The sequence below is a fragment of the Ranitomeya variabilis genome, chromosome 4 (assembly GCF_051348905.1).
Source record: "Ranitomeya variabilis isolate aRanVar5 chromosome 4, aRanVar5.hap1, whole genome shotgun sequence".
In the NCBI taxonomy this organism is placed as follows: domain Eukaryota; kingdom Metazoa; phylum Chordata; class Amphibia; order Anura; family Dendrobatidae; genus Ranitomeya; species Ranitomeya variabilis.
In genome coordinates this window covers 689,665,591-689,726,072 of record NC_135235.1, presented here as the reverse complement: position 1 = coordinate 689,726,072, position 60,482 = coordinate 689,665,591, and the positions used below count along the sequence as shown (strand labels likewise).

General features: G+C 43.7%; 1 protein-coding gene across 1 annotated transcript; it reads left to right on the top strand.

Moving 5' to 3' along the window:
* The first annotated feature begins 10,825 nt into the window (after positions 1-10,825).
* LOC143767634 (uncharacterized) lies at positions 10,826-44,051 on the top strand. Its single transcript, XM_077256075.1, has 7 exons — positions 10,826-10,879; positions 33,991-34,132; positions 34,262-34,441; positions 34,526-34,649; positions 34,731-34,828; positions 35,024-35,114; positions 40,898-44,051. The coding sequence occupies exons 2-7, from the start codon at positions 34,055-34,057 to the stop codon at positions 43,252-43,254; spliced, it is 2,928 nt and encodes a 975-aa protein (XP_077112190.1). The 5' UTR covers positions 10,826-10,879; positions 33,991-34,054; the 3' UTR covers positions 43,255-44,051.
* Positions 44,052-60,482: the final 16,431 nt, after the last annotated feature.

The following is a 60,482-nucleotide window of genomic DNA, read 5'->3' as shown; positions in this document are numbered from 1 at the left end:
AACTAATGATGTGATTATTTTGCACTACGTCTGAAAAGACTTGGGTTTCCTCTTAAAGGAAATGTTAGTTTGTTGCACTTTGCCCAAGAGTGATAATGTTGTCTTAGATAGTTAGATAGTAATAATCTTTATACATAGCTGATAGTATGTTGCCGAGAATAGGAAAATTAAGGTTAAGTAAATTGAAAGAAGGATACAGTGAACCCGTAGGGGGGGGGGGGTGACACCTGTTCTGCATTTCAACAAAGTGAACCCGTAGGGGTTAGTGAGTCATTTAGTGAGTCTTAGGTAGTTAGTTAAAAGACTTTGCACTTAGAGAAAAATAACTGTTTTATGCTTGAATAAAGAAAATGTTAATTGGTATTTAAAGGTTTTATGATAAAACACCCTTAAAGGGTAATTGCACTTAGTAGTTAATAGATAATATAACTGTACGGGTAATTGTATTTCATAGTTAGTGCATCCATAATTGGTCAATCTACAGAAGTAAGCTGACAATGTAAATATGTTCTTATTTGTAACGTTTAAGTGTTCTCACCTCCCATAAAGGGAAGCATTGTTATATTAACCTGTTTTATAGCATTCCAAAAATGTTGCATATCTTTGTTAACCTGTAATTGTTGTTTTCTTTTCCCAGTCCGGGAGTACTGGATTTAACGGGGGGGGGGGGGGGGGGAGTGCAGCGCCCCAGAGTCCTGGTCGTTGCAGTAATGTCGTTCTTCCACCAGGGGGAGTGATATTACGTCTGATGGCAAAAAAGGAGATCTTCCTACCAGGTATCACAAACCATACACCACACTTCACACACCAGACCACCAGGGGGAGCCTTGCTCCTATCTACTAGGACACTCCTCACAGTTGGGTAAAACTGGTGGGCTGGATAGAAAGTTAGGGAGAAGCTGGCTGGGCTTTGTCCAGGCAACACCTGTCAGGCAGACAGGGGGAAGGAGGAACATCGGAGCTGAAGACAGAGGGTCCCTGACAGGGGTGGGATCCTGTCAGAGGCCTAGACAGAAGGCTACGGAGCTGCGCCTGCTCCACGTGCGGCAGCATCCTAAGAAAGGACACGAAGAGAATTGTATTGTAGAGGGTGAGAAACGAAGTCATAGCACAAGGAGATAACACCAGAATGAGTTCTGCCCTGTAATAGGCTGCCTCCTTCTGAGGTGCGAAGCCGGTGGCCGGACACCGACTGAGCAACCGTCTCCAAGCCTTGCTCCAGAGACCAGCAGGACAGTCAATTCCAAGTTGGCTGCCCGACTTTAATACCTAGGAGACACGGTAGCAACTTGTGGGGGTTGGGGCATCTCTAGGGTCCCTATAAACAAGCCTCAGGCCATCATTCATACGGGTTTGTCCTATCCATACCATCTGGGGGACAGGGAGGAAGAAATAACATCTAGAACATCTACAACAGTTGTGAGGACCTTACCGAGAAGCTCAGCAGGGAGGTACTACAACACACAGGTGCTAGAGGAAGGCTACTGATTTCCACCTGGGTAAGGGGACTCTGGATTTGCCTTCAGACCGGCTGGACTCTGCCTACCCTGTGGTCTGTACCCTGGACTGTGGATGCTGAAGTCTTCAGTAAAAGGTAAAGAGACTGCAACCTTGTGTCCTCGTTCTTCACTGCGCCTCACACCATCCACCATCACCATCTACACTTCTGGGAAGCCCTGGGGATACACTTCACCTGTGGGAAGGAATACCATCTTGCTGCCATAACATTACCCCAGCGGACCCCTAAGCAGTGCCAGTCACCCTGACCGAATACCACAGGTGGCGTCACAAACATTAACCCTTTAAAGACCTTTCCCAAAACCATAAAAACTCTTCCTTTTATTGGACGTCCCTCAAAGGGCCACGGACCAGGTCGGGCCACCGTGAAATCCCCCGAACCGAAGGACCCAGTGCCGAGTACCCCATTGCCCTATTACGTGGGGGCGATCCAACTATCTCAAGCATCCCTCATATAACCTAGGCAGAGGATTATCAATGAAACTGTACATATTACCTCTTAGCTGACACAAGCACCTGTGGGAATCCTCTGTCTGCACGTCTGCCTGACACGCGTTTTGGAGACTAGCTCCTTCGTCAGTGGGCCGTTGAATGGACACCAAGGTCTCCCGATCTGACCCCCTTAGACTTTTATCTTTGGGGTCATCTGAAGGCAATTGTCTATGCTGTGAACATACGAGATGTGCAGCATCTGAAACATTGGATACTAGAAGCCTGTGCTACCATTTCTTCTGCGGTGTTGCTATCAGTGTGTCAAGAGTGGGGAAGAGGGTTGCATTGACAATCCAACACAATGGGCAGCACTTTGAACACATTTTATAAGTGGTCATAAACTTAATAACTCATGAAAGAATAACGTTATGTTAAAACCAAGCACACCATTGTTTTTCTTGTGAAATTCTCACAAAGTTTGTGTCACATGACCCTCTTCCCATTGGAAAAAGTTGGATCCAAAATGGCTGACTTCAAAATGGCCGTCATGATCAACCATCTTGAAAAGTTCCCCCTCCCATATACTAATGTGCCACAAACAGGAACCTGATAATACCAACCATTCCCATTTTATTTAGGTGTATCCATAAAAATGGCCCACCCTGTGTGCATATATAATATGTATATATATACACTGCTCAAAAAAATAAAGGGAACACAAACAGCAGAATATAACTTCAAGTAAATCAAACTTCTGTGAAATCAAATTGTCCACTTAGGAAGCAGCACTGTTTGACAATCCAATTCACATGCTGTTGTGCAAATGGCATAGACAACAGATGGAAATTATCAAGACACACTCAATAAAGGAGTGGTTCTGCAGGTGGGGGCCACAGACCACATCTCAGTAACAATGCTTTCTGGCTGATGTTTTGGTCACTGTTGAATGTTGGTTGTGCTTTTACACTCATGGTAGCATGAGAAGGACTCTAGAACCCACACAAGTGGCTCAGGTAGTGCAGCTCATCCAGGATGGCACATCAATGCGAGCTGTGGCAAGAAGGTTTACTGTGTCTGTCAGCGTAGTGTCCAGAGGCTAGAGGCACTTCCAGGAGACAGGCCAGTGCACCAGGAGACGTGAAGGGGGCCGTAGGAGGGCAACAACCCAGCAGCAGGACCGCTACCTCAGCCTTTGTGCAAGGAGAAACAGGAGCACTGCCAGAGCCCTGAAAAATGACCTCCAGCAGGCCACAAATGTGCATGTGTCTGCACAAACGGTTAGAAACCAACTCCATGAGGATGGTCTGAGTGCCCGACGTCCACAGCTGGGGGTTGTGCTCCCAGCCCAATACCGTGCAGGATGCTTGGCATTTGCCACAGAACACAACGATTGGCAAATTTGCCACTGGCGCCCTGTGCTCTTCACAGATAAAAGCAGGTTAACACTGAGCACATGTGACAGACATGACAGAGTCTGGAGACACCGTGGAGAGCGATCTGCTGCCTGCAACATCCTTCAGCATGACCGGTTTGGCAGTGGCTCAGTAATGGTGTGGGATGGCATTTCTTTGGAGGGCCGCACAGCCCTCCATGTGCTCTCCAGAGGTACCCTGACTGCCATTAGGTACCGAGATGAGATCCTCAGATCCATTGTGAGACCATATGCTCGTGCGGTTGGCTCTGGGTTCCTCCTAATGCAGGACAATGCCAGACCTCATGTGGCTGGAGTGTGTCAGCAGTTCCTGCAAGATGAAGGCATTGAAGCTATGGACTGGCATGCCCATTCCCCAGACCTGAATCCGATTGAACACATCCGGGACATCATGTCTCGCACCATCCACCAACGTCATATTGCACCACAGACTGTCCAGGAGTTGGCGGATGCTTTAGTCCAGGTCTGGGAGGAGATCCCTCAGGAGGCCATCCGCCGCCTCATCAGGAGCATGCCCAGGCATTGTACGGAAGTCACACAGGCACGTGGAGGCCACACACACTACTGTGCATCATTTTCTTGTCTTGAGGCATTTCCACTGAAGTTGGATCAGCCTGTAACTTCGTTTTCCACTTTGATTTTGAGCATCATTCCAACTCCAGACCTCCGTGGGATATTAGTTGTGATTTACGTTGATAATTTTTAGGGTTTATTGTTCTCAGCACATTACAATATGTAATGAATAAAGATTTACAACTGAAATATTTCATTCAGTGATATCTAGGATGTGGGATTTTAGTGTTCTCTTTATTTTTTTTTTACCCTGGAATCTTACAGAACTGGAAGAATTCTCCAAGGAAGAATGGATGAAAATCCTTGAAACAAGAATTGAAAGACTCTTGGCTACAAAAATTTGTTTACAAGCTGTGATACTTTCAAAAGGAGTGCTACTGAGCACTAACCATACAAGGTGCCCAAACTTTTGCATCAGCCAATTTTCCTTTTTCTAATTTTAAAATGCAAAAGATGAATATATATATATATATATATATATATATATATATATATATATATATATATATATATATATATTGTTCTACCTATAATACAAAGGAAATGTGTCATCTTTAACTTTAGACCTTTTAGAGATCATTTGATCTTCAACTTGCATAACTTTTCACAATAACAGTAATTTTGACCAGGGGTGCACAAACTTTTACATGCTACTATACATCCGCTAAATCAGAATTATCAGCAGATGACCTTGAATCCATTAATTCCCAAATGGATAAACATGTGGGTTCTTGGGCTAAAACCATTCAGCAGACTCGCACTACTAAATCCACACAAGACCTCAGAGACCTGAGGGTGAATAACATATAATGGAGAAAACAACAAACACATGAAAATATGATTAGTCGATAAGCATCATTATCTTCTGCTACGTCCTTTGGTGAAATTCCATAAAGGTCTTCGTCTGTAACAATTTTTAAAAGGAATAATTCATTCAAATATAAATATGATACTCGTCAATTCCATAATACAGGCCAACAAAATCAGTCATTTGTCAAGCGTAACAAGGTCATTTATTTGAGCACTCATGTATTATTTGAATCTGATTGTGATATTCTTAATAAGGATCTTAATTTTTGTCCTGAGAGTAAATTTCATTTATTTACAGGTATCAGAGATCTGCAGCACGACCTCTGACCTTTAAAAAAAACATTCCCATGACCAATCCTTACATAATTTGTTTCCTACAAAATCAGAACAGGAAGCTCTAAAATCTTGAAAGAATTAGCTCATGGTCATAATACAGAGAAAGGAAGGAAGATTCCATCTAGTATTGCCCCTAGATCAAAAAAATGTTCACCTCCATCTACCTGTCCTAATGTGGATTTATTCATTCAGTTGGTCAGCACAGACTTTGAGAAAATTCCTCATACAATTAAAAAAGACAATTTAAGCAGAGATCAATGTAACAGTCTAAATAACCTAAAAAACGTAGACAATGTTTTTAAACTCGCGGACAAAGGCAGCAACATACTGATATTGCCAAAATCTATGTATGAGTCTGAGGCATTACATAATCTAAAAAAATAGGATTGGTAGGCCTCTTTCACACTTCCGTCTTCTTACTTCCGTCAAAATGTGTCGTTTTGTGAAGAAAAAAAAAAAAAAACGGATCCTGCGAATTTGCCCGCAGGATCCGTCTTTTTCTCTTAGACTTGTATTGGCGATGGATCGCGATGCATGGCCACACGTTTTGTCCATCGTGCACTGGATCCGTCGGAATTTGTTGATCCTGCGGCACACTTCGTTGGCTAGAATGGAAGCCTATGGAAGCAGGATCCGTCGTGGTACGTCACATGACTGTGAATCCAGCGCTGGATTCCGTTTTCTTACACTGAACATGCTCAAAATCAGTATTTAGTAGCCAATTGGCCAGACAGCCCCAAATCTATATAAACCTGACATGTGGCTTCATTCCTCAATGTGCCAGCAAGAAGCCTACATGCCAGCAAGACTCCTGACAGCCATCAAGACTCCTGCCAGCCAGCCAGCCAGAGTACTACCAGCCAGAGGACTACCAGCCAGCCAGAGTCCTGCCAGCCAGCCAGCAAGAGGCCTGTAAGCCAGAGGACTACCAGCCAGCCAGAGGCTTGCCAGCCATCCAGCAAGAGGCCTGCCAGCCAGAGGACTACCAGCCAGCCAGAGGCCTGCCAGCCAGCCAGCGTTAGTCTTGCCAGTGTTTTTTTTGTGTGTGTGTGTCCAGCCGTGTTTTTTTTTTATTACTGTCATGTATTTCCAAAGTAGTGTAGCGTGGCGTGTGTGTGTGAGTGTGGCGTGTGTGGGTGAGTGCGGCGTGTGTGGCATGTGTGTGTAATGGCGGTGTGTACTGCGTGTCTGTCCATTTTTTTTAAATTTACATGTATTTTAACCCCTTAACGACAGCTGATATGCCTTTTAACGGCGGCACTTAAGGGAACTTAAACCACAGTGCCGTTAATCAACAGCGCTGTGGAAAAAGTGTATAGCGCCCCCCAGAGTCAGATTTTCTCTGGGGTCTCGGTTGCCTGGGGTAGCCGAGACCCCAGAGAACATGATTCAGGCCGACCCCTGCATTGCTATCGCAGGTAATTAACCGTTTACCTGCGACCGCAAAAAAAACCCACCGCGATTTGCCATTTAAGTAATCTCACATCAGAGGACTGAGAAATGGGGTCCCCAATCGCCCCCGATACTTACCCGTGTCCCCGATGCACCTCGTGGTTCCCCATGGGCACCGCCATCTTCTTCCAGCAAAAAAATGGCGGGCGCATGCGCAGTGCGCCCGCTGGCAGGCACCCTGGAGATGATCGGGGTCAGTTTTTACAGACCCCTGTTTTGCGACTGCCGGTAATTAACCATTTACTGGCGGCCGCAAAAAAAAATGCGATGTGTCTGTCATTCTCTGTCCTCTGATGTGATCGCACACCAGATGACAGAGAAATAGAGGGATCGGGGACCCTGTCAAACTTACTGGTGTCCCTGGGTCCTCATGCGTCCTCTCCTGGCCCCGTCGGCTTCTTCCTCCAGCAAGAAAATGGCGGGCGCATGATTATTTCATTTTGGTCACTGTGATGGATCCTATCACAGTGATCAAAAGAAAAAAAATAGTAAATAACCCCCCCCTTAGTTAGGAAAAAATACTAAAATAAAAAAAGTATGTTTCCCTTGTGAAAATAAACATTTGGGGGCGAAAGAATCATTTTTTGTAGAAAAAATGTGATTTTTTATTTTCATGGCTCTTTACGTTATAAACTTCTGTGAAGCATTTGGGGTTTTAAAGTGCTCACCACACATCTAGACAAGTTCCTTAATGGGTCTAGTTTCCAAAATGGTGTCACTTGTGGGGGGGTTTCCACTGTTCAGGCACATCGGGGGCTCTCCAAACGCGACATGGTGTCCGATCTCAATTCCACCAAATTCTGCATTGAAAAAGTCAAACGGAACTCCTTCTCTTTCAAGCTCTGCCATGCGCCCAAACAGCAGTTTACCCCCACATATGGGGTATCGATGTACTCAGGAGAAATTGCACAACAACTTTCGTGGTCTAATTGGTTCTGAAGTAAAATGTTTGCAAAAAAAAAAAGTTAAATGTTCATTTTTTCATGCCACTTTGTTCACTTCCTGTGAAACACGTAAAGGGTTAATAAACTTCTTGAATGTGGTTTTGAGCACCTTGAGGGGAGTAGTTTTTAGAATGGTGTCAAGTTTGGGTATTTTCTGTCATGTACACCCCTCAAAGTGACTTTAAATGTGAGATGGTCCCTAAAAAAAATGGTTTTGCAAATTTTGTTGTAAAAATGAGAAATCGCTGGTCAAATTTTCACCCTTATAATTTCCCAACAGAAAAAAATGTTGTTTCCAAAATTGTGCTGATGTAAAGCAGACATGTGGGAAATGTTATTTATTAACTATTTTGTCTGACATATCTCTCTGATTTAAGGGCATAAAGATTAAAAGTGTGAAAATTGCAAAATTTTAAAAATTTTCATCATATTTCCGTTTTTTTCATAATCACAAGTAATATCAAAGAAATGTTACAAGTATCATGAAGTACAATATGTCATGAAGAAACATTCTCAAAATCAGCGGGATCCGTTAAAGCGTTTCAGTGTTATAACCTCAAAGTGACAGTGGTCAGAACTGTAAAAATTGGCTTGGTCATTAAGGGGTTAAACAAAGTTCTGCGGTGTGTGTGTGTGTGTGTGTGTGTGTGCAGCCATGGCTGTTTATATATTTTATTACTGTTATGTATTTCCAAAGTAGTGTGGTGTGGCGTGTGTGTGAGTGCAGCGCGCGTGGCATGTGTGGGTAATGGTGGTGTGTTTGTGTGCTGCGAGTCTGTATGTCCATGCTTTTTTTTTTATTTTATTTACATGTATTGGTTACAAAATTTGCATTTATTGTACTTGTATTTAAAATAAAGAGCATTGTAGCTCCTACTTGTGATGTAAAAAAAAAGAAGAAAGAAAATATTAAAAATGTATCTTCAGCATTTAAAGTGGTATTGTTTGCAAGGCTTATTTATTTTTTTGGAGGGGGGGGGGGGGGGGGGGTAATGTTTGCCAGCTTGCGCATTGCGCATGTTATGGAAGGAGGATATCAAGCTCAGACTTGTGTGCCTTTGGTATATTTTTTTGGGTTACAGAACAGTGTTTTTTTTGCCTGCTTGCACATTGTTCAGATATAAAATTTGAGCAGAGTGGTTTATAAACCTATTAAATAACTTAGCTTTTTTTTTGGTTGTGGGTCCTATGGGGATTATTTTAGGGGGAGTTTTTTTAAAATCCTACTAGCTGTAGAGCAACTTCTTATGTTCTAATTCAGTTGCCTACACATAATTTTATAATTTTCTTTATACTTGCAGGACCAGGCCATGCGAAAAAGACCAACAAGCCAGCAGGGAACAACCAGGCCAGCAAGCCGATTTCCTGATGTAAGTATTAAAGAATACAAAGCTCTGCATATAATTTGTATAGTAGCTAACAAGTGTCTTTATACTTGCAGATCCAAAAAAACATGCCTTCTTCTGGGAGCCCTCCTTCACAGGTTGGCAAATTGCGGGAATTTAAAAATACATTTTTTTCTTTTTGTTCTTGTCAAAACTTTGGTTTAACACTATATGCATTAATTATGTTTTCACAGGAAGCTGAAGCAGCAGAGGGCATCCCAGAAGGAGACCGGGTGGGTGGAGAAATGCCCGGAGCGGGCACGCAGAGTGTAAGTTGTGCAGAAACAGTTCCTACAGACATCACAGTGCACACAACACATAAAAAACAGATCATCATACATCACAGTACACATAAAACATATGCCTACAGCCAACATTATTTTTTTCTTCTAGTCTGCTGCCCCCAATGTCCAGCATCTCTGCCCCAGTGTGTCCAGCATCTCTGCACCATCTGTGTCCAGCATCTCTGCCCCAGTGTGTCCAGCATCTCTGCCCCAGTGTGTCCAGCATCTCTGCCCCAGTGTGTCCAGCATCTCTGCCCCCAGTGAGTCCGGCATCTCTGCCCCCAGTGTGTCCGGCATCTCTGCCCCCAGTGTGTCCGGCATCTCTGCCCCCAGTGTGTCCGGCATCTCTGCCCCCAGTGTGTCCGGCATCTCTGCCCCCAGTGTGTCCGGCATCTCTGCCCCCAGTGTCCAGCATCTCTGCCCCCAGTGTCCAGCATTTCTGCCTCTTCTGTGTCCAGCATCTCTGCCCCCATGTGTAAAGCATCTCTGCCCCAGTGTGTCCAGCATCTCTGCCCCAGTGTGTCCAGCATCTCTGCCCCCAGTGTCCAGCATCTCTGCCCCAGTGTGTCCAGCATCTCTGCCCCCAGTGTGTCCAGCATCTCTGCCCCAGTGTGTCCAGCATCTCTGCCCCCAGTGTCCAGCATCTCTGCCCCAGTGTGTCCAGCATCTCTGCCCCCAGTGTGTCCAGCATCTCTGCCCCAGTGTGTCCAGCATCTCTGCCCCAGTGTGTCCAGCATCTCTGCCCCAGTGTGTCCAGCATCTCTGCCCCAGTGTGTCCAGCATCTCTGCCCCAGTGTGTCCAGCATCTCTGCCCCAGTGTGTCCAGCATCTCTGCCCCAGTGTGTCCAGCATCTCTGCCCCCAGTGTCCAGCATCTCTGCCCCAGTGTGTCCAGCATCTCTGCCCCAGTGTGTCCAGCATCTCTGCCCCCAATGTCCAGCATCTCTGCCCCAGTGTGTCCAGCATCTCTGCCCCAGTGTGTCCAGCATCTCTGCCCCAGTGTGTCCAGCATCTCTGCCCCAGTGTGTCCAGCATCTCTGCCCCAGTGTGTCCAGCATCTCTGCCCCCAGTGTCCAGCATCTCTGCCCCAGTGTGTCCAGCATCTCTGCCCCAGTGTGTCCAGCATCTCTGCCCCAGTGTGTCCAGCATCTCTGCCCCAGTGTGTCCAGCATCTCTGCCCCAGTGTGTCCAGCATCTCTGCCCCAGTGTGTCCAGCATCTCTGCCCCAGTGTGTCCAGCATCTCTGCCCCAGTGTGTCCAGCATTTCTGCCCCATCTGTGTCCAGCATTTCTGCCCCCATGTGTCCAGCATTCTGCCCCGGGGCCCCCTGCAATCTCTGCTCTCCAAACAAAACACAAGTTCTTACCTGGCCACGCTCCTGCGGCGGGCAAAGCTCGCTCCCTCCACGCAGGTGAACAGCGCACTTGACTCGTCAGCTGCCAGCCTCCGATTGGCTGGCAGCTGTTAACTATTGACGTGCAGGCGCGGGCCCGCACGTCAATAGCATGCCGCAGCGCCTGTAGGGGGGCCGGTGAGCAGATGAGACAGGGCCCTGACACCAGCAGAGGAGCTGAATACTTGTCAGCACAGCAGAGTCTTGCATACACTGAGGCCCCTGATCATGTGACCCCTGACTCCTCCCTCCTGTGACCTCATCACAGGTCCTGTGCGCACAGAACAGCCATATATTTGGTGTGCAGCTCTGCAGCTGGAGGTAAGTGATGGAGGTTCCCCATTACTGGGCCGGGGGGGAGGGGACACTTTTGGGGTCCCTGTGTGGTGTGAACAGTGAGGTAACAGCTGTGGACAGAATGCGGCTTCGCTGGTTCCACATTAGCCCCAGTCAGACACCTGCAGGATGAGAGGACAGAAGCCCAGAGAAGTTCTCCCACAATGCGATGATTCCTCTCCCGGCTCCAGCACAATAATGTAGATACTAGTGATGAGGGAGCCGCTCTCCACTACTCGATCCGGCATCGGGGGCTCGGACAAGCTTGTTACTGGGGTATCGCAGGTGATGGAGCGCCGTGCTCGAGTTCCCAGCCAATAAACATGCAGGGATTGCCCGCCATACACGGTGATGCTGCAGCCATGTTGGCCCCTGGTATTACTGTGACTGTCCGGCCGCATCACGTTATCGGGTTTATAGAAGACCCAGTGACGCGATGCTCGGCACACCGTCCTCAGGAAGCCGCTCAGGGAGAGCTGTTATAGGAGGGAGCGCTTAGATTATTGTCCGCCCCCCTAAGTATTATAAAGTTGTATTCTTTAGTGTCTGTCATGTGCTTGTAATGCCGCAAAATAGAATAAAAACACTTTGAAAAAAAAATTGAAAAGAAAAATCAGATGTAAAAAAAAGAAGTTTGCATAAAAAAAATTAGAGACATTCACTACACTTAATGCCTTCCCTACAAATTTACCCGGCGCTAAGCATTACTTTTTTGCAAAACAAAAATGGACTTCACCAACAAAACATACGCTCCTCTAATGCACTACCTAAGGGTATGTGCACACGTTGCAGATTTCCTGCGGATCCGCAACGTTTTTTTTCCGTGTAGAAACGCTACAGATCCGCAAGTGATTTACAGTACAATGTAAATTAATTGAAAAAAAAATGCTGCGCTAATGGTGCTGCACGGAAAACGCAGCAGATTCAAAAAAAGGACCATGTCAATTCTTTTTTCGGATCTGCTGCGTTTCTGCACCCATTCCATAATAGAAATCTACAAGGGTTAAAAAAGGAAAATATCCGCAAAAGAAAATGCGCAAAACCCGCACAGATTATGACCTGCGTTTTCTGCCAAGAAATGTAGAATCTGCACAGAAAATTCCAGTCAACGTGTGCATATAACCATAAAATTTACTTGATGCAAATACAGTGGGTACGGAAAGTATTCAGACCCCTTTACATTTTTCACTTTGTTTCATTGCAGCCATTTGATAAATTCAAAAAAATAATTTTTTTCTCATTAACGTACACTCTGCACCCATTCTTGACTGAAAAAAACAGAAATGTAGAAATTTTTGCAAATGTATTTAAAAAGAAAAACTGAAAATATCACATGGTCATAAGTATTCAGACCCTTTGCTTAGACACTGTTAGGGCTAGCGGAACGCACCCAATAATTATAGAAAAGGAATAAGGTGTGTTCGCAGCCCGGGGTCCACCGTGCAGAGATGGAACCTGCTGCTAAGCAATGACGAACTATATGGCGGTACAATGAGGATACACACATGGGTTAGCTTCACCCTGTGTGAAAGAAGCGAACCCTGTTGTGTCACAGGGCCGCAGATAACGGAAATAATAATAAAGTAGCACGATAGTGCATGCGGTGCCGCACTGGCGGACGCCACTAACCACCCAGACTTGGGTTAGGAAAGCGCAGAGACGGCGCCGCACTGGCGGTCACAGAAATAGATGCTGTTTCAGTACTTGTGCCGGTAACAAGTCGGGCACTAGATTACAATCATCCTCCTTATGGGAGCATTCAAACACAAGGGATGTTTAAAGAGCGACTTTCACTCACAACACACACAAGTGTATACTAGCGCATAGCCGTGCGGCCATGCAAACCTTTTATAGCTGCAGCAAGTTCAGGACCTTCCTAGAGGACCAATGAGAACTGCTACAGTAACTGAGCAACTTCAGGACCTTCCTAGAGGACCAATAGGAGCTGCTGCAGTACCTGAGCATGTGACCCCAGACCTCCACTGAGAGGTCTTCCTTTGGGCATGCTCAGAAGGGGAAAAGCAGGACTTAGTCCCGGAGACGTCTGCTCGCCGCTGATCAGTACAGGCTACAATGGAAGAACCTGGAAAGGTAGCAGTAACCCTTTGCACAGAATCAGACTGAGCACGACGCTGGGACCAATGTCTCTGCGGAGCAGGCTCCACTGTGGCTGATGCAGAATGAGAGACCGCAGCAGACATGGTTCGAGATTCCCCCTGTTCAGCGGTGGGAACTCGACTCCTAACAGACTCTGAGGTCATGTGTACACACTGTGGATTTTGCTGCGTATCCGCAGCAGATTGGCCGCTGCAGATTCGCAGCAGTTTTCCATGCGTTTACAGTTCCATGTACACCTATGGAAAACAAAATCCGCAGTGCACATGCTGTGGAAAAAAAGCATGGAAATGTAGCGTTGTTTATTTCGCAGCATGTCAATTCTTTGTGCGGATTCCACAGCGGTTTACACCTGCTCAATAATAGGAATCCGCAGGTGTAAAACCGCAGGTGAAATCCACACAAAAAACACAAAAAATATGCGGAAAATCCGCAGTGCGCATTACCTGCAGATTCACCAAAATCAGTCTGGAAAAATCAGCAGAGTAATCTGCAGAGTGTGCACATAGCCTTATATTTAATAATAATACAGCTGAAACCGCGCTCGAGGGATTTGCTGAAACAGCCGTGCATATAAAGGAAAGTTACAAAGGAATAAACCTGCTGTGATCTCACAAACACATCAACCAAATCCATGTGCTGCGCACTGATCCAGGGAAATAAATAGTGGTATAGTAATATAGTAAACTCAAATGGGTTAATGATAGACGTATTTAATAGATCCTGCAAGCCGCATAAAAAGTCAACTTATGAAATGCACCTGAGCCTGTACAGCACATGGAAGCAAACCATACTAGACATCTAGGACACAAATACTAGTGCACCAGGCAAGGACTCACCAAGGTTCGGGTATAACGGTAAATGATGCAGCAGTGTCCGTCCGGTTCTGCGGTGGACCGCCCGGTGTGTAGGTAGTGAACGAAGAAGCAAGTAGGCAGGAAGAATCAACTGCAGCTCAGCGGCACTATGGGAAGGCTGCGCAGAGCCAGGGAAAGCCCCGGCCGGTGGCGTCCCTTGATACGAGCGGGAAAGAAGGATGGCGGCAAGGTGCCTAGCATGTGACGTCACAGGAGCTACGGGGCGGCACAGAGACCAAAAAGAATACCGACGCATTTCGAAGGAGTTGTGTCCTTCTTCATCAGGGTTACCGGTCTCTCAGTGCGCTCAGCTATATAAGCTCATTTATTGATCACGTGTTGTTCATCTGGGATGGTTCTAGAAATGATTTGGATGTATTAATTTCCAGTCTAAATAATAACAGTTTTGGATTAGAATTTACACCAACAATCAGTACCACAAGCATTAACTTTTTGGACCTCAACATATACATAGAAGATTGTCAGTTATTCACTGAGGCCAGTCTCACACGTCCAGATAATTCTGGTACCGGAAAAATCGGTACCAGAGTTATCCGTGTCCGTGTGCTCACGTGGCACACGTGCGGCAGCCGTGTGCCGACTGAGTACCAAACGGACCGTGCAGGAGACAGCGCTACAGTAAGCGCTGTCCCCTGCTTTGGGTGCTGAAGCTGGAATTCATTCCTTCTTCCCAGCAGGAGAGAAAGAATGAAAAATCATTGTTTTTTTATTTTTTTTGTGGTTAAAATAAAGTTCCCGGTAACCTCCCCCCTCCCACCCCCTGTGCGCCCGCCCGCTGGAAATAAAATACTCACCCAGCTCCATCGATGCTTCCTCTCAGCATCGCAGCTTGTCCTGTATGAGCGGTCACGTGGTGCCGCTCATTACAGTAATGAATATGCGGCTGTAATTTGCCGGCTGTACCTAGGTTTGTATTCAGGAAAGTCAAATCTCTTGGCAGCATTATAGCCTCCACTATAAAATTGGTGTCACGGAGTGACTGACCCGGTATAAAACGACCCAACCGTAGGTCTGTCACGAACAGCACAACACACAAGGGAACACCGGGGACACAATTACAACGGTGGGCCCTGTCGGTAGGGACTGGGGAAATGGGCACCTCCTGCACTGGCCTGCAGATGTGCCCTGATCTTGCTACCGTCCCTATATGGGTTCTTTCAACCCGTCGCCGACCAGGATACCTAGTCCCTCACTTGCCCTGCACCTATCCCTAAGTAGGGAACTGGCAGGTGAGAGCACTGGTCCCACCGCTGCACTAATACAACGCGGGGTAAGGAAATACAGACAAGGTATAGGAAAACAACACTTAGCTTAATGCTGCAAGGCACAGAACAGCAGGAAGAAACACCAGATTCACTGGACTCAGCAGTAGAACAACAGTTCCCAGCAAGCTCCTACTCCCAGCTTGGTCGCTGAAGAATGAACTAACACCGACTGTCATCTGATGAACCAGGTGACCTCTTAAAGGATGGAGGGAGTGCTCACCACAAACATCAGCTGACCCAGCAGCAATGCAATAACCCCAGCAGCCACCGGGGGGAAAACTGGATTAACCCCCGATGACCAGAAAGGAAAAAAGGTCTTAAACTGAGGCAAACCAGATCTGACACAAATCCAAAATTGGATCGTGACAATCGGCTTCTAACCAGAAGCACCGAGTCGGTACCCCTAGTGATACCAGGTCAGGGTTCACACCTTGTGGCTATTGTTTTGGATGTAGAAATACATCTTTAAAAAAACATGTCGATTTACATTCACTGACTCTGAAGCCACGAACGAATTCAGTACTAAGGATGATATCACATGTTCCACTACAAAAGTCATTTATTTAATCGAATGTCCATGTAAAAAATTGTATGTAGGCCGCACTAAGAGGCCATTCATGGTACGAGTTAAGGAATACTTCACTAACATCCAGAAAGGCTTTATGGGTCATCCACTCTCACATCACTTCAGTGAGAAACACAGCAAATCAACTAAGGATGCTCACTTTTTGGGCATCCAAAGAATTAAACAAAATTTAAGAGGGGGCAATCTGATACAGGTTATGTCCAGGGCTGAATCTAAATGGATATTTTCCCTTGACAGCCTAAAGGCCTTAATCAAGGGTTAGAACTATATGCCTTCTAGCTAGGCACGTAGTCATATGCCACTTTTAGTACCCGTGTCCAACTTTCTGTGCTTTTTCCCTTCCCTCGTTTCGTGTACCCATCCCTGCCCCCCTTGTGACCTTTATGGCTACCAGGGAGGGCCTGCTTATCACTTTATATAGTTTTTATCGTCTATGTTATCACCACTTTGGCCATTTGGTTTTATCCAATTTTACTCTGTACATTCTTTGTCCCCTTCCTGTGTCGTGTACAGACCCTCCACGTAGGCCCTGCCATTGTGCCATCCCTACATGCCATGCATGTATATGTCTTTTATCTCAATGGTGTGGGCTTTACTACTATTCTTATTTCCCTTGTTTTTAATTTTCTATGTAGTATATACTTTAAGTCATATATTTATTTTAACTAGTTAATCATTAAAGGTTATTTTTAGTATTAATGTTTAGCACTTTTGTTTTGTATTCATAACTTTAACGAGCAGCACATATATATGATATGCCACATGATATTTCCTTGCAATTCCTGCGTTATTTTGCCATGTCCTTGCATCTAATACATTTCTTTCCACATTACTATTGGTGTGGCAAGATCTACATTCCCATTTTTGTTATTTTTTCAAATGTCTGGGTTCACCTGTTTAAGGGCCCTTATAGAGCCCATGATTAATATATCAGCCATTATAGTAATGAGGCAAGCGGGCAGGCTGTTTCAGTTTATTTTGATTGACAGGCCATGAGCTTAAATAGCTTGGCGCACTGAGAGACTGGTAACCCTGATGAAGAAGGACGCAACTCCTTCGAAAAGCGTCGGTATTCTTTTTGGTCTCTGTGCCGCCCCGTAGCTCCTGTGACATCACACGCTAGACACCTTGCCGACCATCCTTCTTTCCCGCTCATATCCAGGGACGCCACTGGCCGGGGCTTTCCCTGGCTCTGCACAGCCTTCCCATAGTGCCGCTGTGCTGCGTTTGATTCTTCCTGCCTACTTGCTTCTTAGTTCACTACCTACATGCCGGGCGCTCCACCGCAGAACCGGATGGACACTGCTGCATCATTTACTGTTATACCCGGACCTCTGTTAGTCCTTGCCTGGTGCACTAGTATTTGTGTCCTAGATGTCTAGTATGGTTTGCTTCCATGTGCTGTACAGGCTCAGGTGCATTTCATAAGTTGACTTTTTTATGCAGCTTGCAGGATCTATTAAATACGTCTATCATTAACCCATTTGGGTTTACTATATTACTATACCACTATTTATTTCCCTGGATTAATGCGCAGCACATGGATTTGTTTGATGTGTTTGTGAGATCACAGCAGGTTTATTCCTTTGTAACTTTCCTTTATATGAATGGCTGTTTGAGCAATAATCCCTCTAGCGCGGTTTCAGCTGTATTATTATTGGTAGTTTATCTGACAGTGGTGGCACCTACCTGTCTTGATTCCTGCAGCTGAGGGCTATTTCTGGGAGTTAGTGCTTGTGTGTCTTCTTATACTACAGCCTTATATTTAAGTCACATGCTGTTCATTTCCTTGTGATCCTCCACCATGAAGTAACCCCCATGCAAGGGAAAGCGCTTAAGGCCAGGGACCACGTGTTGGTCCAAGATAAATGTCCTTGAGGCAAATTGGAGTATTGGTGGGAAAAGATCCCGTATAGGGTGAAATGCAGAATCGGATCTGAAGGTCCCATCTATGAGTTCCAACATGATGGGAAAGAAGACGCTCCCACTTGAGTAGTTCATCGGAACATCTTACGTCCTTGCTTGTCAGGAGACCCTGACCAAATAGAGAGAACACAAGTTGTCCCTGAAATGCGCCCCTCCACAGCTCTCGACAATGATGAGGAAAACTTGTCTGACCCCCTGCCCATCTTTCCAGAAGAGGAACAGGAACTTGAAACTACTAAAGTGGCTGCTCCCTTGAACCTGGGTGCGTCCAGGTCCTCGCCCGCACTCTCAACCTGACTCCACTACTCAACCTGACTTACGCTGCACAGAACGGACAACAGCAGGAATACCACCCAACCGATATGAACAAAACCAATTTGGCAGCGAATCATCCAGGAGATGGGAGAATGTCAATGTTTACTACAACAACCCTCACCCATGGATTGGCGAGCAAAGGAAGAGGGGGAGTGTAAGAAGAGGGACCGTGCCACAGGTACCTTTTTTGTGCCGGGTCCGGAACTGTTGGGGCTGTCTCCTCTGTTGTCCGGGGGAAAGCTTAAGAGACTGGACCAATCATTGCAGGTGGATAGATCCACAGGGGGTGTGGATAAGTGCTTAGAGACTCAGGACACGCGGATGTGGGCAGACTTGTCGGGAAGAGACAGGGGGACGTGAGTGTTCCGGCCTTTGAGCATCAGTATAGCGCAGGCCCACGCTTGAGCTTCGCCACCAATGCTGACAGCGATTGTGAAGGGGGACGTGCAGTGTAACTGTTGGTGACACCAAAGAGCTGTGTTGCACATTCTGGGCTAGTGAGTACTACGCTTGTGCTGACAGAGAGAGACTGGGTGCAGGACTATCATCTGCGTCCCGATTCTTCAGTGTGTGTCTGCTAGATCCCTTCGGGCTCAGACGTTGCTGTGGTCCACGCTCCTCCAGCCACATCAGTACATGGACTAGGGGCTCAGCGGAAGTTACTGGAGACCAACCGCTGCCACCAGAAGACAGATCATCGTTACTTCTAGGACCATATTGGACAAGCGCCGCGTCAGCCGTTGTTGGCGCCATCACCTGTTCTGGGATGACCACATCTTGATAAACATGTGACAGGATAAGTTAACTCCCAAAGAACTGTTAATTCCCTTTTCCACTGTTTCTTAACCCCTGCATCTTATCCAAATTGTTGAACTGCCTACCCAACCCCCAAGCTAATCTTTAACCTTCCTGTATGGAGTATCCCTGTGTTAAGTAAAATTGTTAACCCTTGCCCTGTCTCCTGTTGTGAATTCTGTTTTTGGGCTCCCTCTGGTGGCTACTGGTGGTACTGGTTGACTTTGGTCTTGTGTTTCCAGTGCACCTGTTTTCATCAGGAAATTGGGAGTTTCCTATTTAGTCTGGCTTCTCAGTCACTCTAGTGCCGGCAATCAATGTTACCAGAGCATCTCTGTTGCTTACTACCTGCTCCAAGTCTGCAATTCAGCTAAGTTGAATCTTTGGCTTTTTTTTGTGTTTGTTTTGTCCAGCATGCATTTATATTTCTTGTGCTGCTGGAAGCTCTAGTGATCTGAAATTACTACTCCGGTGTCATGAGTTGATAACGGAGTTAAGGTAGTTTCAGGATGGCTGCTTAGGGTTTTGAGGTAACCGCGAAGTCCTCTTTTGTATTTTCATCTTTCTAGTCAGAGGGCCTCACTTTGCTGAAACTATATTCATACTGCGTTTGTGTTTTCCTCTTACCTAACCGTTATTACATGTGGGGGGCTACTATAACTTTTGGGGTTTCCCTGGAGGCAAGCCAGGTCTGTGTATTCCTCTTCTAGGGGTAGTTAGCTCTCCGGCTGGCGCGAGGTGTCTAGAGATCAACGTAGGCACACCCCCTGGCTATTTCTATTTGCGTGTTAGGTTCAGCATCGCGGTTACCTGAGTTACCATCTTCCTAGAGCTAGTCCGTTTTTGCCCATGTCCCTGCCATTGGGAATCATGACAGTCTCCTGTCCGTCACTGCATCCCGCAGCATGCTCACAGTTCCACAAGGTCAACAATCACTGCAGCCCTCCACCAGTCGGGCCTTTATGGCAGAGTGGCCTGACAGATGCCTCTCCTCAGTGCAAGACATATGCAAGCCAGCATACAGTTTGCTAAAAAACACATGAAGGATTTCCAGACTATGAGAAATACGATTCTCTGTTCTGATGAGATGAAGATATATCATTTTGGTGATAATTCTAAGTGGTATGAGTGGAGAAAACCAGCCACTGCTCATCACCTGCCCAATACAATCCCAACAGTGAAACGTGGTGGCAGAATCATGCTATGGGGGTATTTTTCAGCTGCAGGAACAGGACTACTGGTTGCAGTTGAAGGAAGCATGAATGAGACCAAGTTCAGAGATATCCTGGATGAAAAACTCTTCCAGAGTGCTCTGGATCTCAGACTTGGCCGAAGGTTCACCTTCCAACAAGACAATGACCCGAAGCACACAGCTAAAATAACAAAGGATTGGCTTCAGAACAACTCTTTGACCATTCTTGACTGGCCCAGACAGAGCCCTGACGTAAACCCAATTGAGCATTTCTAGAGAGACCTGATAATTGATGTCCACCAACGTTCACCATCCAACCTGACGGAACTGGAGAGGATCTACAAGGAAGAATTGCCAAAGATCCCCAAATCCAGGTGTGAAAAACTTGTTGCATCATTCCCAAGAAAACTCATGGCTGTACTAGCTCAAAAGGTGCTTCTACTCAAATCTGAGCAAAGGGTCTAAATACTTATGACCTTGTGATATTTCAGTTTTTCTTTTTTTAATAAATTTGCAAAACTTTCTACATTTCTGTTTTTTTTTCAGTCAAGATGGGGTGCAGAGTGTACATTAATGAGAAAAAGATGACATTTTTCTGGATATACCAAACGGCTGCAATGAAACAAGAGTGAAAATTTAATGGCGTCTGAATACTTTCCTTACCCACTGTAATTCTTTTTTGTACAAAAGAAAAAGGAACGTCACTTACAAAGTAACATACGCTCCCTTAATGCACTAGAAATTACCTGGTCATAGCAATTTTTTTTTAATGCAAAAGAAAGACCCTACCTATACAGCTACTCTGTACAATATTTTTTCTTCTCTAAAACAAAATCGGATGTCACCAAATGCTGTGATGCCCGCTACACTAACATGCAACCTATAAAACTACTGTGTATGATTTTTTTCTCTTAAAATCAGATGTCAACAAACACTGTGACACCCACTACACTAATGTGCTACCTCGTTAATTATGAAACTACTCTGTACAATTTTTTCTTCTCTAAAACAAGATTGGACGTCACCAAACACTGTGACTTCGGCTACATTAACACCCTACTCTTCTACCTATGAAACTACACTGTACTAATTACTATTATGGTTTTTTTTCTAAAAAAAAACAATCGGAAGTCGCTTACTGTCATGGTTCCCAATGGCAGGGACTCAGGCAAAAACGGACTAGCTCTAGGAATGATGGAATCTCAGATGATCGCGACGCTGAACCTAACACGCAACTAATAGTAGCCAGGGGGTGTGCCTACGATTATCCCTAGACACCTCGCACCAGCCGGAGATCTAGTTACCCCTAGTAGAGGAATACACAGACCTGGCTTGCCTCCAGGGAAACCCCAAAAGTGATAGTAGCCCCCCACATATAATAACGGTTAGGTAAGAGGAAAACACGTACACAGTATGAATATAGATTCAGCAAAGAGAGGCCCTCTGACTAGATAGCAGAAAATACAAAAGAGGACTTTGCGGTCACCTCAAAACCCTAAACAGCCATCCTGAAATTACTTTAACTCCGTTATCAACTCATGACACCGGAGTAGTAATTTCAGATCACTAGAGCTTCCAGCAGCAAGAGAAATATAAATGCATGCTGGACAAACAAACACAAAAAATGCCAAAGATCCAACTTAGCTGAATTGCAGACTTGGAGCAGGTAGCAAGCAACAGAGGTGCTCTGGTAACATTGATTGCCGGCACTAGAATGACTGAGAAGCCAAACTACATAGGAAACTCCCAGTTTCCTGATGGGAACAGGTGCAAGACAAAAGTCAGCCAGTACCACCAGTAACCACCAGAGGGAGCCCAAAAACAGAGTTCACAACAGTACCCCCCCCCCTTAAGGAGGGGGCACCGAACCCTCATGAGAACCACCAGGGCGATCTGGATGCGCCCTATGAAAGGCGCGAACGAAATCAGAGGCATGAACATCGGAGGCAGTCACCCAAGAATTATCCTCCTGACCGTATCCCTTCCATTTAACCAAATATTGAAGTCTCCGTCTGGAAACGCGAGAGTCCAAAATCTTCTCCACTACATACTCCAATTCACCCTCCACCAGCACAGGAGCAGGAGGCTCAACAGAAGGAACAACCGGTACCTCGTACCTCCGCAACAACGACCGATGGAAGACATTATGAATGGTGAAAGATGCTGGTAGGTCCAAACGAAAAGATACAGGATTAAGAATCTCCAAAATCTTATAAGGACCTATGAACCGAGGTTTAAACTTAGGAGAAGAGTCCTTCATAGGGACAAAACGAGAAGATAACCACACCAAGTCCCCAACGCGGAGATGATGACCCACACGACGATGACGATTAGCAAACTGCTGAGTCTTCTCCTGAGACAACTTCAAATTGTCCACCACATGACTCCAAATCCGGTGCAGTCTATCCACCACCGTGTCCACTCCAGGGCAATCCGAAGATTCCACCTGGCCAGATGAAAAACGAGGGTGAAACCCTGAATTGCAAAAGAAAGGAGAAACCAGAGTGGCAGAACTGGCCCGATTATTGAGGGCAAACTCTGCCAACGGCAAAAAGGCGACCCAATCATCCTGATCAGCAGACACAAAACACCTCAAATAAGTCTCCAAGGTCTGATTAGTTCGCTCCGTCTGGCCATTAGTCTGAGGATGGAATGCAGACGAAAAAGACAAATCAATGCCCATCCTGGCACAGAACGCTCGCCAGAACCTAGACACAAATTGAGACCCCCTGTCAGAAACGATGTTTTCTGGGATACCATGTAAACGAACCACATTCTGAAAAAATAAAGGAACCAACTCAGATGAAGAAGGCAATTTGGGCAAGGGTACCAAATGAACCATCTTAGAAAAACGGTAACACACCACCCAAATGACGGACATTTTCTGAGAAACCGGGAGGTCCGAGATAAAGTCCATAGAGATGTGCGTCCACGGCCTCTTCGGAATAGGCAAGGACAACAACAATCCACTAGCCCGAGAACAGCAAGGCTTGGCCCGAGCACAAACATCACAAAACTGTACAAAGGCACGCACATCCCGAGACAGGGAAGGCCACCAGAAGGACCTGGCCACCAAATCTCTGGTACCAAAAATTCCAGGGTGACCTGCCAACACAGAAGAATGAACCTCCGAGATGACTCTACTGGTCCATTCATCTGGAACAAACAGTCTCCCAGGCGGACAACGATCAGGCCTATCAGTCTGAAACTCCTGCAAAGCACGTCGCAAGTCTGGGGAGACAGCAGACAAAATCACCCCATCCTTAAGGATACCCGTAGGCTCAGAATCACCAGAGGAGTCAGGCTCAAAACTCCTAGAAAGGGCATCTGCCTTCACATTTTTTGAACCCGGCAAGTATGAAACCACAAAATTAAACCGGGAGAAAAACAACGACCAGCGCGCCTGTCTAGGATTCAGACGCCTGGCAGACTCAAGGTAAATCAGATTCTTGTGACCAGTCAAGACCACCACCTGATGTCTAGCACCCTCAAGCCAATGACGCCACTCCTCAAATGCCCACTTCATAGCCAAGAGCTCCCGATTACCGACATCATAATTTCGCTCGGCGGGCGAAAACTTTCGAGAGAAGAATGCACATGGTCTCATCACTGAGCAATCGGGACTTCTCTGCGACAAAACCGCCCCCGCTCCAATCTCGGAAGCATCAACCTCGACCTGAAAAGGGAGCGAAACATCAGGCTGGCGCAACACAGGGGCGGAAGAAAAGCGGCGCTTAAGCTCCCGAAAGGCCTCCACAGCCGCAGAGGACCAATTGGCAACATCAGCACCCTTCTTAGTCAAATCAGTCAGAGGTTTAGCAACACTTGAAAACCCAGTTATAAATCGACGATAGAAATTAGCAAAGCCCAAGAACTTCTGAAGACTCTTCAGGGAAGTAGGCTGCGTCCAATCACAAATAGCCCGAACCTTGACAGGATCCATCTCAACAGAAGAAGGGGAAAAAATATACCCCAAAAAGGAGATCTTCTGAACCCCAAAAATACACTTTGAACCCTTTACAAACAAAGAATTGGCCCGCAAAACCTGAAAAACCTTCCTAACCTGTTGAACATGCGACTCCCAGTCATCCGAAAAAATCAAAATATCATCCAAATACACAATCATAAATTTATCCAGGTATTTACGGAAAATATCGTGCATAAAGGACTGAAAGACTGAAGGAGCATTAGAAAGACCAAAAGGCATTACCAAATACTCAAAATGGCCCTCGGGCGTATTAAATGCAGTTTTCCACTCATCTCCCTGCTTAATCCGCACCAAATTATACGCACCCCGAAGATCAATCTTAGAGAACCACTTTGCCCCTTTAATACGAGCAAATAAATCAGTCAATAGTGGCAAAGGATACTGGTATTTGACTGTAATCTTATTTAACAGGCGATAATCAATACAGGGCCTCAGGGAGCCATCTTTTTTACCCACAAAAAAAAAACCTGCTCCTAAAGGGGATGAGGATGGACGGATATGTCCCTTTTCCAAGGACTCCTTAATATACTCTCGCATAGCAGCATGCTCAGGCACAGACAGATTAAACAAACGACCCTTGGGAAACTTGCTGCCCGGAATCAAGTCTATAGCACAATCACAATCCCTGTGAGGGGGGAGAGAACTAAGTTTGGGCTCCTCAAAAACATCACAATAGTCAGACAAAAATGCCGGAATTTCAGAGGGAGTAGATGAAGCAATGGAAACCAAAGGTACTTCCCCATGAGCCCCCTGACATCCCCAGCTTAACACAGACATTGTTTTCCAGTCAAGGACTGGATTATGAGTTTGCAACCATGGCAATCCAAGCACTAAGACATCATGCAAGTTATGCAACACAAGGAAGCGAATCACCTCCCGATGGTCAGGAGTCATACACATAGTCACTTGTGTCCAGTATTGTGGTTTATTCCTAGCCAATGGTGTGGAGTCGATACCCTTCAGAGGGATAGGAACTTCCAAAGGCTCTAGGCTAAACCCACAGCGTCTGGCAAAGGACAAATCCATAAGACTCAAGGAAGCGCCAGAATCCACATAGGCATCCACAGTAATAGATGATAATGAACAGATCAAAGTTACAGACAAAATAAACTTAGACTGTAAAGTGCCAATTGCAAAAGACTTATCAACCTTTTTTGTGCGTTTAGAGCATGCTGATATAACATGAGCAGAATCACCACAGTAGAAGCACAACCCATTTTTACGCCTATAATTCTGCCGTTCACTTCTGGACAGAATTCTATCACATTGCATAATCTCCGGTGTCTGCTCAGACGACACCGCCAAATGGTGCACAGGTTTGCGCTCCCGTAAACGCCGATCAATCTGAATAGCCATAGTCATGGATTCATTCAGACCTGTGGGCGTAGGAAACCCCACCATGACATCTTTAACGGCGTCAGAGAGACCTTCTCTGAAATTCGCCGCCAGGGCGCACTCATTCCACTGAGTAAGCACAGACCATTTTCGAAATTTTTGACAATATATTTCAGCTTCATCATGCCCTTGAGAGAGGGCTATCAAGGCCTTTTCAGCCTGAATCTCCAAATTAGGTTCCTCATAGAGCAACCCCAGTGCCAGAAAAAACGCATCCACATTGAGCAGCGCAGGATCCCCTGGTGCCAATGCAAATGCCCAATTCTGGGGGTCACCCCGCAACAAGGAAATCACAATTTTAACCTGCTGAGCGGAGTCTCCAGCGGAGCGAGATCTCAGAGAAAGATACAATTTACAATTGTGCTTAAAATTCAAAAAACGAGATCTATCTCCAGAAAAGAACTCAGGTATAGGAATCTTGGGTTCTGACATAGGAGCATGTATAACATAGTCTTGGATATTTTGAACCTTAGAAGCAAGAGCACTCAGGCCTGTAGCTAAACTCTGGATATCCATTTCTCAACAGCTGAGATCTGAGCCATTCAGGGGTTAAGAGGAGAGAAAAAAGCAGCAGATTGCAATTATGGCTAGACAGAACTTCTGAGTAAAAAAAAAAAAAAAAGTGTCAGAAACTTCTTCTTTTCTCTCTTTCTTCAGCCAATACCTTTAATACATTTGTGGCCGGCAATACTGTCATGGTTCCCAATGGCAGGGACTCAGGCAAAAACGGACTAGCTCTAGGAATGATGGAATCTCAGATGATCGCGATGCTGAACCTAACACGCAACTAATAGTAGCCAGGGGGTGTGCCTACGATTATCCCTAGACACCTCGCACCAGCCGGAGATCTAGTTACCCCTAGTAGAGGAATACACAGACCTGGCTTGCCTCCAGGGAAACCCCAAAAGTGATAGTAGCCCCCCACATATAATAACGGTTAGGTAAGAGGAAAACACGTACGCAGTATGAATATAGATTCAGCAAAGAGAGGCCCTCTGACTAGATAGCAGAAAATACAAAAGAGGACTTCGCGGTCACCTCAAAACCCTAAACAGCCATCCTGAAATTACTTTAACTCCGTTATCAACTCATGACACCGGAGTAGTAATTTCAGATCACTAGAGCTTCCAGCAGCAAGAGAAATATAAATGCATGCTGGACAAACAAACACAAAAAATGCCAAAGATCCAACTTAGCTGAATTGCAGACTTGGAGCAGGTAGCAAGCAACAGAGGTGCTCTGGTAACATTGATTGCCGGCACTAGAATGACTGAGAAGCCAGACTACATAGGAAACTCCCAGTTTCCTGATGGGAACAGGTGCAAGACAAAAGTCAGCCAGTACCACCAGTAACCACCAGAGGGAGCCCAAAAACAGAGTTCACAACAGCTTACACTGCGAAGTCTGCTACACTCAGTAACTAATAAAAGTCCCTTGGCGCAGTCTCTGATCAGCAGCGATACTGATCAGAGCGATGCGGATGCGGGAAGAGCACGAATGCTCAGCGGAAGACGCCACGGAAAAACAACAAAAGCACACAAAAGTGCACTAAAAATTCAGTCTGGAGGAGAGAGGGAATGTGGGGACTGGAACTGGGATGATGTGGACTGGGATGGGGGAGTTGCTGGTGCTGCTATGATCACAGATGAGTCACATCAGCTAGCACACAGCACAGCAGTCAGATCGCAGGAGGATCTCACACAGGAAGACGCAGCACCAAGAGACACAGATCGCAGGGGGAATCTCACTGGCCACCAATGAAACAGCATGTGGCTTTTTTTTTTTTTTCAACTTTGACACATTGCTGATGTGGAGGGGTACAGACGTCCCCGGGACAACGTGCAGGGATGGTCTGCTGTCCCATCTTAACCTGGTCAACGCACGATGCTGCGCTGTGCTCAGAAATAGCAGCACCATATATATACTTCGCTTTGCAGGAACCCAGTGCCCGCTTGTTGTGAATTCAGTTCTCAGGCTCCCTCCTGTGGTCATGAGTGGTACTTTGTGAGTTCTGTTCATGGGCTCCCTCTGGTGGCTTTGAGTGTTACGGCTGGTCTGTAGCTGGACCCCAGCTGCCTCGTTTCCTGCTAGGCTTGCTGCCTATTTAACTCCATCTGGACCTTTACTTGTTGCCTGCTGTCGTTGTATTCAGTACTGGTTCAGATCTCTCTGGGACTTCCCTTGTGACCTGTCTCCTCGTGGAGAAGCTAAGTTCATGCTAGTCCATTTTTGCTCATTGCTTTTTGAAAATGTTTCTCAGTATATGATGAGTTCAGTCCAGCTTGCTTATATGCTATTTGATTGCTAGCTGGAAGCTCTGGGGTGCAGAGTTGCGCCCCTCACATCGTGAGTCGGTGTGGGGGTCTTTTTGTATTCTCTGCGTGGATAATTTTTGTAGTATTTTATACTGACCGCACAGATTCCTTGCTATCTTCTGACTATTTAGTTATTAGCGGGCCTCATTTGCTAAAACCTGTTTTCATTTCTATGTTTGTGTTTTCCCCTTAACTCACCGTTATTATTTGTGGGGGGCTGCCTACACTTTGGGGAAAATTTCTCTGAGGCAAGTGAGGCTTTGTTTCCCTCTAGGGGTAGCTAGTTTCTCAGGCTGTGAAGAGGCGTCTAGGCCGAGTCAGGAACGCTCCACGGCTGCCTATAGTGTGTGTTGATAGGATCAGGATTGCGGTCAGTAAAGTTCCCACATTCCCAGAGCTTGTCCTTATTTTTGGTTTACTTATCAGGTCAGTTCATGTGTTCATAACCACCAGGACCATAACACCGCTGAGCAGTATATATTTGGCATATGTTAGGAAGGGGTTCAATTTTTTAAACCTATTAAATGATTAATAAAAATACCAGCCCATAAAAAGCCCCAAAATTGGCTCATTAGATTAGATGCATTAATCCTGGCATTTTGCCTGGCCTTTTCCGGGTGCATGGGCAATCGGGGTAATATTTTGGAGGGTTGATGTCAGCTGTGTAGTTATCAAAAATGGGAACATGTGATTTTTTTTTTAAATTATTTATTTAGTAACCAGTCTGATATGTGTCCAGGCGTCTTCACCATGCTGTTCCCATTCCATTTGAACAGTGACTTCAAACATTTCTGAATTTTCCTGCCCCCCAGCCCTCCTGCTGGGGTCTTCGGGTAAAATGCTTTCCCATTGACTTTCATTATATTCAGTACTCGAGTCCAAGCGTTTAACGTGTTTGATTCGAATAAGAAGCACTCAAGCATTTTAGTTCTCGCTCATCACTAGTGGATACAATTGACAACACTTCAGGGAATTTGGGGGAATATGTGGCAAATACTCGCTGGATCTTCTGCTTTCTGGACCGGCTCCTCCTGTAAATCCTATTAAACAATCCAAGAGAAGATCTTGTCAGAACCGTGATGTGACATTCATCAGCTGTCGGCACAAACAGCGTTTCATGGAGACATCATGAAAATGGAGTTAAAGTGTGAAAATGTATATAAAACCTACAAGCGGAAAAGTGAGCAAAAACCCTGCTGTAGCTAAGTAAATAAAAAGCAAAAAAGTGCATTTAAATAACAGAGTTTTTAGTAATACTTTTTTTAATAAAAAAATCGCATAAAAGGTATCCCACCACGTCAAGGTAACTCTGATCGTGACAGTCCTGCACTTTCTAATATTAAAACCTTACCATGCGTCAATGTTGACCTTGGTGTGAATAAGGGCAGACAAAAGGACTGGGCCCAACCAGTGAAACACCAGACTGGGAAAGCCTAATATACAATTTCCAGTTCAGGAGAGGAGAGACCACGCCCCGGCTTGCAGAGAATGCAATAACACAAAGAAAAAAAAACACAAAAATTGAGCTTGACTTGAGTTAGTACACATGCAGAACTTAAACGCATGTTCACACCGGCCAGAAAACATATAAAACCTACACAAGAAAAAGTGAGCAAAAACCCTGCTGTAACTAAGTAAATAAAAAGCAAAAAGTGCAGTTAAATAACATAGAGTTTTTAGTAATACCGTATTTTTTTTTTTTAGTGAAACAATAGCATAAAAGCCATCCCACCACCACAAGGTAACTCTGATCGGGACAGTCATACACTGGCTTTTATGCTATTGTTTTTTATTTTTTGTTAAATAATATATCTTTATTTAGCTTACAAAAGCTCATACAAATCTACATGAAAATCCGCATCAAAAACGCATCAAATCCGCGCTGATTTTCAACTGTGTTTTCTGCCAAGAGAGGAAGAATCTGCACAGAAAATTCCACAGGGAAATCCGTAACGTGTGCACATTCCCTTGAATGCACGTTTTTGCTTTTCATTTACTTAGTTACAGCAGGATTTGTGCTCGCTTTTTGTCTTGTAGGCTTTATATGTTTTGTGGCCAATGTGACCATGCAGATTATTATTATTATTTAAGTTCTGCATGTCTACCAACTCAAGTCAAGCTCAATTTTTGTGTTTTTTTTTCAAAGTGTGAACATGCACCTGTTGCCACGTTCTGGGGTCGGACGCCTTTTTTAAGCATGTGTCATATCCCTTGGGTGTTCCTTATATAGTGATTGTTACATGACAAGAGGATACCAAATGTCAGAACCAATATACATACATGACATAAAGATAATAAATGACACAAGAAACAACAAAAAGCTAAAAAAACAACCACTGCACATCCATAGAGTGACAGGATTAATACTAGAAATATATTGCACAGGGGATATCGCAGCCAATTCCCACAAGAAGAATCCTGGAAACACAGAATAAGAAATGATTCTTTCTCCGCTTTTTCTATAGGACTTAATACATTCCTGATTCCGGAGAGTAATAGAAATACGGCAGAAAACAGAGGAAGAAAGTTCGGAGAAGAAGCTTCATAGAGAGACATTGAAGTTACAGACGCCTTTTAACCCTTTGGGAGAAAGTGATTCCAGCACTTTACCGTGTAAATCCCACCAGAACTGTAGCCGGTAAAGACCCCAATATCCACAGGTGTCCCTTCTAATTGGGGGAAACTATCACCTCTAATAATCCTCGGACAGTTCTGACAAACACGGAAAAGTGCCCCTTTATGGAGGTGACAGAAAGTCTGTTTAGTCACTTTAGCTTCATAGTATCAGTTAATACAGTAGGATTAAAAAATTTCTTAGAAAAATTCTCAATTCTTAACAAAAGCAAATCGCACCTCCCAAAGGTTTAGATCAAGGGAATATTGCCAGGGAATAGTGGACAGTGTAATGATACAGTCCTCACACTGACCCTATACATGTCCTAATAAGCTGATAGCCTGCCTAACAGCGGAGGTTGACACTCTAAAATTCGATGTGGCGCCCCCACTCCACATCGGCTGTCCCTTGAAATCCCTGCAGGCCCCTATTACTAAACCCGTACCAATATTACCCAACATGCAGACAAATTAAACAAAATATCTATGATCTCGCTGATAGTCTTCAGACTCTATTACAGTACTGAAGTTTTTTTTTATAATAATATAACTATATAAACCCTTTCAAGACAAGGATAGTTATCTTCACCTCTAAAGCATAGCCAAATAGTAAAGTGCATAAGTGTTTTAATGTAAACAATAGAGCTCCACTCCTATACATGCACTACCTCTAAAGGTACCGTCTCACAGTGGCACTTTGGTCGCTACGACGGCATGATCCGTGATGCTCCAGCGTCGCTCCATTATCGCTCCAGCGTCGTAGACTGCGGTCACACTTCGCAATGCACAGCGCTGGAGCGATAATTTCATGACGTATTTGCGATGTATACAATATCGTGCACACCTTTGTTACATGATGCGATCATGCCGCCACAGTGGGACACTTGACGACGAAAGAAAGTTTCAAACGATCTGCTACGATGTACGATTCTCAGCAGGGTCCCTGATCGCAGTAGCTTGTCAGACACAGCGAGATCGTAAGTATATCGCTGGAACGTCACGGATCGTGCCGTCGTAGCGACCAAAGTGCCACTGTGAGATGGTACCCTTATAGTACTCAAGGTTTTTTTTTAACACGTGATAATGTAAGTATATAAACCCTTTCAAAATAAAGATAGTTGTCTTCACCTTTGAACCATGGCCAGATGTTCAGTAAAGTGCATACGTGATTTAATGTCCACAATAGAGCTCCACCACTATATACACCCTCCCTTTAGGACAAGATTTCTTATAATAAACAATGCATAAAGCACCCTAAAAAGGGTGCCAAAAACAAAAAAAACAAGATTACTTGTTATATCCTAGACAATGCATTAGGTACCCTGCACAGGGTTGCATAAAAATGATATTTCAGAGACAGTACATCATGCACCCTCCAAAAAGAGCTAGGGTACATACAAAATTTCTAAAAGGTAACAGAGAATTCAATGAACACCATTTACCGTATTTTTTGGACTATAAGACGCACCGTAATATAAGACGCACCCCAAATTTGGGGTGAAAAATGCAGAAAAAAAGATTTTTTTATAAGATGGGGGTCCGTCTTATTGTCCGAATTTAAGATCTCTTACCTGAGGGCAGGCAGTGGCAGAGCAGGGTCACAGGAGGCATGGTGGTGGCAGAGGTGAGGTGATGCTGAGGTGCAGTGGGCGGAACGGCGTGCACCTGAGCAGGGTCCCATCCTGCTTAGGTGGGCGACGCCATGGCCTGGTGTCCATGGGGAGGTTGCTGTGGCGGTGGCAGACGTGCGGTCACTTCCTCCGGTGGCAGCGGCCAGGGTCCCTTCCACATTTGAGGTGACGCCACAGCAGTAGTGAAGGAGAGCAGCAGAGCTGGGTGGTTTTCCTGGTGGCGGCGGGCTTACCGGCATTGTGGCGGCGACAGAGGTGCGGGCATGATGTGGCACGGTGAGCTGTATGGCGTGAGCAGGTCCCATCCATATTTGAGGTGAATCCGCGGCCCGGTATTGATGGAGAGCAGCAGCGCTGGTGAGTTACGGTATTTTCCGTTGGCGGCGGCCATCTTGCTGAGGCCACGCGTGCGCAGATTCACTACTCTGCGTCCCAGGGCTTCAGGAAAATGGCCGCCGCGATCTCCATCTGCGCACGCGCGGCCTCCCGCGGCCATTTTCCTGAAGCCCTGGGATGCAGAGTAGTGAATCTGCGCACTCGCGGCCTCAGCAAGATGGCCGCCGCCACCGGAAAATACCGTAACTCACCAGCGCTGCTGCTCTCCATCAATACCGTGCCGCGGATTCACCTCAAATATGGATGGGACCTGCTCACGCCATACAGCTCACCGTGCCACATCATGCCCGCACCTCTGTCGCCGCCACAATGCCGGTAAGCCTGCGTTCCGAATATAAGACTCACCTCCCATTTTCCTCACAATTTTTTTGGGGAAAAAGTGCGTCTTATATGCCGAAAAATACGGTATATAGAATTCCAGTGGTGTAGCTTACACTAATAACCAAGCTTTCATTTAGAGATCATATATTGTTCATTTGTCAAAATGCAGAAAAACATCATAGAAGATCACTTATCTGGTTGAAATAGCCAAAGTAGCCAGTAGTCCCTTGTTCCTACGCGTTTCACCCCCTCCTGTTATCAGGGGCTCATCAAGGGACCATAAGTAGGAGCATGCCATAATAGCCAAAAGAGATGGGTCAGCTCTAATCCAATGGTGAGATAGCGATTTACCCTGAAAAGTTACAAATTGTGGGGTTGTTATAAAAATTTTTAATTAGGGGGTTTTGTGCTGCCGCATTATAAGAATCACAGTGGTTTTGTTCCTTTTCCGCTAATAGATACAAATGATCCAACTATGAAAGACAGGAACCAAGGAAACAAGTATTACTCTCATAGTATGGTGCATCTTTCTTGGCCCCCACACACCATCCTCCCCACATAGTATAATGTTCCCACAGTACCACCATCCCCCCACACAGTATAATATTCCCACAGTACTGCCAACCTTCAAACATATTATGATAACACAATATGTCCCACACAATATGCTACCACCCCAACCATTAGATAATGATTCCTCACTTCTTGATGCAGTATGGTGCCCCTTTCTTGGTTCACACACACAGTAAAATGTTCCCTCAGTGCCTCCATCATTAAGTTTATTTTGTAACATTTTAACTTTTTTGGGAGTGTTTTTCAAGTAATATATGAAAATCTTGGGGGGGGGGGGGAATTCTTTCTAAAAAACGTCATATCCAGAGGACAGAAAAAAAAAATGTACATGGAGACATTGGCATCAAATAACTCCTGTCTTGATGTTCTTACAAAAAAGCTTTTATAAAAGCCTAAAACTTCTGTGTGTGAATCAGACCTGAGATCTAACATGATAGAAGATTACAGTGCGGGGAAGACGGGAAACCTTCATATAGACGGCCGGTGGTGATGGAGTCAGTGATGGACTCTGGACAAATATGTTTCTAGAGCCGTAGGAGAAGATGAAGATGTCGTCCTCATCATGAAGTAGTTATTTCTCATGTCACGTGTAATGAATATCTGTGATGAAAGCTTGAAGGTACTACAAATTATTATGATGACCACTGATCACACACTGAAGAAGACCAATAAGAACCAAGCAAGAAAATAAATATGTATTAAGTGGTCAAGATCACCCAAAGTACAACGATGTTACATCGTCTTTTTTTTCATGATTTTTATGATGTTACAGTGTCTCATCTTCTCATTCAGGTCTCTACAATATCAGATCCTCTCAGTGAAGATCTTCTATATAAGAGAATTTTCCTGATTAAGGATGGATATGGACAGGAACCAGATGGCAGAGAGGATTTTACACCTCACCCTAGAGATCCTTTTCCGGCTTACTGGAGAGGTGAGAGATTCTGATGACGTCACATTACATCATTCTTATCTATGGGAATAACAGATGGACAGAACTGGAGAGGTGAGGACTCTGGAAATGTCTGTAGTGAGATTTATTAATGTGTCTCGTTATAACCAGGATTACACAGTAGTGAAGAAGACCTCTAGTGAGCGTTGTCAGGACCCTGTGTCTGAGGGATGGGGAAGACCCCTGAGCCCAATTACGGGGCCTCCACCTCACCTCCTGATACATGAGGACATCAATGACCAGAAGATCCTAGAACTCACCTACAAGATGATTGAGCTGCTGACTGGAGAGGTGACACTGCTGGGAATGCTGGGACATTGAACAGTTTCGCTATGAAGGGATCGAGGGGTTTGACAGTATCATTGTATGTGTCAGGTTCCTATAAGGTGTCAGGATATCACTGTCTATTTCTCCATGGAGGAGTGGGAGTACTTAGAAGGACACAGAGATCTGTACAGGGACATCATGATGGAGGTTCCCCAGCCCCTCATATCACCAGGTAATAGACAAGACTAAATACTCTGCCTGTAATTATCTGTATGTAAATAATGAATTAAGTCCATGCATGTGTTTCCTCCAGATCTATCCAGTAAGATGACAACACCAGAGAGATGTCCCCATCCTCCTCTTCCACAGGACTGTAAACAAGAAGATCCCAATGTTCCTCAGGATCATCAGGTAGGTGGAGAGGTGTCATGAGATCTCCTCTATGATGTGTAGATGACTGTGATGGTCTTGTGCTCAGTCTTATTTTATCCACCAGTATTATATGTTTTATACTTGTGTAATGAGAACGGTGGAGATGGCAGGATTAGAGCTCATCATAGATATGACGTCTCCATCTGTCTGTGACTTTTACAATATTTGTTTTAGGATGAAGATCTGACCCATATTAATACCACAGAGACATATGTGAGGGGTGATGAGCGGTGTAAAGAGGAGATTCCTACATATGACTACCCAGGTGAGTAGTAACCACTAAATGAGGAGAAGTCACAGATTCTTATCAGTCACCAGCTGTGGCTGCTTTATCGGTGGTGTAGTCCGGCTGTATAACAATCGTGTGGTCACCATTTTGTCTCTAGATCACAACATTTTCCTCCACCCAAAACTGTTCTAATTACTTTGGGGATTGAAAGCCCTTTTCTATAGAACTTACAACCTGGAGAATCCACCTACCCCCTAGGATTAGGAGACTCTGACTCTTACCTTTCCAGATTTATAAACTACAAAGCAAATGACAGCGTACGTAGAATGTGCTGACAAGTTAGAAAATCACTTCAAGAAAAATATAATGATGGTCCTGTAAAGGTACCGTTACACTAAACGACTTACCAACGGTCGCGACCAGCGATACGACCTGGCCATGATCGTTGGTAAGTTGTTGTGCGGTCGCTGGGGAGCTGTCACACAGACAGCTCTCTCCAGCGAACAACGATCAGGGGAACGACTTCGGCATCATTGAAACTGTCTTCAACGATGCCGAAGTCCCCCTGCAGCACTCGGGTAACCAGGGTAAACATCGGGTTACTAAGTGCAGGGCCGCGCTTAGTAACCCGATATTTACCCTGGTTACCATTGTAAAAGTAAAAAAAAAAAACCCACTACATACTCACATTCTGATGTCTGTCACGTCCCCCGCCGGCGTCCACAGGGTTACGTGCTGCTGCTCAGAGCTTTCTGCACTGACTGTGTCAGCGCCAGCCATAAAGCAGAGCACAGCGGGGACGTGACAGACATCAGAATGTGAGTATGTACTGTTTTTTTTTTTACTTTTACAATGGTAACCAGGGTAAATATCGGGTTACTAAGCGCGGCCCTGCGCATAGTAACCCGATATTTACCCTGGTTACAAGTGAACATATCGCTGGATCGGCGTCACACACGCCGATCCAGCGATGACAGCGGGTGATCAGCGACTAAATAAAGTTCTGGACTTCTAGCTCCGACCAGCGATATCACAGCGGGATCCAGATCGCTGCTGCGTGTCAAACACAACGAGATCGCTATCCAGGACGCTGCAACGTCACGGATCGTTGTCGTTCTCGTTGCAAAGTCGCTTAGTATGAAGGTACCTTTAGAGAAAGCGGAGGGTAATGATGCTGTTGGCTTCGTAGAACCCTGATAGCTTATTGGATGAATCTACCTTCTCTCCCTTCTGTGCTGCTGAATGTGGTCATATGGTCCCTATAAAACCAGGTCCAGCCTTTCTGGCCAAACTTCGCTTTTATGATCGACTACATTAAATGTGCAGTGAGGCCAAGTGTGAATTTCTGTACAATAACAGCAGAGTTTCCCTTTATCCTGACTTTTCAGTTTCTTTTAAAACCAACTAATTTCAAACAGGATTGTGATAAACTACATAAAAAACATTACACCTGTGCCATGATATATCTCTAAGCTGTGCGTGGCTGATAGCTGTAATGTACATTTATTCACTTGTAGATTGTGAGCCCTCGTGGACATGGTCCTTTCTCCTCCTGTACCAGTCGTTTAAGATTACTGCACTTGTTTTTATTATGTATACCTCTCCTCACATGTAAAGCGCCATGGAATAAATGGTGCTATAAAAATAAATAATAAAAATTCACGACTGCAAGAGATGTGTTGGCATGGCTCGAGCCCTGGTTTCATGGATTCACTTCATAAATTAGAATATGTTCTCTATCATAAGGGATTCAGATTACTGCACAATGTCTCCTGAAATGGGGTGGGGGGCGCTAATACTTTCTCTACTCTTCTGGTCAGGTCTCATGGTTCCTTCACTAGTCCACCTTAAATGAGTGTAACTTTGGTGTATTGTTGGACTTCTCCACTCATACATTGTTTTGGTGGTGTAACTTTTTTCATTCTATGTCTTTTTTACCGTTTCATTTTGTATGATAGTTTGATTGTGGTGGGATCGGCCTGCCTCACTTATGTGAATCTGTAACTCCCTGGTAGTCCATAAAAAAGGTCTCCATTGCCTCTTCCAAATGTCCAAGATCTCAATTTAAAACACCTCAGCTTTGTAGTATTTTAAAAAGTATTCTTTAAATGTGTAGTAATTCTTCAAGAAATTCATCTGACAGAAAATATTGGTCCTTACGATAGTTTAGATTGACAAGAGCTATTGAGCCCCATACTCTAATTACTCCAGAGAGGTTTTATCACTACTCATTTTTTTCTCTGAAGACGACTGTTGAGTTTGCTTATTTCACGCAGACAGATTTGTGTTCCTAATCGGGGCCCATTTTTCACATCTGGCATGTGTCACTTTATGCGGTGATAACTTTGGAATTCTTCACAAACGATAATAAGAAATAAATTAAACTTTAAAAATTATTTTCCAACTTCTCTTGAATCTGACAATACCCTACATGCAGTTATACACTACTGTCTGGGCACATGGATCAGAACAAAGAAAGATGATCACAAGGCTATTATTGAGATATCAAAATACAAAGATTTTTATTAGAAAAAGACATTATTAAAACCATACCACCAAGGTTAGGGGAGACGAATAAACTCACTCATCACAATCACTCATAAGAGACACACAGCTGCAAGTAACAGATGGCTAACACATATAAAAATCTATCTTGGTGGGTGGCTAATGATATATAATAGTACAGGAGAAGATAGGCCAACAATCGATCACTTTAACTATACAACATCACTTCAATATACAAAGAATAGTCATATACAGCAGACACATTACTTATCCCTGTAAACGTCCACCCAACCACGGCTTCACCCTGCTGTCCTACTCATAACACCCTACGAGACCATGCTCAATATAATACTTAGGTACAGTTGCCTTTAAGGGACAGTGGTATAAGATGCCGTTGACACCTACAGCAGCGCGTCCGCCCCGACGCACGTTTCGGACTTCTTTCTCAAGTGGCCCGAGTCCGAAACAGTGGTTTACACCCACATATGGGGTATCGGCATACTCAGAACAAACGGCACATCAACTTTTATGGTCCAATTTCTTCTCTTACCCTTGGGAAAATAAAAAATTGGGGGCGAAAAGATCATATTTGTGAAAAAATATGATTTTTTATTTTGACAGCTCTGCATTATAAACTGTGAAGCACTTGGTGGGTCAAAGTGCTCACCACACATCTAGATAAGTTCCTTAGGGGGTCTACTTTCCAAAATGGTGTCACTTCTGGGGGGTTTCAATGTTTAGGCACATCAGGGGCTCACCAAACGCAACATGGTAAGTCAAACTGCTCTCCTTCCCTTCCGAGCTCTGCCATGCACCCAAGCAGTAGTTTCCCCCCACATATAGGGTATCAGCGTACTCAGACCAAATTGTACAACAACTTTTGGGGTCCATTTTCTCCTGTTACCCTTGGTAAAATAAAACAAATTGGAACTGAAGCAAATTTTTTGTGAAAAAAAGTTAAATGTTAATTTTTTTTCAAACATTGCCAAAAATTCCTGTAAAACACCTGAAGGGTTAATAAACTTTTTGAATGTGGTTTTGAGCACCTTGAGGGGTGCAGTTTTTAGAATGGTGTCACACTTGGTTATTTTCTATCATTTAGACCCCTCAAAATGACTTCAAATGTGATGTGGTCCCTAAAAAATACTGTTGTTGTAAAAATTAGAAATTGCTGGTCAACTTTTAACCCTTATAACTCCCTAACAAAAATAATTTTGGTTCCAAAATTGTTCTGATGTAAAGTAGACATGTGGGAATTGTTACTTATTAATTATTTCGTGTGGCATATCTCTGTGATTTAAGGGCATAAAAATTAAAAGTTGGAAAATTGCTAAATTTTCAAAATTTTCGCCAAATTTCTTTTTTTTCACAAATAAATAAAAAGTTATATCGAAGAAATTTTACCACTATCATGAAGTACAATATGTCACAAGAAAACAATGTCAGAATCACAAAGATCCGTTGAAGCGTTCCAGAGTTATAACCTCATAAAGGGGCAGTGGTTAGAATTGTAAAAATTGGCCCGGTCATTAACGTGCAAACCACCCTTGGGGCTTAACGGGTTAATTTAGGAGGTTGCCTGTAACATAGCAAGGAGGGGGGTCTTTGAATAATATTTTTAACCGGTCATCCTTGTGTAGGATATGGTGAAGTTTCTTAGCCATTTTTCTCAGTATTTCAAGTTGTGGGTTGTGAGTCACTACCAGAGGTGCACAATGATTTTCTTTTTTTCTGTATTGAAGTACTTGACTTCTAGGGATCCTTGTAGCCCTAATGATGTGATCATCAATGGAGGTGGGAAGGTAACCTTGATTTAAAAATGACATTTTTAGCTGGGTTAGGTGTTCATCCCTGTCCTTAGGACTGGAACAGATACATTTACATCTGAGGGCCTGGCTGTAGACAATAGACTTTTTAATGTGTTTAGGATGGAAGCTGTCGCATCTGAGGTATGTGGGATGGTCAACTGTTTTCCGATACACTGATGTTTGGAACGAACCATTTTGGACTTTTATGGTGGTGTCTAGAAAGTTGATTTTTGTTTTTGAGTGGTGCAATGTCAAGTTTATGGTAGGATGAAATTTGTTGAATTTGTCATGGAAATTTAGAAGTTTTTGTTCGGACTCAGTCCAGATTATTAAGATGTCATCGATGTAACGGAAATAGGCAAAGGGTTTGATGGAGCAGGATGTTAAAAAGTCATTTTCCAGTTTAGCGATAAAGAGGATGGCGAACTGGGGTGCTATTTTGCTTCCCATAGCAGTGCCGTTGCGTTGTAGATATAACTTCTCACTGAAAGAGAAAAAAGATGTGTGTGAGGATGAATCTGGTAAGTGTTATTACAGACTCTGAAGGGATCCCATTGGTCTCAAGAAACATTCGGCAGGTGGTTAGTCCATCTGCGTGTGGGATGTTAGAATATAAGGATTCAACATCCATGGTGGCTGAGATGGTGCTGTCAGGGAGGGGACCTATCGTGGATAGCTTACTCAGCAAGTCTGTAGTGTCCTGTATATAGCTGGCTGTTGGCATACTTCAAGACTCAGAAGCAAGGGCAAGATTTGACTTTGGGAGGACAGATATTGCTGGATTGATTTAAAGAAGCCGTGTGGTTTTTCAAGAGCCTTTGAGACACTAATAATGTGAAGCCTCTGTTTTTCCATTGACAGATGATAGACACAAGTGGGGAGTTTTTTGTGAGATGAGTAGATGTTTTTATTGGTATTATTTTCACCTACCTAACATTGTTTGATGGCTTTTATTCTATATTTGGGAGGCAGAATGAACAAACAGTTGAACACCACGCTCCACTGATTCATCCTATGTGGTTGTCTATTAAAGGGACTCTGTCACCTGAATTTGGAGGGAACAATTTTCAGCCATAGAGGTGGGGTTTTCGGCTGTTTGATTCACCCTTTCCTTACCCGCTGGCTGCATGCTGGCTGCAATATTGGATTGAAGTTCATTCTCTGTCCTCCGTAGTACATGCCTGCACAAGGCAATCTTGCCTTGCGCAGACGTGTAATATGGAGGACAGAGAATGAACTTCAATCCAATATTGCAGCCAGCATGCAGCCAGCTGGTAAGGAAAGGGTGAATCAAACAGCCGAAAACCCCGCCTCTATGGCTGAAAATTGTTCCCTCCAAATTCAGGTGACAGAGTCCCTTTAAACTGAATTGACATTGTCTTGGTGGATAGTTAAATTTTTTTTACTTAACTTGCCATTTTTATGGACAGTTTCAGTAGAAATGTTTAAAAACATAAACTTCAAGAATATTTTATTCAAAAATAATAATTTGTTTATTCTTGGTAGGTGACTGCACCAGGAGATCAGAGGCACAGCTGACATCTTCACAGAAATCAGATTTGGTTAAGCACCAGAGAACTCACACAGGGGAGAAGCCGTTTTCCTGTTCAGAATGTGGGAAATGTTTTACACAGAAGTCAGATTTAGTTAAGCACCAGAGAACTCACACAGGGGAGAAGCCTTTTTCCTGTTCAGAATGTGGGAAATGTTTTACACAGAAGTCAGATTTAGTTAAGCACCAGAGAACTCACACAGGGGAGAAGTCTTTTTCCTGTTCAGAATATGGGAAATATTTTAATCAGAAATCATATCTTTTTATACACCAAAGGAAACACACAGGCGAGAAGCCTTTTTCATGTTCAGAATGTGGGAAATGTTTTACACAGAAATCAGATTTTGTTAGGCACCAGAATAATCACACAGGGGAGAAGCCTTTTTCCTGTTCAGAATGTGGGAAATGTTTTAACCAGAAATCAAATTTTGTTAAGCATCAAAGAATACACACAGGGGAGAAGCCTTTTTCATGTTCAGAATGTGGGAAATGTTTTACACAGAAATCAGATTTAGTTAAGCACCAGAGAACTCACACAGGCGAGAAGCCTTTTTCCTGTTCAGAATGTGGGAAATATTTTAATCAGAAATCATATCTTGTTATACACCAAAGGAAACACACAGGGGAGAAGCCTTTTTCATGTTCAGAATGTGGGAAATGTTTTACACAAAAATCACATTTTGTTATGCACCAGAGAAGTCACACTGGGGAGAAGCCTTTTTCATGTTCAGAATGTGGGAAATGTTTTACACAGAAATCACATTTTGTTATGCACCAGAGAAGTCACACTGGGGAGAAGCCTTTTTCATGTTCAGAATGTGGGAAATGTTTTACACAGAAATCAGATTTTGTTAGGCACCAGAATAATCACACAGGGAAGAAGCCTTTTTCCTGTTCAGAATGTGGGAAATGTTTTACACGGAAATCATATTTGGTTATGCACCAGAGAAGTCACACAGGGGAGAAGCCTTTTTCATGTTCAGAATGTGGGAAATGTTTTAACCAGAAATCAAATTTTGTTAAGCACCAAAGAACACACACAGGGGAGAAGCCTTTTTCATGTTCAGAATGTGGGAAATGTTTTACACAGAAATCAGATTTAGTTAAGCACCAGAGAACTCACACAGGCGAGAAGCCTTTTTCCTGTTCAGAATGTGGGAAATATTTTAATCAGAAATCATATCTTGTTATACACCAAAGAAAACACACAGGGGAGAAGCCTTTTTCATGTTCAGAATGTGGGAAATGTTTTACACAAAAATCACATTTTGTTATGCACCAGAGAAGTCACACTGGGGAGAAGCCTTTTTCATGTTCAGAATGTGGGAAATGTTTTACACAGAAATCACATTTTGTTATGCACCAGAGAAGTCACACTGGGGAGAAGCCTTTTTCATGTTCAGAATGTGGGAAATGTTTTACACAGAAATCAGATTTTGTTAGGCACCAGAATAATCACACAGGGAAGAAGCCTTTTTCCTGTTCAGAATGTGGGAAATGTTTTACATGGAAATCATATTTTGTTATGCACCAGAGAAGTCACACTGGGGAGAAGCCTTTTTCATGTTCAGAATGTGGGAAATGTTTTACACAGAAAACAGATTTAGTTAAGCACCAGAGAACTCACACAGGGGAGAAACCTTTTTCCTGTCCAGAATGTGAGAAATGTTTTACACAGAAATCACATTTTGTTAGGCACCAGAGAAGTCACACAGGGGAGAAGCCTTTTTCCTGTTCAGAATGTGGGAAATGTTTTACACAGAAATCACATTTTGTTAGGCACCAGAGAAGTCACACTGGGGAGAAGCCTTTTTCATGTTCAGAATGTGGGAAATGTTTTACACTGAAATCACATTTTCTTAAGCACCAGAGAAGTCACACTGGGGAGAAGCCTTTTTCCTGTTCAGAATGTGGGAAATGTTTTACACAGAAATCAGATTTGGTTAGGCACCAGAGTAATCACACAGGGGAGAAGCCTTTTTCCTGTTCAGAATGTGGGAAATGTTTTACACGGAAATCATATTTGGTTATGCACCAGAGAAGTCACACAGGGGAGAAGCCTTTTTCATGTTCAGAATGTGGTAAATGTTTTATACAGAAATCAGATTTAGTTAAGCACGAGAGAACTCACACAGGGGAGAAGCCTTTTTCCTGTTCAGAATGTGGGAAATGTTTTACACAGAAATCACATTTTGTTATGCACCAGAGAAGTCACACAGGGGAGAAGCCTTTTTCATGTCCAGAATGTGGGAAATGTTTTACACAGAAATCAGAATTAATTAAGCACCAGAGAAGTCACACAGTGGAGTAGCCTTTTTCCTGTTCAGAATGAGGGAAGTGTTTTAGCCAGAAATTAAATTTTGTTAAGCACCAAAGAACACACACAGGGGAGAAGCCTTTTTCATGTTCAGATTGTGGTAAACATTTTACACAGATATCAGATTTGGTTAAACACCAGAAAACTCACACAGGGGAGAAGCATGTTTCTTGTTCAGAATGTGGAAAATAATTTAACCAAAAAGCGCATCTTGATAGCCACCAGAGAACTCACGCAGAGGAGAATCCTTTTTCATGTTATTAATGTGGGAAATGTTTTTCATGGAAATCAACTTTTAGTAAAAATCAGAATGTCCTAATTTACTAGCTAAGTGTGTCTTTAGTGCATTGACTGACAGCTCAGTTGTCCAGTCTGATTCTGAGCTTCTTTCAGGTGTTCCCTGTTGCAGGTGATTTCTCAGCTACTTAGCTGAGCAGTCAGTTTCAGACCTCTACCTGATGTTATATCTGCATGTGTAGTTCTTCTCCAGGTGGTGTGCGCTCCCGGGACATAGTGGGTGAGATACGATGATATTTTCCAAAACCAAGTTTTATTAGCACAACATACAACGTGTTTCAACTCTTGTGAGTCTTTTTCAGGTATTATATATAAGCTATTACTGCTTTCTGCATTTTATATACAAAGGAAGTCAGTACATATCATTTTTGGACAGGTGCCATAACAGGGTTTAACCCTTTCTAGACACACCCATATCACTCCAGCTTTATCCAGAGTTTTACACGCATAAACACATAAACATTAAAAAAGTAATCCAAATAAAATCCAATTTTAAAAACATTTTTTAAACATTTTTCTAATGGCATACTGTATATACGAAATTCACAAAGAAAATATTTCATATCTCAATAATAACTTTTTTTTTTTAAATACAAAAATATATAAAGTTTTATAAGGCCATATATATAAGTATAAACATTTTCTAAAAGCAGATATTTTCTAAAAGGTATAAAAAGTCCTATACAAAATCGTTATTACCGCTTTATTATTTATCTCTTATTTGGGAGGTGGAGAAAAAAACATCCAAACTTTTTTTTTTAGAAAAAAAAATATAAGTTTGAGTTTTTCTTTTTTTCCTTTTCCACCCTCCCTTCTTATCCTCTTTATTAACCCCTTCCCGACCTGTGACACAGCGTATGCATCATGAAAGTCGGTGCCAATCCGACCTGTGACGCATATGCTGTGTCACAGAATGATCGCGTCCCTGCAGGTCGGGTGAAAGGGTTAACTGTAATTTCACCTGACCTACAGGGACAGGGGGAGTGGTACTTTAGCCCGGGGTGGGGTGGCTTCCCCCCGTGGCTATGATCGCTCTGATTGGCTGTTGAAAGTGACATTTCACTTTCAATCAGAGCGATAGTAATATTTCACCAATGAAAATTGGTGAAATATTACAATCCAGCCATAGCCGATGCTGCAATAGCATCAGCCATGGCTGGAGGCCGCGATCTGCCACCGCCACCGATCTCCCCTCCGTCCTGTCATCTGCTGTCCTCCTGTCCGCTCCCCCCGCAGTCCGATCTCCCCCCTGTCCGATCCCACCCCCGCTTACTTACCGAGCTCCGGTGTCCCTCCCGGTGTCCGTCCATCTTCTCCATGGGCGCTGCCATCTTCCAAAATGGCGGGCGCATGCGCAGTGCGCCCGCCGAATCCGCCAGCCGGCAGAATCGTTCCAGGTACATTTTGATCTCTGTGATAGGTTCTATCACAGCGATCAAAATAAAAAAATAGTAAATGAACCCCCCCTTTATCACCCCCAGGGACAATAATAAAATAAAGAAAATATATTTACTTTTATTTTTCCACTAGGGTTAGGGTTAGAACTAGGGTTAGGGCTAGGTTTAGGGTTAGGGTTAGAATTAGGGTTAGAACTAGGGTTAGGGTTACAATTAGGTTATGTGCACACGGTGCAGATTTGGCTGCGGATCCGCAGCGGATTGGCCGCTGCGGATTCATTGCAGTTTTCCATCAGGTTTACAGTATCACGTAAACCTATGGAAAACCAAATCCGCTGTGTCCATGGTGCGGAAAATACCGCTCGGAAACGCTGTGTTGTATTTTCCGCAGCATGTCAATTCTTTGTACAGATCCCGCAGTGTTTTGCACCTGTTCCTCAATAGGAATCCGCAGGTGAAATCCGCACAAAAAACACTGGAAATCCGCAGTAAAGCTGGGGTTAGGGTTGTGGTTAGGGTTGGGATTAGGGATAGGGGTGTGTTGGGGTTAGTGTTTGAGTTAGAATTGAGGGGTTTCCACTGCTTAGGCACATAAGGGGTCTCCAAACGCAACATGGCGCCACCATTGATTACAGCCAATCTTGAGTTCAAAAAGTCAAATGGTGCTCCCTCCCTTCCGAGCCCCGACGTGCGCCCAAACAGTAGTTTACCCAAACATATGGGGTATCAGCGTACTCAGGAAAAATTGCACAACAACTTTGGTGGTCTAATTTCTCCTGTTACCCTTGGGAAAATAACAAAATGGGGGCTAAATATTGTTTTTTGTGGGAAAAAAATGATTTTTTCTTTTCACGGCTCTGCATTATAAAATTCTGTGAAGCACTTGGTGGTTCAAAGTGCTCACCACACATCTAGATAAGTTCCCTGGGGGGTCTAGTTTCCAAAATTGGGTCACTTGTGGGGTGTTTCCACTGTTTAGGCACATCAGGGGCTCTGCAAACGCAACGTGACGCCCGCAGACCATTCCATCAATGTCTGCATTTCAAAACGTCACTAGTTCCCTTCCGAGCCCTGACGTGTGCCCAAACAGTGGTTTACCCCCACATATGGAGTATCAGAATACTCAGGACAAACTGGGCAACAACTATTGGGGTCCAATTTCTCCTGTTACCCTTGTGAAAATAAAAAATTGCTTGCTAAAACATAATTTTTGAGGAAAGAAAAATGATTTTTTATTTTCACTGCTCTGCGTTGTAAACTTCTGTGAAGCACTTGCGGGTTCAAAGTGCTTACCACATATCTAGATAAGTTCCTTGGGGGGTCTAGTTTCCAAAATGGGGTCACTTGTGGGGGGTTTCTACTGTTTAGGCACATAAGGGGTCTGCAAATGTAAAATGATGCCCGCAGACTATTCCATCAAAGTCTGCATTCAAAAACGTCACTACTTCCCTTCCGAACCCCGACGTGTGCCAAACAGTGGTTCCCCCCACATATGGGGTATCAGCTTACTCAGGACAAACTGGACAACAACTTTTGGGGTCCAATTTCTCCTGTTACTCTTGTGAAAATAAAAAATTGCGGGCTAAAAAATAATTTTTGAGGAAAGAAAAATGATTTTTTATTTTCACGTCTCTGCTCTCTGTGAAGCACTTAGGGGCTTAAAGTGGTCATCGCAGATCTAGATTAGTTCTTTGGGAGGTCTAGTTTCCAAAATGGGGTCACTTGTGGAGGAGCTCCAATGTTTAGGCACACAGGGCCTCTCCAAACGCGTCATGGTGTCTGCTAACGATTGGAGCTACCGTATATACTCGAGTATAAGCCGACCCGAGTATAAGCCGACCCCCCTAATTTTGCCACAAAAAACTGGGAAAACTTATTGACTCGAGTATAAGCCTAGGGTGGAAAATGCAGCAGCTACCGGTGAATTTCAAAAATAAAAATAGATGCTCCATACCGTTCATTATGGCCCCATAGCTGTGCCATATAGTGCTCTGCACCATTCATTATTGCCCCATAGCTGTACCATAGAAAGCTGTGCCATATAGTGCTCTGCACCGTTCATTATTGCCCCATAGCTGTGCCATATAGTGCTCTGCACCGTTCATAATTGCCCCATAGCTGTGCCATATAGTGCTGTGCACCGTTAATAATTGCCCCATAGCTGTGCCATATAGTGCTCTGCGCCGTTCATTATTTCCCTATAGCTGTGCCATATAGTGCTCTGCGCCGTTCATTATTGCCCCATAGCTGTGCCATATAGTGCTCTGCACCATTCATAATTGCCCCATAGCTGTGCCATATAGTGCTCTGCACCGTTCATTATTTCCCCATAGCTGTGCCATATAGTGCTCTGCACCGTTCATTATTTCCCCATAGCTGTGCCATATAGTGCTCTGCACCGTTCATTATTGCCCCATAGCTGTGCCATATAGTGCTCTGCGCCGTTCATTATTTCCCCATAGCTGTGCCATATAGTGCACTGCACCGTTCATTATTTCCCCATAGCTGTGCCATAGTGCTCTGCGCCGTTCATTATTTCCCCATAGCTGTGCCATAGTGCTCTGCACCGTTTATTATTGCCCCATAGCTGTACCATATAGTGCTCTGCACCATTCATAATTGCCCCATAGCTGTGCCATATAGTGCTCTGCACCGTTCATTATTGCCCCATAGGATGTACCATAGAAAGCTGTGCCATACAGTGCTCTGCACCGTTCAGAATTGCCCCATAGCTGTGCCATATAGTGCTCTGCACCGTTCATAATTGCCCCATAGCTGTGCCATATAGTGCTCTGCACCGTTCATAATTGCCCCATAGCTGTGCCATATAGTGCTCTGCGCCGTTCATTATTTCCCCATAGCTGTGCCATATAGTGCTCTGCGCCGTTCATTATTGCCCCATAGCTGTGCCATATAGTGCTCTGCACCGTTCATAATTGCCCCATAGAGGTGCCATATAGTGCTCTGCGCCGTTCATTATTTCCCCATAGCTGTGCCATATAGTGCTCTGCACCGTTCATTATTGCCCCATAGCTGTGCCATATAGTGCTCTGCGCCGTTCATTATTTCCCCATAGCTGTGCCATATAGTGCTCTGCACCGTTCATTATTGCCCCCATAGCTGTGCCATATAGTGCTCTGCACCGTTCAGAATTGCCCCATAGCTGTGCCATATAGTGCTCTGCACCGTTCAGAATTGCCCCATAGCTGTGCCATATAGTGCTCTGCACCGTTCAGAATTGCCCCATAGCTGTGCCATAGAAAGCTGTGCCATTGCTGCTGCTGTTGCAATAAAAATAATAAAACACATACTCGCCTCTCTTGCTTGCAGCTCCTCAGTGTCCCGTCCCGGCGTCTCTCTGCACTGACTGATCAGGCAGAGGGCGGCGCGCACACTATATGCGTCATCACGCCCTCTGACCTGCACAGTCAGTGCGGAGAGACGCCGGGAAGATGGAGCGGCGCCCGGCGTGTGGAACGCGGACAGGTGAATATGACATACTTACCTGCTCCCGGCGTCCCGCTCCTTCCCCCGTACAGCTGGTCTCCGGGTGCCGCAGCCTCTTCCTCTGTCAGCGGTCACCGGCACCGCTGATTAGAGAAATGAATAGGCGGCTCCGCCCCTATGGGAGTGGAGTCCATAGTCATTTCTCTAATGAGCGGTCCCACGTGACCGCTGAACAGGGGAAGAGCTGCGGCACCCGGAGACCGTGGGACGGGCAAGGGGAGCGCCGGGAGCCCCGGAAGCAGGTAAGTATGCCTCAGCGCCCTCTTCCCCTCACCCGCCGACCGTGACTCGAGTATAAGCCGAGAGGGGCACTTTCAGCCCAAAAATTTGGGCTGAAAATCTCGGCTTATACTCGAATATATACGGTAATTTTTCATTCAAAAAGTCAAATGGCGCTCCTTCCCTTCCGAGCCCTGCCATGTGCCCAAACAGTGGTTTACCCCCACATGTGAGGTATCGGTGTACTCAAGATAAATTGCCCAATAAATTTTAGGATCCATTTTATCCTGTTGCCCATATGAAAATGAAAAAATTGAGGCTAAAAGAAATGTTTTGTGAAAAAAAGTACTTTTTCATTTTTACGGATCAATTTGTGAAGCACCTGGGGGTTCAAAGTGCTCCCTATGCATCTAGATAAGCTCCTTGGGGGGTCGAGTTTCCAAAATGGGTCACTTGTGGGGGAGCTACAATGTTTAGGCACACAGGGGCTCTCCAAACGCGACATGGTGTCCGCTAAAGATTGGAGCAAATTTTTCATTGAAAAAAGTCAAATGGCGCTCCTTCCCTTCTGAGCACTGTCGTGCGCCCAAACAGTGGTTTCCCCCCCCCCCCCCCTCATATGGGGTATCAGCGTACTCAGGACAAATTGTACAATAACTTTTGGGGTCCAGTTTCTCCTTTTACCCTTGGGAAAATAAAAAAATTGTTGCTGAAAAATCATTTTTGGGACTAAAAAGTTAAATGTTCATTTTTTCCTTCCATGTTGCTTCTGCTGCTGTGAAGCACCTGAAGGGTTAATAAACTTCTTGAATGTGGTTTTGAGCACCTTAAGGGGTGCAGTTTTTAGAATGGTGTCACTTTTGGGTATTTTCAGCCATATAGACCCCTCAAACTGACTTCAAATGTGAGGTGGTCCCTAAACAAAATGGTTTTGTAAATTTCGTTGTAAAAATGAGAAATCGCTGGTCAAATTTTAACCCTTATAACTTCCTAGCAAAAAAATGTTGTTTCCAAAATTGTGCTGATGTAAAGTAGACATGTGGGTAATGTTATTTATTAACTATGTTGTGTTATATAACTCTCTCGTTTAACAGAATAAAAATTCAAAATTTAAAAATTGCAAAATTTTCAAAATTTTAGCCAAATTTCCATTTTTTTTCACAAATAAACGCAAAAATGATCGACCTAAATTTACCACTATCATGAAGCCCAATATGTCACAAAAAAACCATCTCAGAACCGCTAGGATCCGTTGAAGCCTTCCTGAGTTATTACCTCATAAAGGGACACTGGTGAGAATTGCAAAAAACGGCCAGGTCATTAAGGTCAAAATAAGCTAGGTCATGAAGGGGTTAAACCCCTTCTACCACGTCATTTATCCCATCATGATATAGTGTCCTTAATTGAAAGATCCAAAATAATTATTTCCGGTTAAGTGTTTGTATTCTGTTTAAACAATTTGGATGTTATCAACTGGCGTGACAATAATATTGAATTGTTTATTATGTCTTACGTGTAGACGGTGTTCTAGTATTCCTTTTTTTGCATTGTGCCTGTGGCCATTCATGCGGGCCTGCAAGGATTGTGTTGTACGGCCCACATATTGTAGGCCACAGGCACAAGTAATCACATATATGAAAAAGTCTTTGTCACATTTTGTGTGATTTCCTATGTCTCACCGGTGCTGTAGGATGTGATAGATCTGCTATTATGTCCATTGATGTTACAACTACCACATTTTCTAGAATCACATTTATACACCCCTGGTTTTACATATATATGAATTTTTTCTCTTGATTTATTGTTTTTTGTCCCTCGTTCGATGTTTTTCTGAGGTTACTTGGTGCTATAATGCTCTTAACCGTACGGCCCCTATGAAAGGTGATCCCGGGCTTTTCTGGTATATAATTTTTTTTAAAATGGATCATTCTTTAGTAAATACCAAAATTTGTTTAAAATATTTCTTATTTGGATGTTGTCACTATTGAAGGCAGTATTATATCGCCACTTTCTACTATTTTCCTCCCCTTTACCATCTATTTCTTGATGTTCATTAACCTCTTTCCTGCTGAGGCATTCATCCTGACTTTTTTCAAATTAGATTTGTATGCCCCAATAACAAGTGTTTTAGGGATTTTTTGTCCATAAATCTATTGTACAATAGTTTAGATTGTTCTATATAATCTTTGTCATTAGTATTGTTCCTTCTGATACGGCTAAACTGACTAAAAGAAATATTTTGTTTCCATTTTGGATAATGGGATCTGCAATAGTCCAGAAAGCTTTTAGTATCAGTTTCTTTAAAAAAAAAAGGTTTTAGCAATGATTTTTTTTGTTTTGATGGCTAATTTCTAGGTCCAAAATTTTTATTTTTTCCTTGTTTAACTCTGCGGAGAAGGAGATCCCCCAGTTGTTCATGTTCATTGCTCTAATGAATACTTATGCCTCCTTCTCTTCACCCTTCCAAAAAAAGATCAATTCATCTATATAGCGACAATAATATATTATGTGATGGCAATATGGTGGCTGGCAAATTGACAATGAGGACTCAAAGCGCCCCATAAAAAGATTTGCGAAACTTGGAGCCATCCGAATCCCCATCGTGGTGGCAAGCCACTGTAAATACCGCTGTTCCTGAAAAGTGTACAAGTTATGCTCCAAAATAAACTTTAGACCATCCAACAAAAACTCATTTTGTTTTTCTGGCATATCAGTTATTTTTGTTAAATAATGTGCAACTGATTGTATATCCAAATCATGCTCTATGTTAGAGTAGAGTGCAGTAACATCCATGGTTATAAATATGCAGTCTTCCTCCCATATGACATTCCTACATTCTGTGATGAGTTGACTAGAATCTAGCAAGAAAGATGGTAATTTCTTGACCTGTTCTTGTAAGAACAGATCTATGTAGTGTGACAGGTAGCAAGTCAATGACCCTAGGCCTGATATAGTCGTGCGACCTGGTGGATTCAATGGGTCTTTATGAACTTTTGGTAGGTGGTAAAATAGGACCTTATTCAGGTGTTTATTTGTCAAAGATCGTATTTCTTTTTTATTTAAGATGTTTTGTTTGAAGGCACTATTAATCAGGCTGTCATAATCCTCCTTAAAAAATTTTGAGAGATCTATATCCAATTTCGTATAATACCTTTCATTCGAGAGCATATTGTATGTCTCCCTTAGGTATTCGTCCCGTTAGGACGATTTCCCCACTCTCATTAGCTTCCCTGATCACTATTTCTTTATTCTCTTTTAACTGTTTAATTGCTATTCTTTCATCTCTGAATATATTCATTTTTCGTGGGGGCTTTTTTTTCTGCACATGGCTTTTTTTTATTTGTCATTTATTTTCTATCCTTTTATTGTCACCATATCTTTTTCTAGATTCCGAAACTCTTCCGAAACTAGTGTGAAAAACGTGTCCAAATTACTACCACGGTGATGCGTGGGATTAAAATTTGATTTAGAGCAAACATTTTTATGTACATAATTTGTTACTTTTGTCCTGTTTCATCTTTAACTTTATTCTCATTTTGTTCTTTATCATTCTTTCAAAGAATATTTTGATAAGTTGAATATTTGTATTGTACTGTTTGCATTATGTTTTTCTTTTTTACAATCCAGATCTATTTTTATCTTTGATTTCTTATTTTTTAGGTGCCTAAAAAAAAAATACTGCCCCTTCCTCTGCAACCTCTAGTTTTCTTTTTCTTTTTGAGGACTGGGTCAGTTGTGGAAGAAAATACTTCGTAATTACATTTTTTGTCTGGAGTTTTATTGGAGAGGCTTTTAAAGAGTTGCTCTGTATGACAGGCAGAATTGTTTCCGTAAGTGGTGTTGGTCTCAGGACTATTTCTAAAAAGAAATATTTGAATTTACTGTAGAGGGAGAATGGGTTTGTGTGACTGTAGTAAATAGATTAGAAGATCCAGTGGTATTATGCACCGTAAAAATGCTATATTCGGAACCCAATTCCGCTGGATTTCTCAAAGATACAGTGCCTTGCGAAACTATTCGGCCCCCTAGAACTTTTCAACCTTTTCCCACGTATTATACTTCAAACATAAAGATACCAAATATAAATTTTTGGTGAAGAATCAACAAGTGGAACACAATTGTGAAGTTGGATGAAATTTATTGGTTATTTAAAATATTTGTGGAAATTCAAAAACTGAAAAGTGGGGCGTGCAATATTATTTTGCCCCTTTAACTTAATACTTTGTTGCTCCACCTTTTGCTGCGATTACAGCTGCAAGTCGCTTGGTGTATGTCTCTATCTCTAAAATGTATATGGTGTATGTCTCTAAAATTCCAGGGGACCGAATACTTTTGCAAAGCACTGTAATGTTGGTTCTTGTGTATGATTTACTGAAACCACTGAATTCAAGGAGGGAAATTAGAAAAGTGTATTACTCAATTCCGCTCCATCATCTTGATTTATATTGTCAGCATTGCAGGGACTAATTGCTTCAGGATTGGATGAAGGGTTTAGGAGTTTCATCTCCTTAACATGTGCCACCCTGTTTTTAAAGGGACCAAAAGTAATTGGACAGATTCAATAATTTTAAATAAAATGTTCATTTTTAGTACTTGGTTGAAAACCCTTTGTTGGCAATGACTGCCTGAAGTCTTGAACTCATGGACATCACCAGACGCTGTGTTTCCTCCTCCTCCTTGATGCTCTACCAGGCCTTCACTGAGGTGGTTTTCAGTTGCTTTTTGTTTGTGGGCCTTTCTGTCTGAAGTTTAGTCTTTAACAAGTGAAATGCATGCTCAATTGGGTTGAGATCAGGTGACTGACTTGGCCATTCAAGAATATTCCACTTCTTTGCTTTAATAAACTCCTGGGTTGCTTTGGCTTTATGTTTTGGGTCATTGTCCATCTGTAGTAAGAAACGACCACCAATCAGTTTGGCTGCATGTGGCTGGATCTGAGCACACATTATGGCTCTTGATATCTCAGAATTCATTCGGCTGCTTCTGTCCTGTGTCACATCATCAATAAACACTAGTGACCCAGTGCCACTGGCAGCCATGCATGCCCAAGCCATCATACTGCCTCCGCCGTGTTTTACAGATGATGTGGTATGCTTTGCATCATGAGCTGTACATAGTTACATAGTTATTAAGGTTGAAGGAAGACTTTAAAGGGCACCTGTCACCCCGTTTTTTCCGTATGAGATAAAAATACTGTTAAATAGGGCCTGAGCTGTGCATTGCAATAGTGTATTTTGTGGACCCCGATTCCCCACCTATGCTGCCGAAATACGTTACCAAAGTAGTCGTTTTCTCCTGTCAATCAGGCTGGTCTGGTCAGATGGGCGTGGTGTCTTCCCCCAGATCTTGCTTAGTTTTCCGTTGGTGGCGTAGTGGTGTGCGCATGTCCAAGGTCCCGAATCCACTGCACAGGGGAGTGAAAAGAGCGCGATGTGCGATATTTCATTGGTGATCGGTGGGGGCGGCCATCTTCCTTTGGCCGCGCGTGCGCAGAAGCGGCGCTCTGCTGGCCGCGGCTTCAGGAAAATGGCCGCGGGATGCCGCGCGTGCGCAGATGGAGATCGCGGCGGCCATTTTCCTGAAGCAGAGATGCGAACTCTGCTTCAAGAAAATGGCCGCCGATCTCCATCTGCGCACGCGCGGCATCCCGTGGCCATTTTCCTGAAGCCGCAGCCAGCAGAGCGCCGCTTCTGCGCACGCGCGGCCAAAGGAAGCTGGCCGCCCCCACCGATCACTAATGAAATATCGCACATCGCGCTCTTTTCACTCCCCTGTGCAGTGGATTCGGGACCTTGGACATGCGCACACCACTACGCCACCAACGGAAAACTAAGCAAGATCTGGGGGAAGACACCACGCCCATCTGACCAGACCAGCCTGATTGACAGGCGAAAACGACTACTTTGGTAACGTATTTCGGCAGCATAGGTGGGGAATCGGGGTCCACAAAATACACTATTGCAATGCACAGCTCAGGCCCTATTTAACAGTATTTTTATCTCATACGGAAAAAACGGGGTGACAGGTTCCCTTTAAGTCCATCTAGTTCAACCCATAGCCTAACCTAACATGCCCTAACATGTTGATCCAGAGGAAGGCAAAAAAAACCATGTGGCAAAGAGTAAGCTCCACATTGAGGAAAAAAAATCCTTCCCGACTCCACATACGGCAGTCAGACTAGTTCCCTGGATCAACGCCCTATCAAGGAATCTAGTGCATATACTCTGTAACATTATACTTTTCAAGAAAGGCATCCAGTCCCCTCTTAAATTTTAGCAGTGAATCACTCATTACAACATCATACGGCAGAGAGTTCCATAGTCTCACTGCTCTTACAGTAAAGAATCCGCGTCTGTTATTATGCTTAAACCTTCTTTCCTCCAGACGTAGAGGATGCCCCCTTGTCCCTGTCTCAGGTCTATGATTAAAAAGATCATCAGAAAGGTCTTTGTACTGTCCCCTCATATATTTATACATTAAAATAAGATCACCCCTTAGTCTTCGTTTTTCCAAACTAAACAGCCCCAAGTGTAATAACCTATCTTGGTATTGCAGACCCCCCAGTCCTCTAATATCCTTGGTCGCACTTCTCTGCACCCGCTCTAGTTCAGCTATGTCTTTCTTATACACCGGAGACCAGAACTGTGCACAGTATTCTAAGTGTGGTCGAACTAGTGACTTGTATAGAGGTAAAATTATGTTCTCCTCATGAGCATCTATGCCTCTTTTAATACATCCCATTATTTTATTTGCCTTTGTAGCAGCTGCCTGACACTGGCCACTGAATATGAGTTTGTCATCCACCCATACACCCAGGTCTTTTTCATTGACGGTTTTGCCCAGAGTTTTAGAATTAAGCACATAGTTATACATCTTATTACTTCTACACAAGTGCATGACCTTACATTTATCCCCATTAAAGCTCATTTGCCATTTATTAGCCCAAGCTTCTAGTTTAAATAAATCATCCTGTAATATAAAATTGTCCTCCCCTGTATTGATTACCCTGCAGAGTTTAGTGTCATTTGCAAATATTGAAATTGTGCTCTGAATGCCCCCTACAAGGTCATTAATAAATATGTTAAAAAGAAGAGGGCCCAATACTGACCCCTGTGGTACCCCACTGCTAACCGCGATTCAGTCCGAGTGTGCTCCATTAATAACCACCCTTTGTTTCCTATCCCTGAGCCAGCTCTCAACCCACTTACACATATTTTCCCCTATCCCCATTATTCTCATTTTATGTATCAACCTTTTGTGTGGCACCGTATCAAAAGCTTTTGAAAAGTCCATATACACTACATCTACTGGGTTCCCTTGGTCCAGTCCGGAACTTACCTCTTCATAGAAGCTGATCAAATTAGTCTGACATGAACGGTCCCTAGTAAACACGTGCTGATACTGGGTCATGAGGTTATTCCTCTTCAGATACTCCAGTATAGCATCTCTTAGAAAACCCTCCAGGATTTTAACCACAGTAGAGGTTAAGCTTACTGGCCTATAATTTCCGAGTTCAGTTTTTGTCCCCTTTTTGAATATTGGCACCACATTTGCTATACGCCAGTCCTGTGGTACAGACCCTGTTATTATGGAGTCTTTAAAGATTAAAAATAATGGTCTATCAATGACTGTACTTAATTCCTGCAGCACTCGGGGGTGTATCCCATCCGGGCCCGGAGATTTGTCAATTTTTGTGATTTTTAGATGCCGCCGTACTTCCTGCTGGGTTAAGCAGGTGACACTTAATGGGGAATTTTTGTTATCACTGATCATATTGTCTGCCATGAGATTTTCTTGTGTAAATACTGATGAAAAAAAGTCATTTAGCATATTGGCTTTTTCCTCATCCTCATCCACCATTTCCCCCAGACTATTTTTAAGGGGGCCAACACTTTCATTTTTTATTACTATTTATGTAGTTAAAGAATATTTTGGGATTATTTTTACTCTCTCTGGCAATGAGTCTCTCTGTCTCAATTTTTGCTGCCTTGATTTGCTTTTTACAGAATTTATTTAATTTTCTATATTTATTTAGTGCCTCATCACTACCTACTTCCTTTAATTCTCTAAATGCTTTCTTTTTTGTCACTTATTGCGCCCCTTACAGCTCTATTTAGCCATATTGGTTTCCTCCTATTTCTAGTATGTTTATTCCCATACGGTATATACTGTGCACAGGTCCTATCCAGGATGCTAATAAACGTCTCCCATTTTCTTTGTGTATTTTTATGTCTCAGGATATCGTCCCAGTTAATTGCACCAAGATCATCTCTCATCCGTTGGAAATTTGCCCTCCTGAAGTTTAGTGTCCTTGTCACCCCTCTACTACACATCTTATTAAAGGATACATGAAAACTTATTATTTTGTGATCACTATTCCCCAAGTGATCCCCAACCCTTATATTTGATATGCGGTCTGGCCTGTTGGTTAGTATTAGGTCTAGCAGTGCCCCCTTTCTTGTTGGGTCCTGAACCAGTTGTGAAAGGTAATTGTCTCTCATAGTTGTCAAAAACCGATTACCTTTGCTGGAACTGCAGGTTTCTGTTCCCCAATCTATTTCAGGGTAGTTGAAGTCCCCCATAATAATGACTTCTCCTTGAGTCGCAGCTTCATCTATTTGCTTTACGAGGATATTCTCCATTGCTTCCATTATTTTTGGAGATTTATAACAAACCCCTATCAGTAATTTATTATTTTTTCCCCCTCCCCTTATCTCCACCCACAGGGACTCTACATTTTCATTAGATTCACCTATATTATCACGCCGGATGGGTTTTAAGGACGATTTTACATACAGACACACCCCTCCCCCTCGCTTATCCGTTCGTTCATTTCTGAACAGACTATAGCCCTTAACAGCCCAGTCATGGCTTTCATCCAGCCATGTTTCAGATATCCCCACCATGTCATAATTATGCTCCAACAACATTAATTCTAATTCGTCCATTTTGTTGGCGAGGCTTCTGGCATTAGTATACATGCACTTGATGTTCCTCTCTGTACCTCTATTCTCTCTTAAATTATTAACTGTTCTAACCCCACCCCCATGCCACCGCCTCCCCCAACTTCCTTATTTGTGCCCAGGTCTCTATCTGCCCTATCTTCCCCTCCTATAAATTGAATACCCTCCCCCCAATCCCTAGTTTAAACACTCCTCCAACCTTCTAACCATTTTCTCCCCCAACACAGCTGCACCTTCCCCATTGAGGTGCAGGCCATCCCTAGTGTAGAGCCTGTAGCCCACTGAGAAGTCGGCCCAGTTCTGCAGGAACCCAAACCCCTCCTTCCTACACCAATTCTTGAGCCACTTATTAACCTCCCTAATCTCCCGTTGCCTCTCTGGCGTGGCACGTGATACAGGCAGTATTTTGGAAAATACCACGTTGGAGGTCCTTGCTTTCAGCTTGCAGCCTAATTCCCTGAAATCATCTTTAAGGTCCTTCCACCTACCTCTAACTTTGTCATTTGTGCCAATGTGCACCATGACCGCTGGGTCCTCACCAGCCCCTCCCAGTAATCTGTCAACCCGATCAGCGATGTTGTACCATGCTTTCGCCATACTTTTCTCTTTCCATCATTCTGGTAGAGGTTGATCTTGGTTTCATCTGTCCAAAGAATGTTCTTCCAGAACTGTGCTGGCTTTTTTAGATGTTTTTTAGCAAAGTCCAGTCTAGCCTTTTTATTCTTGATGCTTATGAGTGGCTTGCACCGTGCAGTGAACCCACTGTATTTACTTTCATGCAGTCTTCTCTTTATGGTAGATTTGGATATTGATATGCCTACCTCCTGGAGAGTGTTGTTCACTTGGTTGACTGTTGTGAAGGGGTTTCTCTTCACCATGGAGATTACTATGCGATCATCCACCACTGTTGTCTTCCATGGGCGCCCAAGTCTTTTTGCATTGATGAGTTCACCAGTGCTTGCTTTCTTTCTCAGTTTGTACCAAACTGTAGATTTTGCCACTCCTAATATTGTAGCAATTTCTCGGATGGGTTTTTTCTGTTTTCGCAGCTTAAGGATGGCTTGTTTCACCTGCATGGAGAGCTCCTTTGATGGCATGTTTACTTCACAGCAAAACCTTCCAAATGCAAGCACCACACCTCAAATCAACTCCAGGCCTTTTATCTGCTTAATTGAAAATGACATATCAAAGGGATTGCCCATGCTTGTTCATGAAATAGGCTTGGAGTCAATTGTCCAAATACTTTTGGGCACTTTAAAAACTGGGTGGCACATGTTAAGGAGCTGAAACTCCTAAACCCTTCATCCAATTTTAATGTGGACACCCTCAAATGAAAGCTGAAAGTCTGAACTTCAACTGCATCTGAATTGTTTTGTTTAAAATACATTGTGGTAATATCTATAACCAAAATTAGAAAAACATTGTCTCTGTCCAAATATATATGGACCTAACTGTATGCTAAGGCTTGGGAGTACTTTTTTGTTTGACACCATGTCCCTGTTCGCCTTTCCCCCTAATGGTGGTAAATCAGGAATTGCCTTCCTACGATTTTTTAGATCAAATAGATCGCAACGTACTTTTTTAGTTTTTTATCTATTAGGTTATTTACATACGTTTCCAGGTTCCTATTTGTATCTCCATTAAAAGCTTCATAGATTGAGGAGGATTTATACTTAAAGAGCTCTCCTATGTCTTTCTCACATAATTGTGCAAAATTTTTGGCTAACATACTACATTCCTTGACCAACAGTTTCATGAGATTATACCAACAATCGTCCAATATATCATACCATTTTTTTTCTATAAAGACTTTATCCTCTTTAAAAGTGCAATTAAAGTGAATTCTTAGACCGTTCGGAATTATTTATTGATGCAGACAAATTTCTAAAAAATCAGCGTCCAGCTGGTGTCTGATTTCACCTTTCATATTCTTCTCCAAGCTGCAGAAAAGTCTTGAAATATTTTTCTTAGTGTCATCATCAACCTCCATATGTGGAATTTTGTTTCCATCTTTTCTGGTACCCGTCAGAATTAGTGTTGACAGAATGTTTTTTCTCCTTTCAATTCTGTTTTGAAAATGCTCCATACTAGATATCGCTGCTCTCCTCTTCTTGTGGATTCAAAGTAAGCCTCCCTCTCCTAGCTGTTTGGACTTGTGTTGTGAACTCTGTTTTCGGGCTCCCTCTTGTGGTCACAGGTGGTATTGTGTGAGTTTTGTTTTTGGGCTCCCCCTGGTGGCTTTGTTTGTTATCCTGCGGGTCTGTGGCTGGATCAGCTGCCTCGTTATGCACTAGGGAGTTCCTATTTAGCTCTGCTTCACTTCCACTTGTTGCCGGCTGTCGATGTATTCAGTGCTATTCTGATCTCCCCTGATTATCTTCGTTTTCAGTCTCTTCTGGAGAAGCTAAGTTTCTGTTTGATTATTTTTTGCTCATCAGTCTGCAATATGATTTCTGTGTATTATGAGTTTAGTCCAGCTTGCTAATATGTGAGTTCCTGCTGCTGGTAAGCTCTGGGGTACGGAGTTGCTTCCCCCGCACCGTTAGTTGGTGCGGGGGCTCAAGCAAGCTCTGCGTGGATATTTTGCTTAGGGTTTTCTATTGACCGCACAGCTCCCTTCCTATTTTCTGCTATCTAGTGTTAGCGGGCCTCATTTGCTAAATCTATTTCATCTCTGCGTTTGTGCTTTCCCCTTAACTCACCGTTAATATTTGTGGGGGGCTATTCTATATCTTTGGGGTCATTTCACTGAGGCAAGTGAGGACTTTCGTTCCCTCTAGGAATAGTCAGTTTCTCAGGCCGTGAAGAGATGTCTAGGATTTCCAGGTAACGTTCCACT

Coding starts and splice junctions, on each gene's coding strand:
- LOC143767634 (XM_077256075.1), top strand. CDS start 34,055: ATGGATATGGACAGGAACCAGATGGCAGAGAGGATTTTACACCTCACC. Junction 34,442..34,525: donor TTGAGCTGCTGACTGGAGAG/GTGACACTGCTG, acceptor TGTATGTGTCAG/GTTCCTATAAGGTGTCAGGA. Junction 34,650..34,730: donor CCAGCCCCTCATATCACCAG/GTAATAGACAAG, acceptor TGTTTCCTCCAG/ATCTATCCAGTAAGATGACA.